Source organism: Pleurodeles waltl, chromosome 6 (genome assembly GCF_031143425.1).
Source record: "Pleurodeles waltl isolate 20211129_DDA chromosome 6, aPleWal1.hap1.20221129, whole genome shotgun sequence".
NCBI lineage: Eukaryota > Metazoa > Chordata > Amphibia > Caudata > Salamandridae > Pleurodeles > Pleurodeles waltl.
Window position 1 is genome coordinate 150,030,341 of NC_090445.1, and position 72,089 is coordinate 150,102,429.

The 72,089-nt window shown below is 45.8% G+C and overlaps 1 protein-coding gene across 1 annotated transcript; it reads left to right on the plus strand.

The window, feature by feature from the left end:
- The first annotated feature begins 6,692 nt into the window (after nt 1-6,692).
- Nucleotides 6,693-42,738, plus strand: FKBP10 (FKBP prolyl isomerase 10). The gene is made up of 10 exons (XM_069237658.1): nt 6,693-7,358; nt 19,044-19,189; nt 20,319-20,508; nt 22,292-22,437; nt 23,573-23,762; nt 30,929-31,074; nt 33,062-33,251; nt 34,789-34,931; nt 38,420-38,583; nt 38,863-42,738. Exons 1-10 carry the CDS (start codon nt 7,165-7,167, stop codon nt 39,046-39,048), a joined length of 1,695 nt encoding a protein of 564 aa, XP_069093759.1. The 5' UTR covers nt 6,693-7,164; the 3' UTR covers nt 39,049-42,738.
- Nucleotides 42,739-72,089: the final 29,351 nt, after the last annotated feature.

Below are 72,089 nucleotides of genomic sequence, written 5' to 3' on the forward strand. Positions count from 1 at the left end.
GTATCACTGAATCTGAAGACCTTAACCTTTATCAATTTCTCTTACCAAATCTGTGAACTATATTTTTATCTCTTAAGAAGACTACCCAGCCATCTCTTTACCACTTCTGTGGAAACGGTCTTTAAGATGACTTCTTAAGGAGACAAACCATGTAAAGGACTCTATGATGGCCCCCTAAAGAGACAGACCATCTTACTCTTCCACCTATTTCCAAGGAAACAACTTTAGTGGCCTCTTGAGGAGACTAGTTATGCAAGGGACCTTATGATGGGCTCTTAAGGAAACAAACCATCATACTCTATTACTATTTGTAGGATGTTGGCTCTGTATGCACTATTTCAAAGTAAGGAATAGTATGCACAGAGTCCAAGGGTTCCCCTTAGAGGTAAGATAGTGGCAAAAAGAGATAATACTAATGCTCTATTTTGTGGTAATGTGGTCGAGCAGTAGGCTTATCAAAGGAGTAGTGTTAAGCATTTGTTGTACACACACAGACAATAAATGAGGAACACACACTCAAAGACAATTCCAGGCCAATAGGTTTTTGTATAGAAAAATATATTTTCTTAGTTTATTTTAAGAACCACAGGTTCAAATTTTACATGTAATACTTCAAATGAAAGGTATTGCAGGTAAGTACTTTAGGAACTTTGAATAATCAAAATAGCATATACAGTCTTCACATAAATCACATATAGCTATTTTAAAACTAGACACTGCAATTTTCAACAGTTCCTGGGGGGAGTAAGAGTTAGTTAGTTTTTGCAGGTAAGTAAACCACCTACGGGGTTCAAGTTTGGGTCCAAGGTAGCCCACCGTTGGGGGTTCAGAGCAACCCCAAAGTTACCACACGAGCAGCTCAGGGCCGGTCAGGTACAGAGGTCAAAGAGGTGCCCAAAACGCATAGGCTTCAATGGAGAAGGGGGTGCCCCGGTTCCAGTCTGCCAGCAGGTAAGTACCCGCGTCTTCGGAGGGCAGACCAGGGGGGTTTTGTAGGGCACCGGGGTGGACACAAGTCAGCACAGAAAGTACACCCTCAGCGGCACGGGGCGGCCGGGTGCAGTGTGCAAACAAGCGTCTGGTTTGTATTTGAAATCAATGGGAGACCAAGGGGTCTCTTCAGCGATGCAGGCAGGCAAGGGGGGGCTCCTCGGGGTAGCCACCACCTGGGCAAGGGAGAGGGCCTCCTGGGAGTCACTCCTGCACTGGAGTTCGGATCCTTCAGGTCCTGGGGGCTGCGGGTGCAGAGTCTTTACCAGGCATCGGGATCTGAGGAACAGGCAGTCGCGGTCAGGGGGAGCCTCTGGATTACCTCTGCAGGTGTCGCTGTGGGGGCTGAGGGGGGGCAACTCTGGCTACTCACGGTCTCACAGTCGGCGGGGAGTCCTGTCTGAAGTGATTGTTCTCCACAAGTCGAGCCGGGGGCGTCGGGTGCAGAGTAGCAAGTCTCATGCTTCCGGTGGGAAACGCAAGTTGTTTTAAAGTTGCTCCTTTGAAAAAAGTTGCAGTCTTGGGTGAACAGAGCCGCTGTCCTCAGGAGTTTCTTGGTCCTTCTAGAGCAGGGCAGTCCTCTGAGGATTCAGAGGTCGCTGGTCCCTGGGGAAAGCGTCGCTGGAGCAGTGTCTTTAGAAGGGAGGGAGACAGGCCGGTAGAGCTGGGGCCAAAGCAGTTGGTGTCTCCGTCTTCTCTGCAGGGTTTTTCAGCTTAGCAGTCCTCTTCTTCTTCTTAGGTTGCAGGAATCTATTTTCCTAGGTTCTGGGAAGCCCTTAAATACTAAATGTAAGGGCGTGTTTAGGTCTGGGGGGTTGGTAGCCAATGGCTACTAGCCCTGAGGGTGGGTACACCCTCTTTGTGCCTCCTCCCGAGGGGAGGGGGCACATTCCTATCCCTATTGGGGGAATCCTCCATCTGCAAGATGGAGGATTTCTAAAAGTCAGAGTCACCTCAGCTCAGGATGCCTTAGGGGCTTTCCTGACTGGCCAGTGACTCCTCCTTGTTTTTCTCATTATCTCTCCTGGACTTGCCGCCAAAAGTGGGGGCTGTGTCCAGGGGGCGGGCATCTCCACTAGCTGGAGTGCCCTGGGGCATTGTAACACGAAGCCTGAGCCTTTGAGGCTCAATGCTAGGTGTTACAGTTCCTGCAGGGGGGAGGTGTGAAGCATCTCCATCCAGAGCAGGCTTTTGTTTCTGTCCTCAGAGAGCACAAAGGCTCTCACCGCATGGGGTCAGAAACTTGTCTCTCAGCAACAGGCTGGCACAGACCAGTCAGTCCTGCACTGAACAATTGGGTAAAATACAGGGGGCATCTCTACACATCTTTACACTATTGCTCTAAACTTTATGGTGGCCTCTTAAGGAGTCTAACCATCCTATTCTGCTACAATTTCTGTTAGCTCGTCTCTCCTTATTTGGTCTTTTATTGCTAATTTATAAGGGGACGCATTAGAGGTTCGATGGATCTTTTGACTGCGTATGGAGTGATTCCACCATAAGTTTTTAATTCAATGCAATTTCAACATCATTGTAATCAATAAACATCAACAGATATTCTTGGAGTCAGTAATCTTTACACACCATGACTCATTTGGGCACGAATAACCACACCTTTATGTAAAAGTTAGAATGTTTATTTTTCTATATTAACAATGCTGATATCACATAAATGAATCTCAAAACCAACTGATAACATACATAACAACACTGGTTTACCAAATCTTCTAAAGAATCTCAATTTAGCTAACGCATGGACAGTTAAGCATTCAAGAGTCACAGTACAAATTAAGAGTAGGAATAACTGCGCACCAGAAATAGCATACATCTAGGTTCCGCAAATGAGCAACATCAACTCTTTAGTGATACTTTGCTAACATTTCTGGGTTTCCCTAACTAACCTTCTGATTAGAATAGCATGTATGGACTTCATGCAAAAACAATTTTAGTCAAAGCAAATTTGGAAAAACATCTAACTATGGCTCTATCAAAACAGCAGTTGGTACCTAGAAACAAAGCGCATAACCTACAACAAGAACAATAGCATTAGTTATACCTCTCCTCAGTATGGATCAGCAAGTTGTGATTGTCTTCGTCAGTTGGACATCAGTTCGGTCAGCATCAGAAATGGGCAGTGAAAGGGAATGGTTCAGAAACGGGGACTCTAAGCTATGCAACATCTAAGGGCTCAGCATTGAGCATTAAAGTTTAAGCAATAAAGTTAAAGATAGAAATAAATCATCAGGAACTGTTCAGTTCCTCAGACAGATCGGAATAAGAGCACCTCTCAGGAGGAAATTAAAGTGGGAATAGGCTCTCTCTCTTCTTGGTTCAGTTGGGCTAAGTTAAAATCGTCTAAGGGACTTCCCATGTTGCCATTGGCCAAAGAATCATATGTTTACATTTAGTCCAATAAGGATTAAACTTCAAATCTAAGATGTAAGTAAACTGTCTTTCGCATGTCGATGATTGGCTCCTCTTCTCCTGTTCCCATCGGCAGGCTCGGCAGGTGACATTTTTTGTATCCATCTGTGCTCCAGTCAGTGCATCCATTGTCAGCTCCTGGGAACATCGCTGTCTCACGCTTCAAACTAAATTGTATAACAATTACTAATACAAGATATTCTAGCAGGCAATTTTTCATGAGAAAGTTAAAGAAATATGCTAACGTTTGGTCAATACAGTGTGAACAATACATGAATTGATTTCTCTAGACATACATTTCCATGATTTATTTGACAGTGCAGCTTAACATGAGGCTGTGCAAGTAGGCCCAAACCTCGCTAACTTAAGGCCTCTAATTAATATAGCAAATACATAACATTTAATCATTAATATAACACTTTACTACATTTTTCTTAATACAGGCACTTCAATTAATATGAATATGTATTTAATAATGACACTTCGTGGTTAGTGACGGCCACTCAGGTGGGCACATTTTCCATTTCTATGTTAGCCAAATTCTATGCAAACTCTTAATTCAAAATACATGAATATTCATTAGTAATAAATCCCGCGTTCACACTCTCATACTGTTCCCACCTAATTCATGTACCTAGACTCCTACATACCAGGTCTCATATACTTGCACAATGTAACCTGCAATGTGCCATCATTATCTGCTGTGCAGCTGTTCAGTTTCTCTTTCTTCCAATAAAAATGGTTTGAACTAAAACAAAAAAAAACACAACTCATAGGAAAGCCCGAAGTGATGGACTGACCGTCACGCAAACACTCATCACCATCTGGCTAGACTACAGCAACACTCTCCACACCATAATCTCCAAACAACTCCTACACAGACTCTAGACCATCCAGAACATCTCTGCAAGACTCATACGCACCCTCCCACACCGCACCCAGATCACACTGCACTTCAGGAAGCTTCACTGGCTCCCCATTCACAAGCACAACCAATTCAAACTTCTCAGGCACAAATACAAAGCCCTACACAACATAGGACCAGCATACCTGAACAGCCACATACACTTTCACCAACCCACCAGACACCTATGCTCAGCCTCACTCTCACACATTCCCTGCATCCACAGAATCAAAACTGGAGGTCGCTCATTCTCTTACATCGCACCCAAGACTTAGAAAGACCTCCCTCTACACATCAGAGCCTCCTCCTCACCTCTTGAGTTCTGCAAGAAGCTGAAGATTTGGCTCTTCATACAAGTGCCTTGGAGACCACAAAACTGCAGACATACCCAAGCACCTGGATAACCTCTCGAGGGATTAGTGCGCTATACAAATCAATGTAACATAACATACCATAGTCCAACTAGTGTTTAGTGCAACATAATAAGCAGTATAGCAATATGCTTGTAGACAATTGCCCTTTCAACTAACCAGGGCCCTTGCTAGAAAAAGGTCAGTTGGAGCATAATGCTAAAAATACAAAACATCTAGGGTGCAATGTATATGCTTTCACTCAGTTCAAGCCTATGGAATCTAATCACATGACAGAAACGTGTTCCTTTCTGCAAAAACATATCTAATGACCAGGTTTTGTGATCTTTTCCCTGAAGAAGCCCAAGGCCTTCTTGAGGAGGAAATATCATTCACGTATACAATATTAGGCTCATGTTGCTCCAAAAATCCTGTTATTATTTGCCAGGTTTAAAAGCAATGTTGCTTTTCTTACAAATGTGCAAATATGCAACCTTGCATAAGATGGCTTCCGGTCCTACTTGAACTATTAAAATGAGCAAGCATACTCAAAACTACATGGTTTAAACCTATGCGAAATGACATCCAGAATTTCTGTCTGACCAGAAGACACAAAGCATTAAAAAGTTATCTTATGTTTCTAATTGTGTCACACTCATATCTTCTAGCACATTAGAGTATTGTTATTCTAGTCTAGTCAATTGCTCTTCTAGACTGTGGTGCTGTGGCTCTGACCTTCGTTAAGTGGCTGCTTGTCATGTGTGAAACCTTTGGTCAGACCTGCCAATTTAGCCAACAGTCTGTTGCAATGTGGGGCTTGTAGCTTCTAACATAATAAGTGTAAAATTATATAGGACTTTGCACCACTAACAGCCATATGATACCACACAGGATATTATTGTTTTAAGCCTAATAGATGTTACATAACATGTTTGGTGTAACTGTGTATGCAGCCTACCAAACTGCATGATCTCTAGGAGCTTAAATATTAGGAACCATTGTTTTCTCAAGCCAATTGCTATCATTGTAGAGATGTAAATTTGTGATCTGCAAATAAGACACAGATCTCCGCAACAACCAATCACCCGCTTACAGCATATTGGCCTAGATTTGCTAATATCCATGCAACGCAAAGCAGCATGAAAATCTACAATGTACGCAGCTAGGTTTGCAGTATAGAACTACCATACACACGCATACATTTAAAGATTCACTCAGAATTGTGAGCCTCTGATATCATCTGCTACACTTGCCCAAAAAACCCTCTTGCACTGTGGCACTAGGGTGAGCCAGTGGTGTCTAGCGCGTGACATGTACTTACGTACAGCCTCCAGGGCGAGTTCCAACGTAATGACTACCGGCAGAGGATAAGCCACGAACAATGGGCAATTTTGTTGAAATTATGTTTATTACTCCTAGGAAGATATCATGCAATATCCGCTCACCCTGTGTTTGCAGATAGTTATATGTGGCGTTAGACTTTGACGCAAAGCCAGGTCACACTAACTTAGTATGTCTGGCTTTGGGTCAAATCCTGTGTGACTTTGCGGCTTTATTGCCCCTTTACGCACCTGTTACTTAAAATAATAGGGAGCTGACACTCAGTAATGCAGAGTTTTTGGAGACGCACTTGCATTAACTTTGGCACTATAAACTAAAGTTTAGCGCCAGAAAGTTGACGGACACCTCAGTTTGCAACGCTTAGCGCTTTGTGTGTACTAAATAGCAAAAATGTTTAATTTGTGTGTGGTTGTATTTTGAACACGGTTAGGGGAAGGAGCTAACTGGCCCTATCCTCGCATATATGAAGATATTTAAGAATTTGGGGATAAAATGTATAACACTGATAGGAAAAAGTACGATCTGTATGTGTGAGGCACTAATGAGCCCACTTAAGGTTCTCAAAAGCCAGTCTCCATTTCAAAGCGCGAGACACACCAAAACGATTACGTCTGGGCTTTATTCATATGATGATTAACTATTTATGAGTGCTCCAAAAGGGATCAGCGAAATCTTGGGGATTTAGGACCCGGGAGGAGACCGATTGGAACACCCCCCCTTCCAGCTCGAGAGGACCTCTAACTCTGTTATAGTTTGCTAACACAAATCCTTTCCTTAATTGTTGCAAAAATAAAAATGTCAAAACTGGGCATCCTGCAAACTTAGTATTTTTAAGACTCTCGACCCACGCGAGGCGAGATAGGGTGAACTTTGAAGAGCGTGTTTGCTTTTCTGGTCCTCCTCGCCCCTCCCCCTTCAAAACATGTTGGGCAGCTAAGTCGATGCATCAGAGGCAGCCCGAAGCCCACTTTACACGTATGCAGAATTCCTGGATATACTCCAGGGTGGGAGTGAGGGGAGGGACAAAAGCAGCAAGGCAGAGGAGCAGCACAGAGGCCGCCCTCCCATCCTCCACAAGACCTCGCAGCCCCTCCAGAACCGGGAACGTTCCGAAGTCCTCCCCACCTCCAGCCACCTTCACCCACCACTGCCGCCATGCTGGCCGCCCCGCTGCTGCTGCTCCTCAGCCTGTCTGCCCTGCACGCACTGGGGGACCCCGGGCCCCTGGAGGACGTGGTCATAGACCGCTACGACGTGCCCAAGACCTGCCCGCGGGAGGTGAAGATCGGGGACTTCATCCGCTACCACTACAACGGGACCTTCAAGGACGGCAAGAAGTTCGACTCCAGGTGGGAGCGCTCTATCCGAGGCGCAGCGGGTTATAGGAAAGCGGCTAGTGCGCGGCTGCAAAGCGCTTTGTAGACGAGAAGGGTTTGTGCGTTGGCGAACAAAGCAGTTTATAGTAAAGCAAACACCGCGCGGCTGTCCAAAGCTGTATCTAAACTTTTTTTTTTGCAATTTTATGTAGCGCGAACACGACTCGAAGGTATTGAAGCGCTTTACATGAGAGCCAGTTAAGTTACTCAAGGACACATTTATTTTTGGTGGGCACGGGGAAGTTAAATGATTTGCGCAGGATGGGAGGATGTTCAGCTGACGCCCAGGCTCGAGCCTGGTTCCCCAGTTCCAAAGTTAGGCCACATTCTCCCAAACTTCTTCCAAAGCAGATGAAAGCTGTTGACAGAAAAGCATCTTTTGGGGAACTGCATGCAATACGGCTCAGCAAAAGTAGGCTTAATGCAGAAAACGCACGGGGTGATAGAAAGGCAGATGCAGTTTAGAGGAGAACAGACAGCGCTTTACAGATGATCAGGCTTGCATGATTGGAAAAAGCAACTTAAAAAAAGTGGAGGCATTTTTTATGGCTCCCACAGTGCTATATGGAGCAGCATCATGTTAGGGGCATGGCTGCCAATGCGATTTGAAAAAACATGAAGACACGTGTTTAGGTACGTGGCATCCAGCGCAGGGTACTTGGCGCCTTAGCGTATGACAGCGAAAGTGGTGAATGAATTGGGGGGGGGGGGGGGGGGGGGGGGGCTTTTGCTAAAGACCTGCACAGACGCAGCACGTTAGGACAGGCTGTTCGATGAATAAAAAACGAGACACCATTTAGCGTGGCACCGTCACGGCATCATTGAAATAATATGACACAGTATGATCTGCGATTCGTACAATTAAGGCATTTTACAGGATTTTTTTTTTTTTGAAGAAAAAATCAAGTATCTGCACGTCGACGTAATCTGATAAGAGGGAAAATAAGTACGTAAATGAATAGACTGTGCAAATGCAGGCGGAATGTCGATACTTCAAGATCTGTCCGGGCTGCCAGGCCCGCCTCACACTAGCCGGTCTCCAGCTTTATTCCTAGCTCAGACGGCAAAGTCGTGCATAGAATGTGGGGTGTGCGTGCTCCCTAATTGCACCGGAATTAAAGTTCCGTCGCATAAATGTAATGTAGGCATCTTGAAAGGCACCGGTGGCATTTACAAGAAATAAGCACGCGGGTTTTAAATAACAGTGCAACTCCTTATACGTAAAAGTATAGCTGTAAGGCACGGAAACCACCAGTTTTTAAAAAAATATAAATTAAAGGGACGATGCCCTGGTCAGTTCAAAGCTTAAACAGTGTGGCAGTCGGTCGATAAAAAAATTACTGACTTTTGTGCAAATTTAATGGGACGATTTAAAAAAAGACAAATTTGATCGGTTTCACTGCTGCAAAGTGGCTTTTGCTCTATATGATATGTGTACAATAAAGTGCTACATGTATGCTGAATGTACGGGCTGTGTCTGGGAGCTCCACTCCGGCTGCACAGCAGCTTCCGGTTTGCAGGAATAGTAAGCCGGGATCAGGAGGGGCGGGTGCGATTCGAGCTTCTGTGGCACCAGTTCTCTGTACACGTGTCACCCCAGCAGCCTCCACGGTCTTAAGCCCCGGGGGACCCAGGCCCGGAAGAGGCTCCGACTGCTGAACCAATCCCACCCCTTCAGAAGGCCCGTTTCCATGGGGGGCGTGTCTGGATTTCCTTCAAGGTTTTGGATTTTCATCAAGAGCCTGGAAGATGGAGACTGACTCCACAACCAGCTATGTCTTGCACTACCAAATAGAAACGCAGATTAGCGGTGCACCCCGCCCGCTGCATAGAATACGGATTTATTTCCCTGAATTATAAACACCAATTCATTGGATGATACACTGATCAGCTGTGTGCATCAAAGCACATATATGTTAATCATTTCATTGTAAACTTTTGCAACCTCTTAGAAATGCTGGTTTCATCAGCCTGTCGTGGTATCTGCTCATGGCTTTCTTTTGATGAGCATTGTAATATGAAGATTAGTCTCAGTGTAATGGGGCCTATGATAGTCCCTAAGTGACTTAGGGCACTATGTCAAGGTAGAGTCTTTCAGTGCCTTGGAATTTGTTCAGTACATAGTTTATCAGCGACACAAGACCCAATGCAATAGTGAAAATTGTTAGTCTCACAGGGTTTGTGCAGAAATAAAGTCTCACCGAATGAGGACCCTTTGCAGAAGTGGAGTTAACAGTCTAGCAGGCTCTATTCAGTAGCCCCCTCAGTTACGTAAGGACCTATGCAGAAAGGTAGTCTTGTCGAGTCACAGCATCTGTGTAGTAGCTCAGAGGCCTGTGCAGGATGTCAGGTCTTTCAGTGCCAAGAAGCCTGTGAAGTAGAACAGTGACACAGGGCCCTATGCAGAAGCGGAATCTTTTAGTTTGGTCTTGGTCATCATCTTTGGCAGCACAGCTTCCGCAGTAAGAAGGCCTTCACACTACTAAGGTTTGGAATAGGGGGATTTGTCATTAGCTTGTCTCGCTTAGAAGCAAGAATTCTCATGATATGCTGCACCAATAGGATCTTTTAAGAAAGGAATGAGAGATACTCTAACGGGATCGACTGTGGGCTTGATCGAACAAAGTTCTGGTATTGGGGGCGTGTCCGTAGACGGCTGAGGCGTGGCCACACACAGTAGCGGGGCCGGCAAGAGTCCGTGAAAGATTTTTCAGCAAAGTTCAGCGGGACGTGAAATCTAACCTAAGTGCAGTGGTCGACTCCAGGATTCACAAGCTATACGATTTTACCCCTGAAATAGGACTTTGCTGCTCGTATCCTTAAATGTGGGCACTGTGTGCCCACAGTGCCTTGTCCCCAGGTTAACAGTGCCACTTTGCGGTGCTCCGGTACCACTCAGTCTCCTCGGCAGGGGAGGTCCGCGCGAGCCTGCCTCCTGCATTTGTGGACTGTACCTGTATGGGGCACAGTTTACCAGGGGACGTCTGACCGACCTACAGTCTGTAGTTTCAACAGATGCATGGCTGTGATTTAACCTGAAGGGGGCAGAGTTCTCCCGTGGACTTCTGACTGACCACTTTACCTGCTCCCACTAGACCGAGTCCTATAAGCAGTCCAGTGGCCATTTGACGATTCTGACCATGTGCATTCTGGGAATTGTAGTCCCAACTCCCAAGTAGCAACTCAGAGCTTCTGGAACCTTGGATCAAGTTGTGGACACTTCAAGGACACAAAAAGGACCTCTGGAAGAAGATCCAGAAGTTTGGAGCGACTCCATAAGTTGAAGAGGTGCATTGTGGGAGTTGTAGTCCCAGAAGACCCCAAGAGGCACACCAGAGCCTCTGAACCCTTAACTGGTGCTGTGGACCACTTTCCTGAATCAAACACTTCTGAAAGTAAATATGACAGTGTTACCTCGTGGGTGGCCTGAACTCTGGACTTTGTTCCTTTCCAGTGTGACCTTTTTTAACCCTTTGAGCGCAAGTTCGCTAGAAAGCATTAATTGTTTAAAAATTCATATCTCCTGTTTCCCTTACCAGATTTTATTCGTTTTGTTGTCATTTTAAAGATAATAATATAATCTATTTTTAAAAATTGATTTTGGGATTGTCTCTGTGAATGTGACTTCTCACTGCCTTGTTCAATCGTCATTAATTCATGTCTTGCCCCACATCACGTTCACACTCAGCAGGGGTGTAGCTCCAAAGGGGGTGTTTGGGGTGTTACACCCCTTAAAAATGTATCCTGGAGTAAATAGCTAGGTGCAAGTGCTTTCAGTCGGGTAAGTTGAAGTGTCTGTCTGATTTCACCGGGGAGTTTGCATGCCCATACTGACAAAAACACATAATCTCCTTCGTTTATGTTTTGAAGGCCTTAGAAAATGTTGATTAGCTTGAAAAATATTGAGTTGTAAGTACCCCTAAAAATCTGCACTCCTCTCTCTTTCCACTGCCCCGTAAGCCTCCCCTGATGTCCTGCTTCTCATACAATGTGTTTTTCTAAGATATCCCAGCATGATTGTTGGGAAATCTCAAGCCACCCCAAACGCGAAACATCCTGAACCACGACTCCAGAACAACGATGACACCTACAACGCAAGCGTAATCACGCTTGCCGGAACAATGACTGCCTTTTTCTCTGCGTTAACCACACATGTGCTGAACTAACCATATGCATGGTTAGGGCAGAGAAAAAGGCAGAGTGGATCTGGAGAGGGTGCGGTCAGGTAAGTGGGTTTGGGGGGTAGTTTTTAGGGTTGGGGTGGATTAAGGGCTTGTGGTGGGGGGGGTTTGGGGTAGTTTGTTTTATTGGGGCGGGAATGAAGGATCGGGGTAGTTTGTTTTTTTGGGGCGGGGTGGGGGGATTGGGGTAGTTTGGTCAGGTAAGTGGGGTTGGGGGTAATTTTTGGGGTGGGGTAGATTAAGGGCTTGGGGCAGGGGTGGTGGGGTCAAAGTGGTTTTGTTTTTAGGGGTGGGGTCATTTTTTGGGGGGCAAGTGGGGGGTCGGGGAAGGTTTTAGGGCTCAGGGTGGCTGGGGGTGTTGGGGAGTTTTGTTTTTGGGGTGGGGGGGGTCAGGGTAGTTTTAGTATTATGGGTGGGGTACTTTTGGGCCTTAGGGCAGATGGGGTGTGGCATGCCGTTCCCACACATGCCTTTACTAGGAATGCTTTTACACAAAAAATCATTGTAAAGGCATGCGTGGTAAAGGCATTTGTGGTAACAACGCTGTCCTCGTTCCGACCGTGTTGTTCAGGCATGCGTGGTTCTCGCATTAGTTGTTCCATCATACATTTCCCCCCCGTTCCCTAAACGAACTCATTGACCATGCTATGCCTCTGCCACTCTGACTGACATCGTTCGTACTTACCATAATGTTTACTCTTGGGGTTGGTAATTTTGCAGGCCCATCACCTTACTTAATGCAGTGGTGCCGTAGGGTGTAGAACACTGTTTTTCGTGTTTAACATTGGAAACCGCTTTGATTTTGTGGCCAGACTGTTGTTCTCCCCACAAAATAACTTATAACATTCATACATAGGTGGGCTTTTGGTCATTGGATTTCCTTTGTTGGTCTGTTAAACTGCCATTCACAGTCTGCTCCCGCCCACCACTGCATGAGACAGTGGGTCAGCCCACTTTACCCACTGGCTCCCTTCACTTTGACTGGCTGCAGAAAGAGAATGCACATTTTTATTGTAAGCATTCCGATGGCATCATTTTATTTTATTTTTGTGGTATATGGTTGGGATAAAAAACATTACAGCAAAATAACGGGTAAAGACGAAGACCAGGTACTATCTTCTGTGCCATCAACAATAGGTGGGAGAAAGAGCTGGTTCTATGGGGTTAAAACCTAGAGGCCCAGGTCTAGATCTAGTTTTGTCTCTTGGTCGAATACACCTTGGCATACCCCTGTGATGAGTTTCCTAATGCGCATGCGCATGGAGAGTTCTTAGATACTGCACAAACTCAACATTATGCGCTAGTTATAGCAATATGTAATCATTATCTACCTCTACCCTTGCTATATTCTACTTGTCACATCACTACTCACCTGTAATGTGAAAGGCGCGTCAGGATCTAATGTAATGGCATCACACTTGAGTGTGACATCATTATGCCTCCTGCCCACGTCAGCAAAGTGAAAGCAGCTTCCTAAGCTAGACATCCATAGTCACTTAAATCATTTAAGGGAAGAGTGGCTTTGGAGTTCACTTTCTTTTGAAATTTCTTTCCATGAAGATAGTCCTTTGCCAGTAATAAGATGTTTTTGGTACTGTTTATATTTATTGCAGAGCTGGCGTTCAGCCGAGGGGATAGTAGAAATCTGCCTGCACCGTGCCATATATCCCATAAAGCTAGCTTTGACAGAAATTTACTTTTGAGAAGCAAACGTGTTTGCAGGAAACTAGATGCTGCATATTGGCGTGTTTGTTTTCACATTACAAGATTCCACATTTATTGTATATAACTTCTGCCAGAGCATTCCATTCATAAGAAGGAATAACCGAGCATCGATCTAAAAGCAGTCTGTAGAAGATGACAAGGTAACCATGTATTATAAACAATGAAGTGCCTCTTACTATACATAATGAATTTAAGACACCTCGATTTTTTTGCCTAATCGAACTATACCTTTAGCCTTGTTCCTATGTGTGGTCAGAAACTTCTTGGTAACTAAGAGTATTCTTCTAATGTATGGAAACTGTCCTGTATCGCATATATTAAACACCATTCGCAAAGCCATTAGATCTGGTGTAGACTGCCATCCTTTTGGATTTACCAATGCTTGTTTTGGTTTGCCTCGGTTTTTGTAAAACTTTATTGCCGGGAGAGCTGCTTGGCTATCGATAATATTACAAAAATAAAACATTGGCTAAAAGAAAAACATATCTTTTGGTCTTAAAACCATGTATTGGTATGACAGTACCACTCCCTGGCATTGACTGTCCCTGGCACATAAACTATGTTTCTTGTGAATGTGCTCCTTGGCAAAGGGAGGAGTGCCATCACGCCCATGAAGCAAGTGGCGGAAGTGGACTGATCCATTGCCCCATGCTGTAGAGTGCAGAAGATAAATGTGACTCGGTCAACAACAGAGCAATGGATGAAGAGGGCTGGCTGAAAGACCCCTTAAGACAATACACATTACGTATATCATTTTAGTAAACTCAAAAAGTCTTGGCTAATGGCAGACCTAATAATACACTTACATTTTCAAGGGAAGACAGTGGCAAGGGCAGGGTTTGTGGGAAGGAAGGCTCATCTGACTGCAAGCCCCATGGTGTGGTATTTCCCTCTAAATGTCGCCGATTTTACTAGTCTAGAGACCTATCGTGGGCCACACTGAGAAGCCTCTGGGATTGTGCTTGTGTCCTGGGTCAAAGGTCTCCATTTTAGTTCACAGATGGATCCTTGTTGGGCTGTAAAAGGGGCAGGAATCTCTCAAAGCCACAAATGCAAACACAGACATGCCCAGTCCTCCTCCTACTTTGTGAGAGCTGATGAAAATACCGAATGAAAACATGTATCCCCGGGCATGGTTCTGTCGGGAAGCAGGCGCGCCCCGACCTGCAGAGTCCTGCCAAGAGCAAAAGCTGATCTCTGGATAAGGGAAGATTTGTTTTTCAAGGCGGCCAGTTCGGACACTCTCCAGCGAGCTTGCAGCTTTCTCTGCGGCTCGTGCGTGACATTTAATGGCATCTTTGCCCAATATGCAAAGCAAGTGTCTGCAGAGTATTATGCAGTGACGCATTCACGTTGAAAGGCGCGTTTGCAAGCTGGAGTGCGCGTGGCTGTGCCATCTGTCCACGCGCCAGGTCTGTGGAGATTTCAGGGTTCCCTCTTCCGGTTGAGTAGCTTATCCAGCCCAGGGTTTTCCTTGTCTTTTGAGCCTTGTATCCTAAATACGGCGTAATCGGGACTCAAAGTACAAGGAGGCAAGGAAGCAAAGTGGACTGGATGATTTTCTGAGGTTCTTTAATGGGAAATTTGAGAGATCTAGTGGTACTTGAACCCTCCGCAGTGTGCGCCTTATGGGGCCAGTGAACATTTTGGGCTGTTTGCCACTGCTTTCTTCTTGCCAGAATCCCATTACTGACCCCATCCAACCCATCTGTCTGCGGCTCCGGCACATTCACATACATTGTGAGGAGCTTGGGGCGGACGTACAGAGGATATGAGGAGTTGGGGTACTTTGACAGGTAGTCTGAGACGCTTAGAGGAAACCTAGAGTGAGGCGCTTAAGGCACCCGCACAGGCAAGGTTATGATCTCGGACAAATGGACAGACAGGCCAGTGGCGTAACAATGGCCCCCGCGGTGCACAGTGCTCTGGCCTCGGAGCTCCTGGTGAGGGGTGATGGGGCTCCATGTAACTGTGCAGGGCACCCCCCTCAAGTTTCGTTACGCCACTGAGGCAGGTTGGGGGGGGGGGTGATATTGGGCAGGTGCTGTTAGTTGTCAGCCCAGGCAACTTGAGGGCTTTGGGGCACATGGATAGACCTGTGGGGATATTGGGCACATGCATGTTGAGCTTGCGACACAATCGGGGTAAGGCAAGTATGGCTAAAAACTAGCACATTTTCACGTGTAATACTCAGGCCAGTAGGTTTTTCCTGCCAAGAGACCAAACCAGTGTGGGATTCCTAGTTTAACTGCTTTATTAGTATTGGCGTAAGAGTTAGTGTTGTTGGCTGAAAAAAAAAGACTGAAAGTCGCTTACGTTGTCCATAAAAAGAAAATAGACCGCAAACTAAAAGGCAATAAAGGTAAAACACGAGAAATACTAGAGATTTAAACCGTAATATCATGCTCACAGAATTAAAGACGAACAGAAAACAAAAAGACTAACAAAGTTAATGGAACTGGGTTTAATGTGTTAATGCATGCATCATTAATTTATTGGAGCGAGACACATGGGAGAGCGAGAGAAGGAGTGGCCAGAGATGGTTATAGTTTTAAAGTAGTCTCCCATGCAACTCAGGGCAGTACTGGACTGGAGGCAGAAGGATCCTCCTGTCAGCCAACGGAAGTGGGTGAAAGATAATAGTCCAGTCTAGTGGGTTGCGCTAAGACATGATTGACAAAGTCTCAAGCCAACAACTGAAAGAGGCTCGTCTAAAAGGGCCAATAATTAAAAGGGACATGATCAGAGCTTCTGTGGGGGCATAGCCATAACTGTATTTGTACAATGTAAAGTAGTACTTACTCATTACTACTTACAAAACTCTGGGTGGAGACCTTTAATTTGTACCCTTTCTGTGTGGAGGTTTCGCGACAATAAAGCACCACCCACGTCTGCTCACAGGTATTGCAATACTTCCTCCCCTCTGTATAACAGTCACTCATGCTCGCATTGTTAAGGCTGCACCCTTTTGGATTTGCCAGTGCTTGTTTAGGTTTGCCTCGGTAGGAATATAATCAACCCTAATTTCTCCAAAGAATGGGTTTAATTTCTACATGTTACAAAGCAGGACGGTCTAACTTGTGCTTTTGGCCACCATGGAGGGAACATGTTTAGCTTTCTTTAGGCCCCACGTTGGCTGCCGGTGCCCACAGGCATTTCATTGAAGCTACTGTAAATTTGCCACAAGGAATTATAAAATATTTCCCCCAGATTTCTACCTTCCCTCTTTCTGCGTTACACTCTCATTTATACACTCCTCACTCAACTTCCATTGGTTCACAGCTTCATGAGACCCCAGACCCGGTGACCGCTCTATGAACATGTAGTATAAAGTTTATATTGAGTTGGGTCCTGGCTTTAACTGTCTGCCACAAGTAAGTAATGCGAGTACCAGTAGTTATAGGTTTCTCCTTCAGTTCTATCTTCCTTCCTCTGGGAATCGTCATTGTACCCACATGAAAGGCACCGGCTGTACACCCACCAGGGCAGGGTTTTTCAAACCGAGTCCCAGGGGTGTCACCAAGTAGAGAATTCAATTAGTTCAGCACAATAAGTGACCTAGAATATTGAAAATCGAGAAGCCAGGCTCACTTTTACTAAAGAAAAATGGGGACACCCCAATGACAAAGTCTGAGAAACTCAGTTCTTTTGGGAAAAGTTTCTGAAACCTTTTATCCGCACCACAATGAAGTATGCTCATAGTCATGTAAAAATGTTCCATGGATTGGATCTCCTCCCCACTCTTGCAGAGGTTTGAGAACTATCCTTCCGCTTCGTTTCCTGGAATTTCAAGTAGAGTGGGGGTATGTCACCTCAGGTTCACGGAGTTCGTGGGCCTGCCGAGGACATGGAAGTAAGCCTTTCCGTCCTCTAGAAAATGTACTGCCACCATTTGAGTATTTATGCTACCTTCCAGGATTTACTCCTATTGCTCAGACTTGCTGTGCGCGGATCAGGAGTAATGGTGAAACCACCCTTCCGTGTGCCCCTCCATACTATCAACCTTTCACGAACCTTTATTATAATCAGGAGTCTTAGAGGGACATCTTTTCAGGGACGAGTCTCTCCGTCCTTCCCCTATTCGGAAAGTGGCCTGAGCCCAAGGATGAAGAACCATTTTGTACTTTTCAGTGGGGTTTATACTTCTCCCTCTCGTGTTTCACATGTCCACCGGTAATGTCCTAAAAAAACTGTTTATAGTTGGGAAGCCTATCTAAAGCCTCCACTTCAGTGTTCACTGGAACTCTTCCGTCCGGGGCATCTCTGTCTCCAGTTACTGAATGACTGGGACGTCTTGCGTCAGGCTGGGGAGTACAGACTATCATTAGTACTCTGCTGTCCTTAGTGGTCTAAGGATTGAACTGCAACCACAGGTACAGACTGCTTTCTTTCCATAGGGCATGCTGCTTAATGCATGACCAGGCGCTTCAAAAAGAGGCACATGGCAGATAAATAATGCGCCAGGCTTCTATTTTATTCTAGCAAACCTATGTTAATTTAAACTGATTTGGCCTACTATGTATACTACATTAAACTGTCACTTTTCCGGGGCATTCCAGTAGCCCACTACGTTTTGGCATGGAGGGCGGTTATACAGGCCTGGAGAACCATATAAGGTTGTGAATTGGCTCAGAGGGAAAATGCTGACCATTTGTTCATAAATTGAGATTCTGGAAGGTTCAACATCCTCTGCATTTTCTAACAGCAGTTCTGTGTCGGTTTACTTTAAAAATCACTTGTGGGTAGTTTAGACAGCTCTAAAACACTTTAAAATGATTTTTCAAAACAGCAGCTTATGTTTCCTCTTTGTTTATATTTTTCCAATGGCATTGAAATAATAAAATAAAAAAAATGTTGGTAAAATCCTGACCTGTGGGTAACCCTAGTACCACATTAAGGACTTGTATTTTCCGACCTGTGGCATTTATTGCAATCTTCTTCCAGCGTCAGTCTCTTGTGATTCCACAGCACATAATGTATATGCTCACGAAAAACGTGAGACAGAGAAAACATGAACATACTGAGAATAAGCATTGCCAATTCCAACATATTTAGTTTAATATGCTAATGCATACCGCGGAGAGAGAAGTCCGTATAGTTGCAAAATAACCCTCTCCCCCCCCCCCCCCCCCCCCCCTCCCCATGCAGTTCGCAGCAAGCACTGGAGCAGAGATGGAAGTACACACACAAACAGCCAATAGCATTAGGTGAGAGACGAATAATCTACTGGGCTGAGACAAGACGTGATTGACAGAGTCACTGACCACTGGCTGAAAGAGACTGGTCGAACTAACTCAGTGGATGAAAGTTAGTCTGCCTTTCGTAGAGGAGACATGTAAGAGTAACCAAACCCGGTTCGTCAGTTTTAGATCAAGAATGAGTAGTGCAGACCCTTGAAACTTAAAACCTATCGGTTTTCCAGGTTAAACACCGACAATGCAAATTAATTTGTCAATTACATATATATTTTCTCACAAATATTCATGTTCGATATGATGAAAAGCGCAGCTCTTGATGACCGGAGTTATGCTGGATTTTCCTGTCTTTTGAGGGCAGATCTCGTACCAGAGGAGATAAGCCATCTTCATTCATAGTCACTCACAGGACTGTTCTCAGTTCTTTGCTTACACAGGGAAACGTCATTTCCTATTTGTCACGTTTTTCCTTTAATTCAAGATAGATGTCTACTGTGCTAAAGCCCCACCCACGTCAAGACAACCCGGGTAACCCAAGGCTGTGTTTTTTGTCCTAGCTATGACCGTGGAAACGCAGTGGCCGGCTTTGTGGGAGTGGGTCGCCTTATCACCGGCATGGACCGAGGCCTTCAAGGGATGTGCGTGAACGAGAGGCGCCACCTCATTGTACCCCCTCACCTGGGGTATGGCAGCATTGGAGTCAGTAAGTACACACCTATCGCGTGACCTTGGTGTGTGACGATGTGCACACAGCTGTGACCTTGACAGATACGTCACAGTTCCTTCATTACTTTGAGCCAATGCCTTTATTATTGTTGGATAAGCCAAAGTGTGAGATTGATCTAGGGGGGTGGACTTTGGGCATTACAAGGGATAGGAAAGAATAATACAAATGCCAATAAAATGCAGTAAAATATGGAGTAAAGAGTAGGGGAGCCGATGGTGTCTGCTAGAAAGCGAGTGCTTATGCCTGTTGATATTAGACTAGTTTATCTATGTTTGTGCTCGTGATTGTCAAAGTCAGATATCTAAAAAATGACAGACCGGGGCGGGATGTACATCGATCTTTCGGGATAAAGCCAGACTGGTAGGAATCTATTGTCATAGCTGCCAAGCGACTGGTCCTGTATTTTTAGATTAATTGCACATTACGTAGTAGGAACTGTAAGCCTATAATTATGAGAGTAATTAAACTACAAGTCCCAGTGTGCCTAGCGCCATTGGCAGGATACTTGTACCGTGAAAAACTATTTCACATGAGGCCTCTAGAACTAGAAACAATGCGCCAGATTTAAGAAAAATTGCGCTGCACCTAGTGCATCCTCACTTTCCTTGTGCCCCTTAGCATCCCCCTAATGCCACCATGTGTGGAACTAGCGTCCGAGTTTTTGATGCTTGTCCGGCGCATTGAAGGATTAGTGTAAAAAATTCTGACGCTAATCCTGCAAAGCACCCAGAGGCCCATTGAAAGTAATGGGAACCTCTTTAAACACCTGCTCTGAGCAGGTGTTTTGACAAAATAAATGACGCAAAGAAATTTCTTAGATTTCTTTGCTCCATTTTTTTTCGGCCCCCTTAAGATGGGGAACGCCCACTTTGCATACATTATTCCTGGCGCAGGCATAATGTAGCGCAAAGGGTTACAAAATGGCGCAGTGCATGCATGCATTGTGCCACTTTGTAAATTTGGCGTGGCAATTTTTGCCTTCTTGGCCACATTAGCGTGAAAAAAATGATGCTAATGTAGGCCAGTTTACATTTTTGGGAAGGAAAGTCTGTTTCTGACAATAGGGCTTTTTAATATTCTTTTCCTGTTCATCTTCTCCTTTCAGCGGACCTAATCCCCCCAGATGTCACCCTGTATTTTGACGTAATCTTGGTGGACATTTGGAACAAGGATGACAAGCTGCAAATCACAACAATTCACAAGCCTGAGCACTGCAACCGCACAGTGCAAAACACTGACTACGTGCGATACCACTACAACGGCACCTTGCTTGATGGAACCTACTTTGACTCCAGGTATGGCCCCGGGACTTCTTCTGGCGGGGAGAGGTTGGACAAAGTGGCTGTAATTTAAGAAAAAAATCTCCCAGCTTGTTGATTCTACAAACCTCACTTCTGATTGTTCTCTGCCAGCAGAACATTCCCTAAAATGGGTTAGATAACACTATTAGTATTATTATTATTATTGCCAAATTTGATGGTACTCAATTTACCAATCCCAGAATAAATTAAAGGCTGTCTTGTCCCTGACTCAAACGCACAATCTCCAGATCAGTACTTACCTCTGTGCGCCATCTTACCAGTGTAAACTGACAACACTCCTCATTCAACAAATCTGCCTCAAAATAGGATATTAATAAAGGTGAGCTTCTTTGAACTGCATGGTGTGGACGCTACTGGGCAAATCTGACATTATTTCACGCAGCCATAGTTGCTTTGCTGCATTGCATGAAAGGGAGAGAGCAGGACAGCGACATATCAACAATGATGCAGCATTGCTGCTCTTTTCTGAAGCTCTGTCGCACAATCGGGCTGCTTAGCACCACGCACACCCCTTTGCACCGTAGTACGCAGGTGTGTGCATGAGCCTGCATAGGTTTTATACTGGAAGGTTAGCCTTCTGGTACAAAACACCATGCTTAAACTGACTTTAAAATGTTTCCCATTTTTATGTGTACTGCATAGCGCAGCACACAAGGAAAGACTCAAAGTTCGGAGAAATAAAATCTATGCCACCTGTCTCAAGGTGGCCTAGTTTTTGGTGTAAAGCCATGTCTGCCATTGTTAGTAGATGGGCTTTGCATCAGTAGCCATGGGTGGTTGCCAAGGAAAGCTAAGAAACCAACCATAAGACGTCCAGTTGATGAAAAGTAATGCAAAGCAGTGCTGCTTTGTGTTACTTTTAGGCAATGTTCCAGCACAATTGCTCTAGAAAGTAAATGTCAAATCAGCATTTTGCACTGTGCAAAGTCACCAAAAGTTACACAGATTGGTGCAAAGTGTCTAAACCTAGCTCTTTGTGGCTAGTGAGTTACGGAAATGCTCTCACCTGACACTGGCACGTGTATTGTTCATAATAGTTTTAAATTTATGTTAGTGGCCAATCCTGTCGTACAAAAACAAAATCCCCTTGTTGTTGAACACAAGATCTAGAAAACTGGCATGTGACCACGTGAGTAATGCACCAGCTAAACCTGGTTTGGATCTTTTAGGATCAACACCAGAAAACCCTCCACAAATTAGCAAGGAAGCTGATGCATTTTTTAAAACAAAATAAGGCTTCGTGCTCTGAAGCTTCAGAGGCTGATATACATTTATTCCCACCCTTATCTTCCCCTTATCCTAGTGTGTGATTTTACCAGTTCTCACTCGCCGGTTTGCGCCAGGTTTGCTCACAGAATTTTAAAACACAAGCCAAGGGGATTCACCCTGGCTTCTCGCCTAACTACATTCAATCCCAAAATCTAAGCCATGGGGTTGTTTAGACTTCCAGTACAAGCTGTAGGCGTTGTTACATTACTTCCTACCCCAAACATTGATGCACTCCGAGTCGGTCTGTGAACGCCACCCATTTTCGTAACTATTTTAACATTACAAATCCACACTGGTCTCCAGCTTTATCCCATCTTTGTATTTATTGTCTGCTCAGGTCAGACTTTGTTTTTAACTTTTAGACCCTTCACAAAGCACTCATTAACATTTGTATTGCGCATACTGATCTCGTGACCCCATCCGCAGAACCGCCCTTGTCCCTGTGAGTGGACTGGGCTGACTTGTTACCTCTGCTCTGTCTCCTCAGCTACAGCCGTTCAAGCACCTATGACACCTACGTTGGGTCCGGCTGGTTGATCAAAGGCATGGACGAAGGACTCTTGGGGATGTGCGTGGGAGAGCTGCGGAAGATCATTGTGCCTCCCTTCCTGGGCTACGGCGAGAAAGGCTACGGTAAGACGGGGACATGGGTTGGCTATATGCAAGCTTTGCCTGCGCCAGCTTCATATCAACAAATGCTAAAACACTTTACAAACAATGGTCTTTAAAAAGTGCATAATTCTGCTTCGTGAACAAAAACTACAAAAATTTACTTCAGACATGTTTTTTTCCTTCAGAGAGTGCATGGAAGTCTTGGTCACTCGGTATAGATGAGTTAGTATGCACACTTTGCCCATCCGCGAAGCGCATACGTTACTCATTTATCCCAATCCCAAGGACATTATTAGACCGTTTCTCTAGACTAGACCTCACTGCAAGCTCACATGCATCAACTCTTCCAGTGAGTAAGCGAGACATAGTTGCAACAAGCCCTTGTTCCTTTCTGTCGGACATGATTCGATCAAATCCTGTTTTTACTTTTCAGTACCCTGCTGTTTTATGTGTAGTTTTAAGAATTAAAAGTACTTGGGTAGAAATGAAAAAAACATTGGCAGTGCTAATTGGTACATTCTTAAAAAGTTGGTTTCATGGGTACACTAATTTTAAGTGCGTATTGTAACTGTATGCCATACAGATGAACATGCTAAGCAGCCATGTGCTTGAAACAAAAACATATTAAATTAAAAAAAGTAATCAGCAAATGTAATATTAATAGAACTTTATTATATGGATGATTCCTAGCAGGCTGGTATACTTAATTTTTTAAAATATTTTTTTAAAAGAATGTTTTTGATTACATGCGGCTAGTGATTAATCTACACTCTTATCAGAAGAGAGGTCTTCCGTTTTTCTTGGTTGCGATTGGTCATCATTGATGCTTCTGTGGAGGGTGATTGGTTGAGCGGGTGTGGCAATGATGACTAACGTGTGAGCTATAGACGGAAATAAAACAACAAATGTTCATTTTATACAACTTCTTTAGAGCTAGTCTTTCTACATTGAGGGGTTTGAGTTAGGATTTTCTCAGTCACAATCTTCTCCTATTTAGTGGAATCACCTACTGCCAGGGTGTATGGTTGCCTGGAGTTAGGGGCCCATAAGAGGAGGTGTGATTCCTAATAAATGGGAGGGGGGAGACAGGTCTTGAGAGAAGGTTGGTTACATCTGGTCAATTTTTGCATCTAAATCTCTTTCACACTGCTCTCAGGTACGGTTATCCCTCCTCAAGCCTCCCTGGTCTTCGATGTGCTCCTGGTGGACCTTCACAACCCCAAAGATGGGATTTCGATCGAGAACCAGGTGATTCCGGAATCCTGCAAGCGCACTGCAGTCACTGGAGACTTTGTCCGATATCACTACAACGGGACCCTAATGGATGGTTCTCTGTTTGACTCCAGGTACAGAGCTCGAACGTCGGGGGTGGGGGTGTGGGGTGTGGGGGGGGGGTGTGGGGTGTGGGGGGGGGGGGTGGGGGGGGTGTGGGGTGTGGGGGGGGGGTGGGGGGGGGGTAGGGTGGGGGGGTGGGGGTGGGGAGGAACCTTGTACATATCGGCTGGTGGTTCCATATTTACAACACAACCTTGGTTCTTGCACTTTACACAATTATTTAAGCCTTACATGACTGCCAGATGCTATGTGGTCATCACAGCAGTTGTTCTTCCTGTTTACATTTTTCTTTAATTATCCAGGAGTTGGGGTTGAGAGAGGTATAATATAATGGAGCCAATAGAAAGGATGCATGGATTAATATTGGCTGCTGAGGGGCACATCAGAGTCCATCACTCTTTGAATAGAGTAGCACAGTGGGCAGAGACCAGCCATATGCAGATTCGCTTTAGTCCTGCTCCAACTGGAAAAGCACAGACTGAGCTGTTGGGCCATGATCTGCTGAGACTGGAAAACAAGCAACCCCAGGCCGGCTTCCGCCTACATAGTCTTCCGCAATAAGGAATAGTGTGAGCCCTGTGGCACAGCTAGCAGGGAGACCCACACCTGTGACCTTAGTATATATACGACTCACCTGGCACAAACGGGGACAGTGCACCCTATTATGCAGACTGCACTTCCCCCAGGGCAGCCACAAACTCACCCCGCCCTGTGGGGTAGCGCATTCAAGTGAACTACGGAGCAGCTAGGGAGAGTGATGCCCTTGCAGGCCTGTGCAGTGAGTGACTGTACCAGCATGCAGCGCTAACTTTAGGAATGCATTTAAGTGCGCCACCTTTTTCTGCCTCCTAAAGGTGTGTTTGCCTCTGCGCCCACATTGGTAACAGAGTGCAGGGGCAAAGTGATTTCCTCATTTGCGTGGGCCACACCCCCATGCAGATGAAGGAACGTCCTCTCTCAATAGCACTGGCGCTACATGTCTGCCCTTGCTATCAGTATTACAGACGGGGACGCACAAGCACCTGCTGCCCCTTCTGTAATTCCATTGTGCCCCGGGGGCAGACAAAGCAAGGCGCCCATGCCTATAGCCCCTGTAGGGCACTAAGTATAATACTGCCTCTGGGCACCGCATTGCACTAAGTTATTAGATTTGCATTTCAGTGCATCGTTTTTGTACTCACCTTGCCACATTCAATCAGGAAGTGGACCTGGCTTAGGGATCGTTACAGCTAAGTAATAGTTCGATGGCATCTGTCGCTGTAGATACACATGGTATGCATGAGCTCGCCATCTGGTGTTGGGTCGGAGTGTTACAAGTTGTTTTTCTTCGAAGAAGTGTTTTCGAGTCACGGGACCGAGTGACTCCACCTTCTGTGCTCATTGCGCATGGGCGTCGACTCCATCTTCGATTGTTTTCTTTCCGCCATCGGGTTCGGACGTGTTCATGTCGCTCCGAGTTTCGGAACGGAAAGATAGCTGAAGACGGAAGATTTTCGACGGTATCGTTGCGATCCGGTTACAGATAGACACATACGACGACGCGTTGAACATCGAAGCGCTTCGGTGCCCTTCGGGGTAGATTTCGGCACCCCGTCGGGGCCTAGTCGGCCCGACCGCGTGGAGGACAACGCCGATGGATCGGACCCCGTTTCGATTCTGCCCCGAATGCCACAACAAATATCCTTATACGGACCTGCACTCGGTCTGTAATCTGTGCCTGTCACCCGAGCACAGTGAAGAATCCTGCGAGGCCTGTCGGGCGTTCCGGTCCCGAAAAACTCTGCGCGACCGTCGAGCGAGAAGACTGCAGATGGCGTCCACGCCAAAAGAGCGTCGACAGTTCGAGACAGAAGAAGAACAGGAGGAATCCTTTTCCATCCAGGATTCAGACTCCGACGAGCTACACTCTACAAGAACTGTGAGTAAGACGTCGAGATCAAACCCTAACAAAGGAAAGAAGGCCCAGGGGACGCCACTGCCAACCGGCCATGGCTCCACCCAAATTCTCGGTGACCAACAATCGGCACCGAAAAAGGCCCATTCAGTGTCGAGATCGTCCGACTTCGGTCGAGACACCGGCACGCAGCCTCCTCGGGACCGAGAGAGTGCTAAACAGAAGCATCGACACCGAGAGTTCGGTGTCGACACCGATCGACGCCGAGACAGTGGCGCCGAAGACCATAGAGGCCAAAAATTTTCGGCACAGAAAAATAGGAAGGTTACCTCGGAGCCGAAAAAACAATCGACAGGGCTTTCGGAGCCGAAAAAAGCGACATCAGACCCTGTTTCTGGCTCCTATACCGAAGAGCATTCTATGTCTTCTCAAATGAAGAAACATAGATTTGAACAAGAACTGCAATCCACTGACGTGGATCACACGCAAAAGCGTATCTTTATTCAGCAGGGGACTGGGAAGATCAGTACCCTTCCACCTGTCAAACGAAAGAGAACGCTTCAGTTTACTCCTCAGCAACAAACAACACAAAAGGTAACACCTCCTCCCTCGCCTCCACCTGTAACTCCGGCTTCGCCAACTTACACCCCGTCACATTCGCCAGCTCACACCGCCATGAGCCACGACGACCAAGATCAGGATGCGTGGGACTTGTACGACGCACCAGTGTCTGATAACAGCCCAGACACATACCCAACTAGGCCATCACCACCGGAAGACAGCACAGCCTACTCACAAGTGGTGGCTAGAGCAGCTCTATTCCATAATGTGGAACTACACTCGGAACAAGTAGAGGATGATTTTTTATTTAACACCCTCTCCTCAACCCACAGCTCCTACCAAAGCCTGCCGATGCTCCCAGGCATGCTACGCCATGCAAAGGACATTTTCAAGGAGCCAGTTAAAAGTAGGGCAGTGACGCCTAGGGTGGACAAAAAGTATAAGGCGCCTCCTACGGACCCTGTCTTCATCACCTCTCAGCTGCCACCAGACTCTGTGGTGGTAGGGGCTGCCAGAAAACGGGCAAACTCACACACTTCTGGGGATGCACCTCCCCCAGATAAAGAAAGTAGGAAGTTCGATGCAGCCGGGAAGAGGGTTGCTGTCCAAGCAGCAAACCAGTGGCGCATCGCAAATTCACAAGCGCTGCTAGCGCGATACGACAGAGCCCACTGGGATGAGATGCAGCATCTCATTGAACATCTCCCAAAAGATCTGCAAAAAAGAGCAAAACAGGTTGTTGAGGAGGGTCAAAACATTTCCAACAATCAAATACGCTCCTCCATGGATGCAGCAGACACGGCCGCAAGAACCATTAATACGTCGGTTACCATCCGTAGGCACGCATGGCTCAGAACGTCTGGATTCAAGCCAGAAATTCAGCAGGCAGTGCTTAACATGCCAGTAAACGAGAAACTTCTGTTCGGTCCGGAGGTCGACACAGCTATAGAAAAGCTCAAGAAGGATACTGACACTGCCAAGGCCATGGGCGCACTCTACTCCCCGCAGAGCAGAGGATCTTATAACACCTTCCGCAAAACACCTTTTAGAGGAGGGTTTCGGGGTCAGGCCACACAAGCTAGCACCTCACAGTCCGCACCGCCCACCTACCAGGGACAGTACAGAGGAGGTTTTCGGGGCCAGTATAGAGGGGGGCAATTTCCTAGGAATAGAGGAAGATTTCAAAGCCCCAAAACCACTACCAACAAGCAGTGACTCACACGTCACTCACCCCTCCCACACAACACCAGTGGGGGGGAGGATACATCAATATTACGAAGCATGGGACAAAATAACTACAGATACATGGGTCCTAGCAATTATCCAACATGGTTATTGCATAGAATTCATGCAATTCCCTCCAGACATACCACCAAAATCACAAAATTTATCAAAATACCATTCACAACTTCTAGAGATAGAAGTTCAAGCACTACTGCAAAAAAATGCAATAGAATTAGTACCAAGCACACAAATAAACACAGGAGTTTATTCACTGTACTTCTTGATACCAAAAAAGGACGAAACACTGAGACCAATTCTAGACCTCAGGGTAGTAAACACATTCATCAAATCAGACCACTTTCACATGGTCACACTACAAGAAGTGTTACCATTGCTCAGAAAACACGACTACATGACAACCCTAGACCTCAAGGACGCATATTTCCATATACCAATCCATCAATCACACAGGAAATATCTAAGGTTTGTATTCAAAGGAATACATTACCAATTCAAAGTATTGCCTTTTGGTTTAACAACCGCTCCAAGAGTATTCACAAAGTGCCTAGCAGTAGTCGCTGCACACATCAGAAGGCAGCAAATACATGTGTTCCCGTATCTAGACGACTGGCTAATCAAAACCAGTTCGCTCACACAATGCTCACACCACACAAATCAAGTCATACAAACCCTCTACAATTTAGGGTTCACCGTCAACTTTGCAAAATCAAACATTCTGCCAAGCAAAGTACAGCAATATCTAGGAGCCATAATAAACACGACAAAAGGAGTAGCAACGCCAACTCCACAAAGGATCCACAATTTCAACAGGGTCATTCAACACATGTCTCCAAACCAAACAATACAAGCAAGAACAATACTACAGCTCCTAGGCATGATGTCCTCATGCATAGCCATTGTCCCAAACGCAAGACTGCACATGAGGCCCTTACAACAGTGCCTAGCCTCACAGTGGTCTCAAGCACAGGGTCACCTTCTAGATCTGGTGTTGCTAGACCGCCAAACTTACCTATCGCTTCTATGGTGGAACAGTATAAATTTAAACATAGGGCGGCCTTTCCAAGACCCAGTGCCACAGTACGTAATAACAACAGATGCTTCCATGACAGGGTGGGGAGCACATCTCAATCAACACAACATAAGAGGACAATGGAACATACATCAAACAAAACTGCATATAAATCATCTAGAATTATTAGCAGTTTTTCAAGCACTAAAAGCTTTCCAACCAATCATAACCCACAAATACATCCTTGTCAAAACAGACAACATGACAACGATGTATTATCTAAACAAACAAGGAGGAACACATTCAACGCAGTTAAGCTTGTTAGCTCAAAAAATATGGAAGTGGGCAATCCACCATCAAATTGGTCTAATAGCACAGTTTATTCCGGGGATCCAGAATCAGCTGGCAGACAATCTCTCTCGAGATCACCAGCAAGTCCACGAATGGGAAATCCACCCACAAATTCTGAACACCTACTTCACACTCTGGGGAACACCACAAATAGACTTATTTGCAACAAAAGAGAACGCAAAATGCCAAAACTTCGCGTCCAGATACCCACACAAGCAATCCCAAGGCAATGCCCTATGGATGAACTGGTCAGGAATATTTGCTTACGCTTTTCCTCCTCTCCCTCTCCTTCCTTACCTAGTAAACAAATTGAGTCAAAACAAACTCAAACTCATTTTAATAGCACCAACGTGGGCAAGACAACCCTGGTACACAACACTGCTAGATCTGTCTGTAGTACCACACATCAAACTGCCCAACAAACCAGATCTGTTAACGCAACACAACCAACAGATCAGACACCCGGACCCAGCATCGCTGAATCTAGCAATCTGGCTCCTGAAATCCTAGAATTCGGACACTTACAACTTAGCCAAGAGTGTATGGAAGTCATAAAGCAGGCCAGAAGGCCATCCACTAGACACTGCTACGCAAGTAAGTGGAAAAGATTTGTTTGTTACTGCCATCATAATCAGATACAACCACTAGAGGCAACTCCAAAACATATAGTAGATTACTTGCTCCATTTACAAAAAGCAAAGCTAGCCTTCTCTTCTATTAAAATACACCTTGCAGCAATATCTGCATACCTGCAAACTACATATTCAACTTCCTTGTATAGGATACCAGTTATCAAAGCATTCATAGAAGGGCTTAAAAGAATTATACCACCAAGAACACCACCTGTTCCTTCATGGAACCTAAACGTGGTTCTAACAAGACTCATGGGCCCACCCTTCGAACCCATGCACTCTTGCGGAATACAATTCCTCACCTGGAAAGTTGCCTTTCTCATCGCCATTACATCTCTAAGAAGAGTAAGTAAAATTCAAGCGTTCACAACACAAGAGCCTTTTATACAAATACATAAAAATAAGGTCGTCCTACGACCTAATCCAAAATTTTTACCAAAAGTTATTTCTCCATTCCATCTAAATCAAACGGTAGAATTACCAGTATTCTTCCCACAGCCAGATTCTGTGGCTGAAAGAGCACTACATACATTAGATGTCAAAAGAGCATTAATGTACTACATTGACAGAACGAAGAACATCAGAAAAACTAAACAGCTATTTATTGCATTCCAAAAACCTCATGCAGGTAACCCAATATCAAAACAAGGTATAGCCAGATGGATAGTTAAATGCATCCAAATCTGCTACCTTAAAGCAAAAAGACAACTGCCCATTACTCCCAGGGCACATTCAACAAGGAAAAAAGGTGCTTCAATGGCCTTTTTAGGAAACATCCCAATGCAAGAAATATGTAAGGCAGCCACTTGGTCTACGCCTCACACATTCACCAAACACTACTGTATAGATGTGCTATCCGCACAACAAGCTACAGTAGGTCAAGCTGTATTAAGAACTCTATTTCAGACAACTTCTACTCCTACAGGCTAAACCACCGCTTATGGGGAACTAACTGCTTACTAGTCTATGCATACCATGTGTATCTACAGCGACAGATGCCATCGAACTGAAAATGTCACTTACCCAGTGTACATCTGTTCGTGGCATCAGTCGCTGAGATTCACATGGACCCACCCACCTCCCCGGAAGCCTGTAGCAGTTCAGAAGTTACCTTCAATTTTGTACATTTGTATATATATTACTTAATCCTTTAATAGGTACATACTTACATTTTTCATTGCGCGGGCACTATTACTATAGTACAACTCCTACCTCACCCTCTGCGGGGAAAACAATCGAAGATGGAGTCGACGCCCATGCGCAATGAGCACAGAAGGTGGAGTCACTCGGTCCCGTGACTCGAAAACACTTCTTCGAAGAAAAACAACTTGTAACACTCCGACCCAACACCAGATGGCGAGCTCATGCATACCATGTGAATCTCAGCGACTGATGCCACGAACAGATGTACACTGGGTAAGTGACATTTTCATTTTCTTTGCTCTGCAGTAAGTGATCTAATGTGGGGACACTTGTATTCCACAGCTACTCAAGGAACACCACGTACAATACCTACATCGGAATGGGTTACATCATCCCAGGCATGGACCAGGGACTGCAGGGCGTGTGCATAGGCGAGAAGAGGCGCATCGTTATCCCTCCACATCTTGGCTACGGAGAGGAAGGAGCAGGTAAGGGTTGCTCAAGCTTGGTTGGTTGGTACAATCTGTTCCTTAATTCCTTCTAAAGAATCCGTACCGTAGGATTTGTTATCTTGACTAGTTAAACCACCAAGATCCCCAGGGCTGGCCCCGCTGGTGGCCCATGATCAGAAAGGATGGCTACATTGGTTCCACCATGACCTGGAAAGGTAGGCAGAGTGGTGCCAGAACTAGAGGTCAAGGCAGCATTGTACCGCTGCGTCCCGGAGGACTGGGCAGCATGGTACCCCAGCAGTCATTGAGAGCTCTCCATGTTTCCACTCCTCACCAAAACAGGTAGTAAGAAAAAGGAGCTATGACAGGATGGTGGCCAGTTGGGGATAGAGTTTGCCTTTAGTTAATAGAAATGGCTAGTAAGGAAATACCCAGATGGTTGAAGACTATGATGCCAATATAACCATGAGCACTGGGCAGCATGACCCGCGAGGCTGGGCGTCACCACGCCACTGTGGGATGGGCAGCTAGTTGCCTCCATGGGCCAGATGTAGCAAACAGTTTTGCCCATTCTGTGTCTATGGGAAAATGTGTTCGTACATATGGCCCCATGTTCTGTAAAGAATGTGTGGTGCCACCATGACATGAAAGTCCGAGGGCTCTGAAGCATTGCCCCACGAGGACTCCAAGGCTGTGCAACAGGACTTCACCAAGACTCCAAGAGAAGGGCAGCATTGTGTGCCAGTGCCTAGAAGTGCTATATTAGTGCATGTTGCCCCTGTGTCTTTCATAAGTAAAGATGTCCAGGAGACGACGGAGTGATGAGCAGGATTGAGGACCATTAAATAGCATCTTTAAGCCTGTGGTCCATTCGTCCCGGGACCTTGTTGCCTGTCCGGTTTAGTCACAAATATTAAGACACTGGCTGCCAGCCTCTCGCGCCAGTATTTGCACTACCATGTCAGAACTATTGGTCCGACTGACACTATGGCGGTCATTCCAACCCTGGCGGTCCGAGACCGCCAGGGTTGGGGACCGCGGGAGCACCGCCAACAGGCTGGCGGTGCTCCCATGGGCATTCTGACCGCGGCGGTACAGCCGCGGTCAGTGACGGAAAACCGGCGTTGTACCGCCGGCTTTCCGCTGCCCTGGGGAATCCTCCATGGCGGCACAGCTTGCCGCGCCGCCATGGGGATTCCGACCGCCATCCTGTTCCTGGCGGTTTCGGCCGCCAGGAACAGGATGGCGGTATGGGGTGTCGTGGGACCCCCTAACAGGGCCCCACAAATATTTTCAGTGTCTGCCATGCAGACACTGAAAATCGCGACGGGTGCAACTGCACCCGTCGCACCCCTTCCACTCCGCCGGCTCCATTCGGAGCCGGCATCCTCATGGAAGGGTGTTTCCCGCTGGGCTGGCGGGCGGCTTTCTGGCGGTCGCCCGCCAGCCCAGCGGGAAACCCAGAATTACCGCGGCGGTCTTCTGACCGCGCAGCAGTATTCTGGCGGCTCCCGCCGGCCCTGCGGTTACCGCGGCCGGCGGAGTCAGAATGACCCCCTATGTGCTCAATATCAAAATCGGTTTCTTCCATCTGTAGGGAGAGTAAGCCAGTTAGATAGCACACCTGGCTAAGTGCTCGCTGCTGACATCTGTGAGAACTACTGGTGAATCTTGGCATGGCCGCGCACCACTTCAAATCACCAGTGCTGTGTACCACTGAATCTGCAAACAGCAGCACCTGGTATTAACACTGCTAAACATCATTAAAAAGCTGGAGTGAACGCTACATTATGAAGGAAATGTCGCCTCGAGAGCGCCTCTCCCGTGTTAACTTTGGACACCCCGATCCATCCCAAGGCACGTTTTGTCCTTGGCACCGTCATGTCAATGCCGGGGCCTAATTAGCTTCATAGCACATTGTTGTTTGTGTACAGCAGGGATTAGCGAATAAGCAACCACACCGAAAGCTTAGTAAACAAATAACCATTGAACATGCATCTTCATTTTCTCCTTCCTGTTTTAGGCGAGAAGATCCCACACTCTGCCGTCCTCGTTTTTGACATTGACGTGATTGATTTCCACAACCCAACCGACACCGTGGAGATTGCCGTCACCCACAAACCAGAGAACTGCAACGTCACCAGCCGGAAGGGCGACTTTGTCAAATACCACTACAACTGCAGCCTGCTGGACGGCACGCTGCTCTTCTCTTCGTAAGTTGGGCATCATGAGATGTGTTGGAGCTCCTACAGTGTCCTGATGTCAAGGGACTCTGTTCTACTAAACTATTCTAGAGTTTGTCCCAAAAATGACACTTTCCTGTTTCCGGTTTCCCAACCACCTGCCAGATACCTGAAGTTGGCTACCTACAGGCTACTTCTGCTTAGAAGGATGAGATCAAGGTTTGAAGAGGGTTGTGTCATTCACAAGGTTCCTTCCTCACAGGATCGGACTGAGAGGACAGAAAAAGAAAGTGGCCCCAGTTAGTGAATCAGAGAGCTAAAAACGGTGGCCACGTTTGGAAATCGGGGCAGTTTGGGACTTGTAAAGACGCCATGGTCCTGATTTATACTTTTTTGTGCAGCATTACTGCCATTTTTTTACACAAAAGCGGCGCAAACTTACAAAATACAATGGTATTTTGCAAGTTTGCGCCGCTTTTGCATAAATAAATGACGCAAATGCGGTGCTAAAAAAGTATAAATATGGCCCAAGTGTTTTGCAGGGTGCGGAAGACTGCATGGATTTGAGTTTGCTACATACAATGTTTGTTTTAATATTTGGGAAACCCGCAGTAAAAACTGGCCCAGCAGACCATAAACAGGCCCACAAACCCCCCAAAAAAGACGCACACACACCCTGGCCTTTGACACCAGCCCAGCGGTCACTGCCTGATTGCCCTATTGGCCAGTCCGACCCTCATCCCTTGTCTCTTGTTCTTTACTGTCTCCAGGATCTTTCGTTATTATCCTGTTACCATTCCCTAGCACTTCGGGTGGTTCATAGAAATACTGGTCAAGGAACAAGAATCTGTTGTTATATATCACACATACGTTGCGGTCTGACAGGGATTGCAAAGCTGGGTCACATTGCACTGACTTCTTATGAATTTAGAATTTGTCCGCAGTTTGGAACATTCTCGAACCACACAGATCTTTGCATCAACGTGTTCATATTCCTGAAGAAGAAAGAGTGGTTATCACAGGGCAGTGCGCCTGCACTTCTTATCGCAGACCTGTTCAATTATCAAAGGTTTGTAATGCAGGCTACAAGGATCTAAGGCCCATATTTATACTTTTTTAGTGCCTTATTTGCGTCAGTTTTTGACGCAAAAGAGGCGCAAACTTGCAAAATACATTTGTATTTTGTAAGTTTGCCAAGTTTTTGTGTCAAACGCAGTGCAAATGCGGCGCTAAAAAAGTATAATTATGGGCCTAATTGCGACATCTCGGTTCAGTGAGCGTCCTGATGCATTGCTTCAACTGATATAGTCTTGGATCACGACATGCTCTTTAAAAAAGAAAAAAAAAAACACACACACACACACACTTCTTACCGAGATTATAGAAGTTCCTCCAATCAGTCCTCTGCACCGCATATGTTTTGGGTATTTCTCTTAATAGGTAGGCTCAGCTGAACCATTACTGGTTTTGAACAGTTAATTTAGGAGACAGTAGCACAGTTTAATAATTGAATAAATTGGGGTGAAAAACAAAATGATCCTAAAAGTATTCCTTCTTTTGGTTGCAGTCACGATTATGAAAACGCTCAGCAAGTGACGCTGGGGGCGAATAAGGTGATAGAAGGCCTGGACGCTGGGTTGACGGACATGTGCATAGGGGAGCGACGGACCATCATCATCCCGCCACATCTGGGCCATGGAGAGAACGGAGGTAAGAGATCGTGCAGGTTTATTTTGGTTGCTATTGCAACTATGTCCAGTAGATAAACTTAAAACCTACATTCACTAAAGTTTGCCTGGCTGCTCGCATAATGCAGCACAGTTTAGCACTGCACCTGCGGGACGTTACAGTGGTAAGTAACCAAAGATGCCCTTTGTGAGAAAAGGGGAAGTATAGTAGGAAAAATACAAAATATGAAGAAACACTGTATGAGAAGAGATGTTCTAATAGAAATGGTTGGAGGATCCTTGTCTCATGAAGTTTTCAGAGGATTGTAGGTCTGTAATTTGACCATTTTGAAACAAGAAGATTTGTATTCACACACAATGATTCCGTATGCTAGGCCCCATTACAGGCTATAAACCTGCTAGGCCTCCCCTTGTCTAAAAGCAAGTACCAACTCCATCACCTACAGTGGGGCATAGAAAGCAGCCAGGCCTAAGACTAAGTTCTAAGGTGTGAAACTATCCAGTGAGTGTAGTTTAAAAAAAAAAAAAAAAAAACTTTAGTTGTTAGGGAAAAGGCAATTATACATGAAAAGAAATTCACAATAGCAAAATAGAGTACAAAAAAAGAAGTTCTTAATTTGATTAACAAACTACTGTCTCAACACGGAATGAGTAAAACCCTTTGATACATCAAGCCCTAAGACATGTAACAACTGGATCCATAATACACACAAGAATCATGTACATAAGAACACACATGCCCTCAACTTTCTTCTTTACTTACATATTTTAAAGAGCGAACTATCCGTACCAGACCTTTACTTGGTCGTCCATTAGCCATGTAATAAATGCACTCATATGCTAATTTAACAGATTCTTGGTTTTCTTACCAAAAAAAGGTTTCCATTTCTTTCACGCCGGTCTTTATGATTTCTGTGAAATACATGTATCTTTAGAATTCTTCACTTTCATAAATCCATTGGGTAATCCATGCTTTAAAGCACTATCTCTAGGAATTCATTGTGTACAATTCTCATTGTAGCCAAATTTGGAATAATACCGAAAACCGCCAATTGGATTTAGAAAGTGGGGACAGGGCTTGTCGCTTTCATTGTCTGTATCTCTTTATTGCCACCAACCGAAAAATTGGTCAGCGCTTAATAAAGCTCGGATATACTGAACATATTAACCAAGGAAGGTGAGGGCATGATCCCCGACTCCCCAAAGTGCTTGAACCAACACATCGTTACTTTGTTAGCTGGGAGGCTGTTAAGGAGGGGTGGGGTAGAGGAAAAGCACTTTGAGGAGGTCTGGTGGATCTGAAAGCCTTTCCAGGAAGGTGTTGGATGAATGTGTTATTGTAAAAACTTTGCTAAAATGAAGGTTTCTAACTGGATGACAAAGACTGTTTTCTACTGTGGTATAAGGAGAGCGAGGAGATTTAATCTGAAAGTGTGCACAAACACCCGTGCAATAACTAGAGCCGCCCCTTACCTCTACCCCTACAAAGGGTAGGAGCTACTACTGTTTCTTGGAATAAAACAGAGGCTCCTCGACAGACAGTTCGTGGAGAGCCAGGCTCCCATGCTGGCTGTCCCACATAGTGTGGTACCTGAGTCCTGGGCGGTAGTGACTGCTTGGAGGTCAGGTTGAAGATCCTAAGAGGCATATTTACGAGAGGCTTGCAACGCCAAAGCATCACCTTTTTTTAATGCTCTGGCTGCACAAGTACCACCCTTATCTATGAGGCCTTGCAAAGCCACTTTGCGTGGATTTTTGTGGCCGCGTAGATATTGAGTAAGGCAAAGCAGTGCAACTTACTCTGCATCAGGGGGGCGTTGCAGTGGGTTTCTCAACGCAGCACCCGTGGATTTGATGCTGCCCCAGATTTACTAAATGACACAACCCTGGGACAGCGCCAAAACTTTTCACCTCCCCGAGGGTGGCGTAAGGAGTAGAAATATTTTTATTTCTCCTTGTTTTTTCCTCTTTCCATGTGTGCTGCTTTCTGCATAGAAAGACAAAAAAAGCCTCTTGGGATTGTTTTAGTTCAGGAAGGAGCCCCTTTCTGCACAAAAACAATCTTGCATGCAACGCAGGCACCCTTGCACCATGGTTCAAGCGTGCCTGCGTTGGTGCTAGGCACCAAGTTGTGCACCGGCACTGGGTGAAAGGCCGGGAATGCACCGTATTTCAGAGATACGGTGCATTCGTGCTCTTTCACATTGGCGTACTGTACTGCTGTGGAGCTTTCTTTTAAAAGGAGACCCTTAGGTCCATATTTATATGCAACTGGTTCTTTTAATGCACTGCACTGCACTATGCCAGTTGCCCATAAATATGGGCATAAGGGTCTCCCGGTAAAAGAAAGCTCCACAGCAGTACAGAGTTCATGTGTTTTCATATCATCCTCCAAAACTATCATGTCCACCATCCCAACTAAGAACATATTGTCTAAGTATGCGTAGGGCAGTATGGGCTTAATCTGTATTTACATACCTTGATGATATGTTGGCATGAATACGCTATCTTTTAAGTCGATATGAAAACTACCATATAGTTCAGCATCTCCCACCTCTGAGGTGAGAATAGGGCTGCTAGGTTTGGAAAGTGTTGACTATTAAATAAGGCCTGCAGCATTGCATAGGATGCCCTACTCAGGCCTCGAACCTGCAGCCACTGTCACAAGTGCTCAGTGGTTGTGCAGAATCATTGGAAGGGGGTGTCACTTTAGTGAACGGGAATAATGGAGTCCCACACAGGAGCAGATTGTTTTTTGTGTTTTTTTTTTTGTGTTTTCATGATTGAACTAGCAGGCCATCAACTACCAATAAACAAGGTATATGTGGAAGTGAAAATGTAGGAGTGTTTATATCCGTTTTCGCGAAAATACGGAGTAAAAACATTGCTGAGGTTTTTAGCTACAATTAAGGACAAATTAGAGATTGTGGATTATTTATTATATGTAACAAGCCCAATGTTGAGACAGCATGTATTGTTTTTCGATTGTGCCTGTTACTTAAGGTTTACCTCTTAAATCCCTATCAAGGTTTCTTAAGGTATTTTTTGTTCTAAAAGGTCCCCAAATTAAGTGGCACGCATTTTACTTTTATGTCCCTATACTCTTACACACAGAAAAACACTTTTAAAACAATTGTTTAAAGAAGCAGGCTTACGCGCAGTTAATAATGTATTTGAATATTTATGTAAATTAAGGCTTGATAGTGCTGTTCTTGTAGTTAGACTGTCAATTAATTACATTTGTTAAAATGCATTGATATGAGGGAGGACCCATTGTGCCCCAAGCAGGGCTTGTTGGGTAGTTCGTATTTGCTTTACGGTTTGTATTTATATTGTTTTTTTAATTTATTCAATCTTAATTGAAGTGCTGTATTTTTTTTAAATAGTTGTTTATATGGACAATTACGTTTTAATACATGTTACTTCCAAAAATGTGGATGAATGATGTACAGTGTAAAGAGAGAACCTATGACACACGTTCACTGTATCCTTCTCTGACTGCCACCATAGCTCGCGGTGTGCCCGGCAGCGCTGTGCTCTTCTTCGAAGTTGAACTTGTCCACGCTGAAGCAGGCGTCCCTGAAGGTTACATGTTCGTCTGGCTGGAAGAGCCCCCTGCCAACCTTTTCGAGGCCATGGATCTGGACAAGAACGGAGAGATCCCCATCGAGGAGGTGAATATAAAGGGCTATTCTCACCAAGCCTCCTGCATTTCTCTGCAGTGTCAAATAAAGTGATATTGCACAACCTTTAACCCTGATAACAGGAGTTTTGGGGTTTTTAAAAACGTTTTAATATTCATTATTGAACACTTGAGACAGCTGCGTGTTAAAGTCAAGACCTCCAACTCTCGTCGGGAGGCCAATACACCAGAAAAGAAAACCTTGTTGTTGATTGGCATCAGCTTTGGCTGTGTAGATTGTCCTAAATTACCTCTTTTCATCCCTTTGCAGTTCTCCACATTCATCCTGAACCAAGTGGCTGAAGGCAAAGGCCGCCTGATGCCTGGAGCCGATCATGACAAGTCCATCGCAGACATGTTTGGCAACCAAGACCGCAACCAGGATGGCAAGATAACCCCTGAAGAGCTGAAGCTGAAGACCGATGAAGACAAGGAGCGTTTACACGAAGAGCTTTGAAGCTGGCGTTATTGAAAGCTTTCATTTCCAAGAGACAGCAGTGCCTACCTTTTTCATATTCCACCCATAGCCAAAGTCCCTTCCCACCAAAACGTAGCAAAAAAGTAAAGAAGTCCACAGAACTGATTTTCCCATGCAACAGACCCACTCAGGGAAGGGTATTCTGTACCTCGAAGAATTGGTTTGGGAGGACAGAGAGAAATTTGGACGGATGGAGGACGTGTCTTTTAAACAGCTTGTCGTGTTACGAAAGAATATGCCAAACGTCTGAAATTCATGTGTCGGAGACTGACCATCCACTCCGATATAGATAAAGCGGTGCTATCTCACAAAAGACGTGTCTCAATGAGATTCCTGCATGGTCCTTGCATAGTGGCAGAAGGCCAAACACAGACAACCTGATGGTGTTCTGTTAGAGCAGTAAAGCGTTTCATTGAGGTAGTTCTGAGGAGTTTAATTTGAAGTCAACAAGAATCTGTTTTTTCAGAGTGAGGATAACTGCCTAAGAGATTAACATTAGGCCCATATTTATACTTTTTTTGCGCCGCCTTTTGATGCAAAAAGTGGCGCAAACGTACAAAATACAATTATGTTTTATAAGTTTGCTCTGCTTTTGCGTAAAAAATTACGCAAATGCATCAAAGTATAAATATGGGCCTTAGTCTTATGTTCGATGTCACAGACTACACGGTTGCCTTTTGTAGGGAAAAGATGTAATTTTCACTGTTACTGTTTGACATCACAATAGTTTTAGTTGTCATCACCCAGAATGACTATAAAAAAGACTATCTTGGATAATATTATGTGTATGCAGAATTCCATCATGAACAGAATGTGTAGAACTGGAAATATTCCAAAAGTAATCAAAACAATTGCGAAGAGTGTTCCGACCCTGCGAATGTCGCAGAGCTGTGGACGTTTTCCTTGAGGAATTCTTATATTTAGGACCTTCGTCCAGCCAATGGCAGTGATGAATTATGCCACCTAATTGTTCTCAAAATAATAGGAGTCCTGCACTCAATTCGGAAAAGGGAGCTTAATTTAACCTTAAGGTAAAAGTGTTTCAGAGACCAATTTGCTGGGGGGCAATAGAATCATTTTCCAGAAAGCTGTGTAACCCAGGCAACTAAGTAAAAAGTGGTATCGAAGCATGATTGTTTTCAGTAATAGTTTGACCTGATAAGCACTGCACAGAAAAGCAGTTCGAAACTCCATTGTTCCTGGATGCGGAGGTCATTATTTTTTTATTTTTTTTCTGTTTGGGATCGTCAAATTTTCGTGATGTTCCTAAACGGGGAAAAAAGTACATTGGGCCGTCTGCTCTAAATAGGCCAAAAGGTCTCAGGCACTTAGAGCCTGATTATGACCTTGGCGGATGGGATACTCCATCACAAACGTGATCCATATACCCTCCGCCTTATTACAAGTTCCGATATATCCTATGGAACTTGTAAAATGGCGGGCAGGATATCCGTCACGTTTGGAACTGAGTATCCCATCATTATCAGGCCTTAAACTGACAGCCAACACTCCATCAGTCCATTGGTGTAAGGTTTCAGTGATGGAAACGTGACTGTCTGCCTGATTCTTAATGGAGCGAGCAGACCATCAGTTTGGTGGACAGGATACTCACAAAGTTGGTGGCACAATACATTGGCCACCAAACTTAAAATAAGCCCTTAAGTGCCTTACTTGATAAAGAGTATTTTTGTTGTTTAGTGCAATTAGTGTGTTCCCATCTACTTGTGGTCAGTATGGATTGAAGCAATTTCTGCTTGTGTGCCCTACTTGTCAGTGTTTTTTTTTTTTTTTTTTTTAAATATATATATTAAAATAAGGAACAAGTTCCCCTACCTGGCACTGATTTCTAATATGGAACACATGTTAAAAGTAGTTTTTAGGATGTCAGATGAGGCATACTGCTATGCCTGTTTCGTGCAGTACACATGTACCTGAAACAGTGCTCCAGTAATGAAGAAAAAAAATGCTTGATCTGGCGGCGGCTCCATATTCATATCTACATTGGCTTTAGTACAACACGTTGGCTGTTCCATCTGACTAAGTCAAAATGGAAGAAAATTATTATTGCTAAAGCTTCTCTGATGTATAAAAAAAAATCTGTGCGTATCGGAGATTATTATAAAGAAACAGTTCTAACTTGGAGTACAAAGCTGAAAATGTAGTTCAAGATAAATAAGAACACGTTACTAACAGTTTAAATTTAATTAGTGAAGGTATACTGTTTTAATACAACAACAGAACAATACATCACTTTCCTTTCACATTTCTTCGTACTGCACATTCTTACCAAGAACCTGTCTTTTAAGTCCAGAAAAAAAGGAGTTAATCCAAAGTATAATATTAATGTTATTAGTGATTGTGACTGATGAGACTCCATTGCTATACTGTAGGGCCAGAATGCTTTCGCTTTTGTCTCGGAATAGTAATAAGCCTTCAGCCCTCAACATTGCTGGTTTTCTCACGGACAAAGTGTTGGCATGCGGTGTCTTCCAGTGAATGCATGGGGTTGGGACATTATCCCAAGATGGGATGTTGCAGCATAGGAAGAAACAGATCTGGAAAGTCGTCTTTCCCCATGGGAAAATGTGACCATCCAGATTAGTGATAATGGGCCAAATATAGTGGAGGCAGGATTTCTAATTTTCTGCTCTGCCACATTTGGAACAGTGAATTCTCTTTAGGGAGTGAAACATGAGCAATGTACTGAGAAGGCTGTTTTGCCTGTTAGCATCAGGGGTACAAAGAGGCGGACACATGCCACACCTAGGCCTCAGTGTGTTGACCAAAGAGAAGAAAAATACTGATCTGTAGCTACACTCCTCCAACTTTAGTATCTTTAATAGATTCACATGCTTGAATCCTTAAGCATCTATGCAAACATTCCATACAATCTCTGAGATCATGTATTCCTCTCTTGGTTTCATGTCCACAAATGGAAATTAATTGCGGCTCTACAAGCCTTTGAGAAGAACTTCAACTAAAGATCTGGAAATTCTTCTAGGCTAAAGTGTTAAATATGAATTAACATCCTGTCAAATATGCAGCTGTGTTAATTCATTTTTACCACCAACAAATGCAGTAATAACATTTAACCCCAATGTACATTGATCAGTATTGATGGTAATGCAGTAGGCTTGTAGTAGGTGAGTCTTGATGAATGCAAAAGCAGTGCTACCATTTGGGAAGTGCTGGTTGGGGATTTGGGAGTATGGAACTATTTGGGGTTTCTCAATGCAGCGCTACTTTAATGTAAGCTGTATAAAAGTTAAGTAACACCACACCATGGTACGCTTTTAGAAATTACCACCCAGTGTTCATGACTTCAATGCTGTGGAAAAATCAAAGCAGAGCATATGGATCAACTATTTAATTTCAGAAATAAAAGCCCTAATTAATGTAATCCTGACCATGATACATTTATGTCAAATCAGTTGCAGGAATGTGTGGCGTGCTCATACCTGTATCTTTGTGGGGTATGATTTGTGTTTTTTTAGGGGTGGATCAGTTTGAGGCCTGTGGAGAAAATTTGTTGTTGAGAAGAAATAATTGTGTGTATGTGCAGCCTTCCTGGTCGTTTCCCCCTTCTTTCTACATGATGTGTGGTTGTGATAATGTGCGATTCTATGGAGCAAAGCTACACAACTTTTATTAAAACAAAATAGTCTTGTACAGTCTTGTGTCTTTATTTGAAAATGTGGCGTATTGTAATATAAAACAGAAACTGACGGTCTTCCCCACACTGCCAGTCAAAGGATGTTTGCTGTTTACATAGGTTAAGAGTACCATCTGCCTCGTCTGACTTCATTTGTATGACCTACCTGGAAGCCATATTTAACTTGGACCTAATACGTAATCCTATACGCTATACAACACCCGTTTAACGCATCACATGTGTATCAGAAAAAACTACTGCATTGCAAAAAACTAAGCACTGCCATCTTGATGCCTCCATTGGCTCCAATACATCATTCTGACCCTAGTACTTGAATTTATATAAAAGTGCTAGAAGGTTACTATAGCAAAATATTTTCAGAAACTAAATATGAATATATTATAGATTATTAAAAATAAAGACTTCTGACTTGGAATACCGGGTGCACATTTAGGCCCAAATTTATACTCTGTTTGGACCGTATTTGCGTTTGCAAACTCAAACTCCATAAATTTGGTGCTAGACAGGTCTAGCACCAAAGTATAAATATGGAGTTGATTCATTTTTTGTACGTGAAAACCTACCTTGCGCTAATGACATGCAAGGTAGGCGTTCCCGTACAAAAAATAACTCGTAAGGCATGTGCGCCTTATTTATCCTCCGGCATCAAGATGATGCACAGGAGGAGGCGGGCCTTAAAACATGGCGCCCAGCCAGATTTGTTAACGCCGGGGTCAGGGCAGGCGTTAAGGGACCCGTGGGCTTATTTCCATAGTGGGAGACCATGGAAGCACTCTACAGGTGCCCTGCCCCCAGGGACACCCCATGCCACCCTCACCCACCCCAGGAGGACACCCATGGATGGTGGGACCCATCCATGGTGAGTGCAGTTAAGTATATATTTTTTTAAGTGGCATGGGGGGGGCTTACGTGGTCCCCCTTACATGCCACTGTGCCCAATGGCCATGCCCAGGGGACAGGAGTCCCCGTGGGCATGGATATGGAACAGGGGGGCATGACTCCTGTCTTTGCTAAGACAGGAGTCATTTCCATGGGGGTTGTGTGTCAAAAAATGGCGCTAGTCAGGTTTTAGCCAATATTTTTGACTCTGACCTGACTTGCACCATTCTTTGGCTCACAACCCCCCAGTCTTCCCTTCGCCTCCGCTGCCCGGTTAGATTAATTTATTTTGACGCGAACCAGGCCGCAGCACCGGCTAACATCATTCCATAGATAAGGTGCCCAGCTGGCACGTTGGATTGGCATTAGCTGGCGGTAAACTTTTTGACTCAAATCTGCCCAAGCGCTAATATATGGGCCTTAGTTTGCACAAATAGGAACATATCATCTTGCATTGCTTTAAATTTACTCTTTGAAGTTATGCTGTTTCAATGAATCAACAGAAGAGTACATCACTTTCCTTTCACTGCCCTCTATGGTGCCATCCATATACACGCCGAAAATTTTAAGTGTCTTCGGAGCCGAAAAAAAAAATGACGAAAAAGTTTCCATACCGAAACATCCGGCCTCGGAAATGAAATCGAGTTCCTACACCGAGGAACAGGGCCTGTCCTCACAGATGCAAGAACACAGATTTGGACAGGAACTAGAGGCAGGGGAGCCAGATTACACTCAAAGAAGGCTCCACATTCAAAAGGACACAGGGAAGATCAGTACTCTCCCTCCAATACGAATGAAAAGAAAACTTGCCTTCCAAGAGAAAGACAAGCAGCCTCAGGCAAGGGTGGCAAGACAAGTGACTCTGCCACCATCTCCACAACACTCACCACAACTATCACCAGTAGCCACTCCACCAATGATGCAGTCTCCAACTCACACAGGGATGAGTCAGGATGATCCCGACACATAGGATCTTTATGATACGCCTGTATCAGATAACAGTCCAGACTGTTATCCAGCGAGACCGTCCCCGCCTGAAGACAGCACTGCCTACACACAGGTGCTGTCAAGAGCAGCTGCATTTCATAATGTCACCCTGCACGCAGAACCTATAAAGGATGACTTTCTCTTTAATACACTGTCGTCCACACATAGCCAGTACCAGAGTCTCCCTATGTTACCAGGAATGCTCAAACACTCCAAACAAGTGTTTCAGGAGCCTGTGAAGGGCAGGGCCATAACTCCAAGGGTGGAGAAAAAGTACAAAGCGCCACCAACAGACCCTGTGTACATCACGCAGCAATTAACACCAGACTCCCTGGTAGTAGGGGCAGCTCGTAAAAGGGCGAACTCTCACACTTCCGGAGACGCCCCACCTCCAGACAAAGAAAGTCGCAAGTTCGACGCAGCGGGGAAAAGGGTTGCGGCACAGGCAGCCAACCAATGCCGCATTGCCAACTCACAGGCATTGCTGGCGAGATATGATAGAGGGCTCATTGGGCCGAAATGCAACATTTCATAGAACACCTGCCCAAAGAGTTCCAAAAAAGAGCACAACAAGTGGTGGAGGAAGGCCAGAGTATCTCGAACAATCAGATACGCTCAGCAATGGATGCAGCCGACACAGCTGCTAGGACTGTAAATACAGCAGTGACCATACGGAGGCACGCATGGTTAAGAACCTCAGGATTCAAGCCTGAAATACAACAAGCGGTCCTGAATATGCCCTTTAACGAACAGCTGTTGTTTTGGCCGGAGGTGGACACTGCCATAGAAAAACTTAAAAAGGACACAGATACGGCCAAAGCCATGGGCGCACTCTACTCCCCACAGAGCAGAGGCACATTTCAGAAATCACATGTTCGATGGCATCTGTCGCTGTAGATACACATGGTATGCATGAGCTCGCCATCTGGTGTTGGGTCGGAGTGTTACAAGTTGTTTTTCTTCGAAGAAGTGTTTTCGAGTCACGGGACCGAGTGACTCCACCTTCTGTGCTCATTGCGCATGGGCGTCGACTCCATCTTCGATTGTTTTCTTTCCGCCATCGGGTTCGGACGTGTTCATGTCGCTCCGAGTTTCGGAACGGAAAGATAGCTGAAAAACGGAAAATTTTCGACGGTATCGTTGCGATCCGGTTACAGATAGACACATACGACGACGCGTTGAACATCGAAGCGCTTCGGTGCCCTTCGGGGTAGATTTCGGCACCCCGTCGGGGCCTAGTCGGCCCGACCGCGTGGAGGACAACGCCGATGGATCGGACCCCGTTTCGATTCTGCCCCGAATGCCACAACAAATATCCTTATACGGACCTGCACTCGGTCTGTAATCTGTGCCTGTCACCCGAGCACAGTGAAGAATCCTGCGAGGCCTGTCGGGCGTTCCGGTCCCGAAAAACTCTGCGCGACCGTCGAGCGAGAAAACTGCAGATGGCGTCCACGCCAAAAGAGCGTCGACAGTTCGAGACAGAAGAAGAACAGGAGGAATCCTTTTCCATCCAGGATTCAGACTCCGACGAGCTACACTCTACAAGAACTGTGAGTAAGACGTCGAGATCAAACCCTAAAAAAGGAAAGAAGGCCCAGGGGACGCCACTGCCAACCGGCCATGGCTCCACCCAAATTCTCGGTGACCAACAATCGGCACCGAAAAAGGCCCATTCAGTGTCGAGATCGTCCGACTTCGGTCGAGACACCGGCACGCAGCCTCCTCGGGACCGAGAGAGTGCTAAACAGAAGCATCGACACCGAGAGTTCGGTGTCGACACCGATCGACGCCGAGACAGTGGCGCCGAAGACCATAGAGGCCAAGAATTTTCGGCACAGAAAAAGAGGAAGGTTACCTCGGAGCCGAAAAAACAATCGACAGGGCTTTCGGAGCCGAAAAAAGCGACATCAGACCCTGTTTCTGGCTCCTATACCGAAGAGCATTCTATGTCTTCTCAAATGAAGAAACATAGATTTGAACAAGAACTGCAATCCACTGACGTGGATCACACGCAAAAGCGTATCTTTATTCAGCAGGGGACTGGGAAGATCAGTACCCTCCCACCTGTCAAACGAAAGAGAACGCTTCAGTTTACTCCTCAGCAACAAACAACACAAAAGGTAACACCTCCTCCCTCGCCTCCACCTGTAACTCCGGCTTCGCCAACTTACACCCCGTCACATTCGCCAGCTCACACCGCCATGAGCCACGACGACCAAGATCAGGATGCGTGGGACTTGTACGACGCACCAGTGTCTGATAACAGCCCAGACACATACCCAACTAGGCCATCACCACCGGAAGACAGCACAGCCTACTCACAAGTGGTGGCTAGAGCAGCTCTATTCCATAATGTGGAACTACACTCGGAACAAGTAGAGGATGATTTTTTATTTAACACCCTCTCCTCAACCCACAGCTCCTACCAAAGCCTGCCGATGCTCCCAGGCATGCTACGCCATGCAAAGGACATTTTCAAGGAGCCAGTTAAAAGTAGGGCAGTGACGCCTAGGGTGGACAAAAAGTATAAGGCGCCTCCTACGGACCCTGTCTTCATCACCTCTCAGCTGCCACCAGACTCTGTGGTGGTAGGGGCTGCCAGAAAACGGGCAAACTCACACACTTCTGGGGATGCACCTCCCCCAGATAAAGAAAGTAGGAAGTTCGATGCAGCCGGGAAGAGGGTTGCTGTCCAAGCAGCAAACCAGTGGCGCATCGCAAATTCACAAGCGCTGCTAGCGCGATACGACAGAGCCCACTGGGATGAGATGCAGCATCTCATTGAACATCTCCCAAAAGATCTGCAAAAAAGAGCAAAACAGGTTGTTGAGGAGGGTCAAAACATTTCCAACAATCAAATACGCTCCTCCATGGATGCAGCAGACACGGCCGCAAGAACCATTAATACGTCGGTTACCATCCGTAGGCACGCATGGCTCAGAACGTCTGGATTCAAGCCAGAAATTCAGCAGGCAGTGCTTAACATGCCAGTAAACGAGAAACTTCTGTTCGGTCCGGAGGTCGACACAGCTATAGAAAAGCTCAAGAAGGACACTGACACTGCCAAGGCCATGGGCGCACTCTACTCCCCGCAGAGCAGAGGATCTTATAACACCTTCCGCAAAACACCTTTTAGAGGAGGGTTTCGGGGTCAGGCCACACAAGCTAGCACCTCACAGTCCGCACCGCCCACCTACCAAGGACAGTACAGAGGAGGTTTTCGGGGCCAGTATAGAGGGGGGCAATTTCCTAGGAATAGAGGAAGATTTCAAAGCCCCAAAACCACTACCAACAAGCAGTGACTCACACGTCACTCACCCCTCCCACACAACACCAGTGGGGGGGAGGATACATCAATATTACGAAGCATGGGACAAAATAACTACAGATACATGGGTCCTAGCAATTATCCAACATGGTTATTGCATAGAATTCATGCAATTCCCTCCAGACATACCACCAAAATCACAAAATTTATCAAAATACCATTCACAACTTCTAGAGATAGAAGTTCAAGCACTACTGCAAAAAAATGCAATAGAATTAGTACCAAGCACACAAATAAACACAGGAGTTTATTCACTGTACTTCTTGATACCAAAAAAGGACGAAACACTGAGACCAATTCTAGACCTCAGGGTAGTAAACACATTCATCAAATCAGACCACTTTCACATGGTCACACTACAAGAAGTGTTACCATTGCTCAGAAAACACGACTACATGACAACCCTAGACCTCAAGGACGCATATTTCCATATACCAATCCATCAATCACACAGGAAATATCTAAGGTTTGTATTCAAAGGAATACATTACCAATTCAAAGTATTGCCTTTTGGTTTAACAACCGCTCCAAGAGTATTCACAAAGTGCCTAGCAGTAGTCGCTGCACACATCAGAAGGCAGCAAATACATGTGTTCCCGTATCTAGACGACTGGCTAATCAAAACCAGTTCGCTCACACAATGCTCACACCACACAAATCAAGTCATACAAACCCTCTACAATTTAGGGTTCACCGTCAACTTTGCAAAATCAAACATTCTGCCAAGCAAAGTACAGCAATATCTAGGAGCCATAATAAACACGACAAAAGGAGTAGCAACGCCAACTCCACAAAGGATCCACAATTTCAACAGGGTCATTCAACACATGTCTCCAAACCAAACAATACAAGCAAGAACAATACTACAGCTCCTAGGCATGATGTCCTCATGCATAGCCATTGTCCCAAACGCAAGACTGCACATGAGGCCCTTACAACAGTGCCTAGCCTCACAGTGGTCTCAAGCACAGGGTCACCTTCTAGATCTGGTGTTGCTAGACCGCCAAACTTACCTATCGCTTCTATGGTGGAACAGTATAAATTTAAACATAGGGCGGCCTTTCCAAGACCCAGTGCCACAGTACGTAATAACAACAGATGCTTCCATGACAGGGTGGGGAGCACATCTCAATCAACACAACATAAGAGGACAATGGAACATACATCAAACAAAACTGCATATAAATCATCTAGAATTATTAGCAGTTTTTCAAGCACTAAAAGCTTTCCAACCAATCATAACCCACAAATACATCCTTGTCAAAACAGACAACATGACAACGATGTATTATCTAAACAAACAAGGAGGAACACATTCAACGCAGTTAAGCTTGTTAGCTCAAAAAATATGGAAGTGGGCAATCCACCATCAAATTGGTCTAATAGCACAGTTTATTCCGGGGATCCAGAATCAGCTGGCAGACAATCTCTCTCGAGATCACCAGCAAGTCCACGAATGGGAAATCCACCCACAAATTCTGAACACCTACTTCACACTCTGGGGAACACCACAAATAGACTTATTTGCAACAAAAGAGAACACAAAATGCCAAAACTTCGCGTCCAGATACCCACACAAGCAATCCCAAGGCAATGCCCTATGGATGAACTGGTCAGGAATATTTGCTTACGCTTTTCCTCCTCTCCCTCTCCTTCCTTACCTAGTAAACAAATTGAGTCAAAACAAACTCAAACTCATTTTAATAGCACCAACGTGGGCAAGACAACCCTGGTACACAACACTGCTAGATCTGTCTGTAGTACCACACATCAAACTGCCCAACAAACCAGATCTGTTAACGCAACACAACCAACAGATCAGACACCCGGACCCAGCATCGCTGAATCTAGCAATCTGGCTCCTGAAATCCTAGAATTCGGACACTTACAACTTAGCCAAGAGTGTATGGAAGTCATAAAGCAGGCCAGAAGGCCATCCACTAGACACTGCTACGCAAGTAAGTGGAAAAGATTTGTTTGTTACTGCCATCATAATCAGATACAACCACTAGAGGCAACTCCAAAACATATAGTAGATTACTTGCTCCATTTACAAAAAGCAAAGCTAGCCTTCTCTTCTATTAAAATACACCTTGCAGCAATATCTGCATACCTGCAAACTACATATTCAACTTCCTTGTATAGGATACCAGTTATCAAAGCATTCATAGAAGGGCTTAAAAGAATTATACCACCAAGAACACCACCTGTTCCTTCATGGAACCTAAACGTGGTTCTAACAAGACTCATGGGCCCACCCTTCGAACCCATGCACTCTTGCGGAATACAATTCCTCACCTGGAAAGTTGCCTTTCTCATCGCCATTACATCTCTAAGAAGAGTAAGTGAAATTCAAGCGTTCACAACACAAGAGCCTTTTATACAAATACATAAAAATAAGGTCGTCCTACGACCTAATCCAAAATTTTTACCAAAAGTTATTTCTCCATTCCATCTAAATCAAACGGTAGAATTACCAGTATTCTTCCCACAGCCAGATTCTGTGGCTGAAAGAGCACTACATACATTAGATGTCAAAAGAGCATTAATGTACTACATTGACAGAACGAAGAACATCAGAAAAACTAAACAGCTATTTATTGCATTCCAAAAACCTCATGCAGGTAACCCAATATCAAAACAAGGTATAGCCAGATGGATAGTTAAATGCATCCAAATCTGCTACCTTAAAGCAAAAAGACAACTGCCCATTACTCCCAGGGCACATTCAACAAGGAAAAAAGGTGCTTCAATGGCCTTTTTAGGAAACATCCCAATGCAAGAAATATGTAAGGCAGCCACTTGGTCTACGCCTCACACATTCACCAAACACTACTGTATAGATGTGCTATCCGCACAACAAGCTACAGTAGGTCAAGCTGTATTAAGAACTCTATTTCAGACAACTTCTACTCCTACAGGCTAAACCACCGCTTATGGGGAACTAACTGCTTACTAGTCTATGCATACCATGTGTATCTACAGCGACAGATGCCATCGAACTGAAAATGTCACTTACCCAGTGTACATCTGTTCGTGGCATCAGTCGCTGAGATTCACATGGACCCACCCACCTCCCCGGAAGCCTGTAGCAGTTCAGAAGTTACCTTCAATTTTGTACATTTGTATATATATTACTTAATCCTTTAATAGGTACATACTTACATTTTTCATTGCGCGGGCACTATTACTATAGTACAACTCCTACCTCACCCTCTGCGGGGAAAACAATCGAAGATGGAGTCGACGCCCATGCGCAATGAGCACAGAAGGTGGAGTCACTCGGTCCCGTGACTCGAAAACACTTCTTCGAAGAAAAACAACTTGTAACACTCCGACCCAACACCAGATGGCGAGCTCATGCATACCATGTGAATCTCAGCGACTGATGCCACGAACAGATGTACACTGGGTAAGTGACATTTTCATTTTGAGGGGGGTTTCGGGGACAGAGCACAGAACCCTCACAAACAAGACCCACTTATCAAAGCCAATATCAACGGGGAAGTTTTCGGGGACAATACAGAGGAGGGCAGTTCCCAAAGAGTAGAGGGAAGTTCCAGAGCCCCAAAACACCACAAAATAAACAGTGACTTCAACGTCACAAATCCCCAACACATGACACCAGTGGGGGGGGAGACTAACCAATTTCTACAACAACTGGGAAGAAATAACAACAGACACGTGGGTCCTAGCCATTATCCAACATGGTTATTACATAGAATTTCTTCAATTCCCTCCAAATGTCCCACCGAAAACACACAACATGACCAAACAACACATGGATCTCTTACAACTGGAGGTCCAAGCGTTGTTGCAAAAAGATGCAATAGAGCTAGTACCAATTCATCAGAAAGGAACAGGAGTTTACTCCCTGTACTTTCTCATACCCAAAAAAGACAAAACTCTAAGACCTATACTAGATCTCAGAACATTAAACATATACATCAAATCAGATCACTTTCACATGGTGACACTGCAAGACGTGATCCCAGTGCTCAAACAGCAAGACTACATGACAACACTAGACCTCAAGGATGCGTATTTCCATATACCTATACATCCTTCCCACAGAAAGTACTTAAGGTTTGTAATCCAAGGGGTACATTACCAGTTCAAAGTGTTGCCATTCGGGTTAACAACAGCGCCAAGAGTTTTTACAAAATGCCTGTCAGTAGTAGCAGCTCATATCAGAAGGCAGCAAATACATGTATTCCCGTACCTAGACAATTGGTTAATCAAAACCAATACGCAAGAACGGTGTTCACAACACACAAAGTATGTCATAGAAACCCTTCACAAGCTAGGTTTCTCACTCAACTACAAAAAATCACACCTACAACGGTGTCAAATACAACAATACTTAGGAGCAACAATCAACACAACAGAAGGGATTGCTACTCCAAGTCCACAAAGGGTACAGACATTTCAAAACGTAATACAAGCCATGAACCCAAACCAAAATTTACAAGTAAAATTAGTAATGAAACTACTAGGCATGATGTCCTCATGCATAGCCATTGTCCCAACGCAAGATTGCACATGCAGCCCTTACAACAGTGCCTAGCATCCCAATGGTCACAGGCACAGGGTCAACTTCAAGATCTAGTGTTGATAGACCGCCAAACATACACCTCGCTTCAATGGTGGAACACTATAAATTTAAACAAAGGGCGACCTTTTCAAGACCCAGTGCCTCAATACGTAATCACAACGGATGCCTCCATGATAGGGTGGGAAGCACACCTCAACCAACACAGCATCCAAGGACAATGGGACACTCAGCAGAGACAGTTTCACATAAATCACTTAGAACTACTAGCAGTATTTCTAGCGCTGAAAGCACTTCAACCTATAATAACTCACAAACACATTCTTGTCAAAACAGACAACATGACAACAATGTATTATCTGAACAAACAGGGAGGAACCCACTCGACACAGTTGTGTCTCTTGGCACAGAAAATATGGCATTGGGTGATTCACAACCACATTCGCCTAATAGCACAGTTCATACCTGGAATTCAAAACCAGTTAGCGGACAATCTCTCTCGGATCACCAACAGATCCACGAATGGGAAATTCATCCCCAAATACTAAAGACTTACTTCCAAAGGTGGGGAACACCGCAAATAGACCAATTTGCAACAAAGGAAAACGCAAAATGCCAAAACTTCGCATCCAGGTACCCACAGGCTCACTCTCAGGGCAATGCGTTATGGATGAGTTGGTCAGGGATATTTGCATACTCTTTTCCCCCTCTCCCACTCCTTCCATATCTAGTAAACAAATTGAGTCAAAACAAACTCAAACTCATACTAATAGCATCAACTTGGGCAAGACAACCTTGGTACACAACACTACTAGACCTCTCAGTAGTGCCCCATATCAAACTACCAAACAGACCAGATCTGTTAACTCAACACAAACAACAGATCAGATACCCAAATCCAGCATCGCTGAATCTAGCAATTTGGATCCTGAAGTCTTAAAATTCGGGCATCTAGACCTTATACAGGAATGTATGGAGGTCATAAAACAAGCTAGAAAACCAACCACAAGACATTGCTATGCAAATAAGTGGAAAATATTTGTTTATTACTGCCATAATAATCAAATTCAACCATTACACGCATCTGCTAAAGACATCGTCAGCTACCTACTACACTTACAAAAGTCAAAGTTAGCTTTTTCATCCATTAAAATACGCAGCTTATCTGCAAATTACGCACTCAACTTCATTATTCAGGATCCCAGTCATAAAAGCATTTATGGAGGGTCTGAAAATAATTATCCCACCAAGAACACCACCAGTTCCTTCGTAGAATCTCAACATTGTCTTAACACGACTTATGGGTCCACCTTTTGAACCCATGCACTCGTGAGATACAGTATTTAACATGGAAAGTAGCTTTTCTGATAGCTATCACATCTCTCAGAAGAGTAAGTGAAATACAAGCATTTACTATACAAGAACCCTTTATTCAGATACATAAACATAAAGTAGTTCTACAAACAAATCCTAACTTCTTACCTAAGGTCATATCACCGTTCCACTTAAATCAAACAGTGGAACTCCCAGTATTCTTTCCAGAACCAGATTCTGTAGCTGAGAGAGAATTACATACATTAGACATTAACAGAGAACTAATGTACTACATAGATAGAACAAAACAAATTCGCAAAACAAAACAATTGTTTGTTGCATTCCAAAAACCTCATACAGGGAATCCAATATCCAAACAAGGCATTGCCAGATGGATAGTTAAATGTATTCAAACCTGTTATATAAAAGCAAAAAGAGAACTGTCTATTACACCAAAGGCACACTCAACTAGAAAGAAAGGTGCTACCATGACCTTTCTAGGAAACATACCAATGACTGAAATATGTAAGGCAGCCACATGGTCTACGCCTCATACATTTACCAAGCATTACTGCGTGGATGTGTTAACAACACAGCAAGCCACAGTAGGACAAGCAGTATTACGGACTTTATTTCAAACAACTTCAACTCCTACAGGCTGAACCACCGCTTTTGGGGAGATAACTGCTTACTAGTCTATTGCTGATTCGGACGAGGCCGAAAGTGAGCAGCCGGCGAAAACTGTGAGTAAACCAGCCCTGGCCAAAACTCACGCCAAAATCATGAAGGCCCAGGGGACGCCACCGCTGGCAGGCCATGGCTTAACCCGTAAACTCGGTGACCAACCATCGCACCGAAAAAAGGCACACACATGTCGAAGACATCCGACTCCGGTCGAGATAACAGCACAGAGTATACTCGGCACCGAGATACTGGCTCCGACCAAACTCGACACCGAGATACCGGCTCCGAGCAAAGTTGGCACCGAGAGATTGGCACCCCGAAACCGAAAAAGGTGGCTTCAGAGCCGAAAAAGACTGTGGAAAAAGTTTCGGTGCCTAAACACCCAGCATCGGAGCCGAAACAAAGTTCTTATTCTTTCAGCACAACTACAAGGCCATAAATTTGGACAAGAATTAGAGATGGGGGAGCCAGACTATATACAAAGAAGGGTCCATATTCAAAAAGAAACAGGGAAAATAAGAACTCTTCCCCCTATTAAAATGAAAAGGAAACTTGCTTTCCAAGACACAGAGAAACAGCCAAAAGCAAAGGTGGCGAAAGAAAAAACTCCACCACGTTTTTCACCACATCCATCGCCACAGCACTCACCGCAACAATCACCAATTGCAACAGTAGATGCATGTGATCTATATGATGCACCAGTATCTGACAATAGCCCAGACTGCTACCCGGCAAGACCGTCACCACCTGAAGACAGTACTGCTTACATGCAGGTGATGTCCAGAGCAGCTACTTTTCACAATGTAGCACTGCATGCTGAACCTATTGAGGATGACTTTTTATTTAATACTTTGTCGTCAACACACAGCCAGTACCAGAGTCTACCGATGTTACCAGGGATGTTAAAACCCGCAAAACAAGTGTTTCAAGACCCCGTCAAATGCAGAGCCATTACACCTAGGGTGGGAAAAAAGTACAAGCCTCCCCCTACGGACCCTGTGTATATCACGCAACAACTAATACCTGACTCAGTGGTAGTAGGCGCAGCACGCAAAAGGGCAAACTCACAGACTTCTGGGGATGCACAACCACCCGACAAAGAAAGTCGAAAGTTTGATGCAGCGGGGAAAAGAGTTGCAGCACAGGCAGCCAATCAATGGCGCATTGCCAATTCACAGGCCTTATTGGCAAGATATGACAGGGCTCATTGGGATGAAATGCAGCATTTTATTGAACATCTTCCCAAGGAATTTCAAAAGCGTGCACAGCACGTGGTGGAGGAGGGCCAAAGTATCTCCAACAACCAGATACGATCGGCAATGGATGCAGCGGACACAGCCACCAGGACTGTGAATACAGCGGGCACTATTCGGAGACACGCATGGCTCCGCACCTCCGGATTTAAGCCATAGATCCAACAGGCTGTGCTTAATATGCCTTTTAATGGACAACAGTTGTTTGGGCCGGAGGTGGATACAGCTATAGAGAAGCTAAAGAAGGACACTGAAACGGCCAAAGCCATGGGCGCGCTCTACTCCCCACAAAGCAGAGGCACCTTTAGAAAGCCACACTTTAGAGGGGGGTTTCGAGCCCAAAGCACAGAACCCTCAACCTCACAAGCCAGACCCAAATACCAGGCGTAGTATCAAAGAACCAAACAAATTCGCAAAACAAAACAATTGTTTGTAGCTTTCCAAAAACCTCATGCAGGGAATCCAATATCCAAACAAGGCATTGCCAGATGGATAGTTAAATGTATTCAAACCTGTTATGTTGAAGCAAAGGGACAACTGGCAATTACACCAAAGGCACACTCCACAAGAAAAAAAGGTGCCACCATGGCCTTTCTAGGAAATATACCAATGACAGAAATCTGTAAGGCAGCCGCATGGTCTACGCCTCATACATTCACTAAACATTACTGTGTGGATGTGTTAACAACACAACAAGCCACAGTAGGACAGGCAGTATTACGAACATTATTTCAAACAACTTCAACTCCTACAGGCTAAACCACCGCTTTTAGGGAGATAACTGCTTACTAGTCTATGCACAGCATGTGTATCTGCAGCTACATATGCCATCGAACGGAAAATGTCACTTACCCAGTGTACATCTGTCCGTGGCATGAGACGCTGCAGATTCACATGCGCCCTCCCACCTCCCCGGTAGCCTGTAGCCGTTATAAGTTGATAAAAGTAAACTTGTACATTTGTAAACTTGTAAATATAACACTTTTAATCACATTATGTACATACATACTGTAAGGAAATGCCTCCTTGGCATGGTTGCCCCCTGACTTTTTTCCTTTGCTGATGCTATGTTTTGAATTGAAAGTGTGCTGAGGCCTGCTAACCAGGCCCCAGCACTAGTGTTCTTTCCCTAACCTGTACTTTTGTATCTACAGTTGGCACACTCTGGCATCCAGGTAAGTCCCTTGTAACTGGTACCCCTGGTACCAAGGGCCCTGATGCCAGGGAAGGTTTCTAAGGGCTGCAGCATATCTTATGCCACCCTGGGGACCCCTCACTCAGCACAGACACACTGCTTGCCAGCTTGTGTGTACTGGTGAGGACAAAACGAGTAAGTCGACATGGCACTCCCCTCAGGGTGCCATGCCAACCTCACACTGCCTATGCAGTATAGATAAGTCACCCCTCTAGCAGGCCTTACAGCCCTAAGGCAGGGTGCACTATACCATAGGTGAGGGCACCAGTGCATGAGCACTGTGCCCCTACAGTGTCTAAGCAAAACCTTAGACATTGTAAGTGCAGGGTAGCCATAAGAGTATATGGTCTGGGAGTCTGTCAAACACGAACTCCACAGCACCATAATGGCTACACTGAAAACTGGGAAGTTTGGTATCAAATGATGCCAGTGTACATTTTATTGTAAAATACACCCCAGAGGGCACACCTTAGAGGTGCCCCCTGAAACTTTAACCAACTACCTGTGTAGGCTGACTGGTTCTAGCAGCCTGCCACACTCGAGACATGTTGCTGGCCCCATGGGGAGAGTGCCTTTGTCACTCTGAGGCCAGTAACAAAGCCTGCACTGGGTGGAGATGCTAACACCTCCCCCAGGCAGGAGCTGTAACACCTGGCGGTGAGCCTCAAAGGCTCACCCCCTTTGTTCCAGCACCGCAGGGCACTCCAGCTAGTGGAGTTGCCCGCCCCCTCCGGCCACGGCCCCACTTTTGGCGGCAAGGCCGGAGGAAATAATGAGAATAACAAGGAGGAGTCACTGGCCAGTCAGGACAGCCCCTAAGGTGTCCTGAGCTGAAGTGACTCTAACTTTTAGAAATCCTCCATCTTGCAGATGGAGGATTCCCCCAATAGGGATAGGATTGTGATCCCCTCCCCTTGGGAGGAGGCACAAAGAGGGTGTACCCACCCTCAGGGCTAGTAGCCATTGGCTACTAACCCCTCAGACCTAAACACGCCCTTAAATTTAGTATTTAAGGTCTTCCCTGAACCTAAAGATTTAGATTCCTGCAACTTACAAGAAGAAGAGGACTGCTGAGCTGAAAACCCCTGCAGAAGAAGAAAGAAGACACCAACTGCTTTGGCCCCAGTCCTACCGGCCTGTCTCCTGCCTTCTAAAGAAACCTGCTCCAGCGACGCTTTCCCCAGGACCAGCGACCTCTGAATCCTCAGAGGACTGCCCTGCTTCAAGAAAGACTAGAAACTCCTGAGGACAGCGGCCCTGTTCCACAAAGACTGCAACTTTGTTACAGAGGAGCAGATTTAAAGACCCCTGCAAATCCCTGCAAGAAGCGTGAGACTTGCAACACTGCACCCGGCGACCCCGACTCGACTGGTGGAGAAACAACGCTACAGGGAGGACCCCCCGGTGACTCCAAGACTGTGAGTAACCAAAGTTGTCCCCCCTCAGCCCCCACAGCGATGCCTGCAGAGGGAATCCCGAGGCTCCCCCTGACCACGACTGCCTGACTCTAAAATCCCGACAGCTGGAAAAGACCCTGCACCCGCAGCCCCCAGCACCTGAAGGATCGGAACTCCAGTGCAGGAGTGACCCCCAGGAGGCCCTCTCCCTTGCCCAGGTGGTGGCTACCCCGAGGAGCCCCCCCCTTGCCTGCCTGCACCGCTGAAGAGACCCCTTGGTCTCTCATTGAAAATCATTGAAAACCCGACGCGTGTTTGCACACTGCACACGGCCGCCCCCGCGCTGCTGAGGGTGTACTTTTTGTGCTGACCTGTGTCCCCCCCGGTGCCCTACAAAACCCCCCTGGACTGCCCTCCGAAGACGCGGGTACTTACCTACTGGCAGACTGGAACCGGGGCATCCCCTTCTCTCCATTGAAGCCTGTGTGTTTTGGGCACCACTTTGACCTCTGCACCTGACCATCCCTGAGCTGCTGGTGTGGTGACTTTGGGGTTGCTCTGAACCCCCAACGGTGGGCTACCTTGGACCCCAATTTGAACCCCGTAGGTGGTTTACTTACCTGCAAGAACTAACAATACTTTACCTCCCCCAGGAACTGTGAAAATTGCACTGTGTCCACTTTTAAAACAGCTATTGTGTTTTATGTGAAAAGTATATATGCTACTGTAATTATTCAAAGTTCCTAAAGTACTTACCTGCAATACCTTTCAAATGAGATATTACATGTAGAATTTGAACCTGTGGTTCTTAAAATAAACTAAGAAAATATATTTTTCTATAACAAAAACCTATTGGCCTGGAATTGTTTCTGAGTGTGTGTTCCTCATTTATTGCCTGTGTGTATGTACAACAAATGCTTAACACTACTCCTTTGATAAGCCTACTGCTCGACCACACTACCACAAAATAGAGCATTAGTATTATCTCTTTTTGCCACTATCTTAACCTCTAAGGGGAACCCTTGGACTCTGTGCATACTATTCCTTACTTTGAAATAGTGCATACAGAGCCAACTTCCTACATTGGTGGATCAGCGGTGGGGTACAAGACTTTGCATTTGCTGGACTACTCAGCCAATACCTGATCACACGACAAATTCCAGAAATTGTCATTAGAAATTGATTTTTGCAATTTGAACTATTTTTCTAAATTTTTAAAAGTCCTGCTAGGGCCTTGTGTTAGTCCCTGTTAGCATTTCGTTTAGAGTTTAAAAGTTTTGTGAAAGTTTGAATTAGAACCTAGAACTAGTTTTAGATTCTTAAAAAGTATTCCAACTTTTAGAAGCATAATGTCTAGTACAGATGTGAATGTGGTGGAACTCGACACCACCCCTTACCTCCATCTTAAGATGAGGGAGCTAAGGTCACTCTGTAAATTAAAGAAAATAACAATGGGCCCCAGACATTCCAAACTACAGCTCCAGGAGCTTTTGGCAGAGTTTGAAAGAGCCAACCCCTCTGAGGATGGAAACACAGAGGATGAAGATAGTGACTTGGAGGAAAATTCCCCCCTACCAGTCCTATTTAGGGAGAACAGGGCCTCTCAAGCCCTGTCTCCAAACATAATAGTCAGAGATGCTGGTTCCCTCACAGGAGGGACCAACAACTCTGAAATCACTGAGGATAACTCCAGTGAAGAGGACATCCAGTTAGCCAGGATGGCCAAAAGATTGGCTTTGGAAAGACAGATCCTAGCCATAGAAAGGGAAAGACAAGAGATAGGCCTAGGACCCATCAATGGTGGCAGCAACTTAAATAGGGTCAGAGATTCTCCTGACGTTGAAAATCCCTAAAGGGATTGTAACTAAATATGAAGATGGTGATGACATCACCAAATGGTTCACAGCTTTTGAGAGGGCTTGTGTAACCAGAAAAGTGAACAAATCTCACTGGGGTGCTCTCCTTTGGGAAATGTTCACAGGAAAGTGTAGGGATAGACTCCTCACACTCTCTGGAAAAGATGCAGAATCTTATGACCTCATGAAGGGTACCCTGATTGAGGGCATTGGATTCTCCACTGAGGAGTATAGGATTAGATTCAGGGGGGCTCAAAAATCCTCGAGCCAGACCTGGGTTGACTTTGTAGACTACTCAGTAAAAATACTAGATGGTTGGATTCAAGGCAGTGGTGTAAGTAATTATGATGGGCTGTACAATTTATTTGTGAAAGAACACCTATTAAGTAATTGTTTCAATGATAAACTGCATCAGCATCTGGTAGACCTAGGACAAATTTCTCCCCAAGAATTGGGAAAGAAGGCGGACCATTGGGTCAAGACTAGGGTGTCCAAGACTTCCACAGGGGGTGACCAAAAGAAAGGGGTCACAAAACCTCCCCAGGAGAAGGGTGGTGAGACAGCCAAAAACAAAAATAGTAAAGAGTCTTCTACAGGCCCCCAAAAACCTGCACAGGAGGGTGGGCCCAGAGCCTCTTCACAAACCAATTCTGGGTACAAGGGTAAAAACTTTGATCCCAAAAAGGCCTGGTGTCGTAGCTGTAATCAGCCTGGACACCAAACTGGAGACAAGGCCTGTCCCAAGAAAACAACCACTTCTAACTCCACTCCAGCTAACACTGGAATGGCTAGTCTCCAAGTGGGATCAACAGTGTGCCCAGAGCAAATCAGGTGTCACACTGAAGCTACATTAGTCTCTGAGGGTGGAGTGGATTTAGCCACACTGGCTGCCTGGCCCCCTAACATGCAAAAATACAGGCAGCAGCTCTTAATTAATGGGACAAGTGTAGAAGGCCTGAGGGATACAGGTGCCAGTGTCACAATGGTGACAGAGAAACTGGTTTCCCCTGATCAATACCTGGCTGGACAAACTTATCCAGTCACCAATGCTGACAATCAAACTAAAGTACATCCCATGGCAATGGTAACTTTAGAATGGGGAGGGGTCAATGGCCTGAAACAGGTGGTGGTCTCCTCAAATATCCCAGTAGACTGTTTGCTTGGAAATGACCTGGAGTCCTCAGCATGGGCTGAGGTAGAACTGAAAACCCATGCAGCCATGCTGGGTATCCCTGAACTGGTGTGTGTCAAGACAAGGGCACAGTGCAAGGCACAGGGTGAACAAGTAGAGCTGGAGTCTGGAAAAAGGGCCCAGCCTACCAAGAGAAAAGGAAAGCCAGCTGGGAAACCAGCTGCAATAGAACAACAAAAAGAGAACCTCTCTTCTCAGGAAGAAGTTCTGCCCTCTGAGGGAACTGAGCCTTTGGAGCTGGAACCTTATCAGGTTGAGCTCTTGGGCCCAGAGGGACCCTCAAGGGAGCAGTTGTGTAAGGGACAAGAAACCTGTCCCTCTCTTGAAGGCCTTAGGCAGCAAGCTGCTGAAGAGTCCAATGGCAAGAAAACTGGAACACATAGGGTCTATTGGGAAGATGGACTCCTGTACACTGAGGCAAGAGATCCCAAACCTGGTGCCACTAGGAGAGTGGTAGTGCCTCAGGAGTTCAGAGAGTTTATTCTGACCTTAGCCCATGATATTCCCCTTGCTGGGCATTTGGGACAAACCAAGACGTGGGAGAGGTTAGTCAACCACTTCTACTGGCCCAACATGTCCCAGAAAGTTAAGGAGTTTTGTGTCTCCTGTACCACCTGTCAAGCCAGTGGTAAGACAGGTGGACATCCAAAGGCCCCCCTCATTCCACTTCCAGTGGTGGGGGTCCCCTTTGAAAGAGTGGGTGTGGACATAGTGGGTCCACTTGAACCTCCCACAGCCTCAGGAAATATGTACATCCTAGTAGTAGTGGATCATGCTACTAGGTATCCTGAAGCTATTCCCCTTAGGTCGACTACTGCCCCTGCAGTAGCCAAGGCCCACATTGGTATCTTTACCAGAGTGGGCTTCCCTAAGGAGGTGGTGTCTGACAGAGGTACCAACTTCATGTCAGCATACCTGAAACACATGTGGAATGAGTGTGGAGTGACTTATAAGTTCACTACACCCTATCATCCACAAACTAATGGCCTTGTTGAGAGATTCAACAAGACATTAAAGGGCATGATCATGGGGCTCCCAGAAAAACTCAAAAGGAGATGGGATGTCCTCTTGCCATGTCTGCTTTTCGCTTACAGAGAGGTGCCTCAGAAGGGAGTAGGGTTCTCACCCTTTGAACTTCTGTTTGGCCACCCTGTAAGGGGACCACTTGCTCTTGTTAAAGAAGGCTGGGAGAGACCTCTTCATGAGCCTAAACAAGACATAGGCCCTGATTCTAACCCCGGCGGTCTTCGACCGCTGGGGCGAGGGTCGGCGGGAGCACCGCCGACAGGCCGGCGGTGCCCCGCAGGGCATTCTGACCGCAGCGCTTTGGCCGCGGTCAGAAAGGGTAAACCGGCGGTCTCCCGCCGGTTTACCGCTACCGCCATCCTGTTCATGGCGGGAAAGCCGCCATGAACAGGATGGCGGTAGGGGGGGTCGCGGGGCCCCTGTCGTGCCCATGCCAATGGCATGGGCACGGCAGGGGCCCCCGTAAGAGGGCCCCGCAAGGTATTTCAGTGTCTGCCTTGCAGACACTGAAATACGCGACGGGTGCTACTGCACCCGTCGCACCTTCCCACTCCGCCGGCTCGATTACGAGCCGGCATCCTCGTGGGAAGGGAGTTTTTCCCTGGGCTGGCGGGCGGTCTTTTGGAGACCGCCCGCCAGCCCAGGGAAAAACTCATAATACCCTCCGCGGTCTTCTGACCGCGGAGCGGTATTATGGGGGCGGAATTCTGGCAGGCGGCCTCCGCCGCCCGCCAGGATTAGAATCACCCCCATAGTGGACTATGTACTTGGCCTTCGCTCAAGAATGGCAGAGTACATGGAAAAGGCAAGTAAAAACTTTGAGGCCAGCCAACAGCTCCAGAAGTTTTGGTATGACCAAAAGGCTGCAATGGTTGAATTTCAACCAGGGCAGAAAGTCTGGGTTTTGGAGCCTATGGCTCCCAGGGCACTCCAGGACAAATGGAGTGGCCCTTACCCAGTGCTAGAGAAGAAGAGTCAGGTCACCTACCTGGTGGACCTAGGCACTAGCAGGAGCCCCAAGAGGGTGATCCATGTGAACCGCCTAAAGCTCTTCCATGACAGGGCTGATGTAAATCTGTTGATGGTAACAGATGAGGACAAGGAAGCTGAGAGTGAGCCTCTCCCTGATCTCCTCTCATCAGACCCTAAAGATGGCTAAGTGGATGGAGTGATCTATTCAGACACCCTCTCTAGCCAACAGCAATCTGACTGTAGGAAAGTCCTGCAGCAGTTTGCTGAGCTCTTTTCCCTAACCCCTGGTCAGACACACCTGTGTACCCATGATGTGGACACAGGAGACAGCATGCCTGTCAAAAACAAAATATTCAGACAGTCTGACCAAGTTAAGGAAAGCATCAAGGTGGAAGTCCACAAGATGCTGGAATTGGGAGTAATCGAGCACTCTGACAGCCCCTGGGCTAGCCCAGTGGTCTTAGTCCCCAAACCTCACACCAAAGATGGAAAGAGAGAGTTGAGGTTTTGTGTGGACTACAGAGGACTTAATTCTGTCACCAAGACAGATGCCCACCCCATTCCTAGAGCTGATGAACTGATTGATAAATTAGGGGCTGCCAAATTCTTAAGTACCTTTGACTTAACAGCAGGGTACTGGCAAATCAAAATGGCCCCTGGAGCAAAAGAAAAGACAGCATTCTCCACACCTGATGGGCATTATCAGTTCACTGTTATGCCCTTTGGTTTAAAGAATGCCCCTGCCACCTTCCAAAGGTTGGTGAATCAAGTCCTTGCTGGCTTGGAGTCCTTTAGTGCAGCTTATCTTGATAATATTGCTGTCTTTAGCTCCAACTGGCAGGATCACCTGGTCCACCTGAAGAAGGTTTTGAAGGCTCTGCAATCAGCAGGCCTCTCTATCAAGGCATCCAAATGCCAGATAGGGCAGGGAACTGTGGTTTACTTGGGATACCTTGTAGGTGGAGGCCAAGTTCAGCTACTCCAGCCTAAGATCCAGACTATTCTGGACTGGGCAGCTCCAAAAACCCAGACTCAAGTCAGGGCATTCCTTGGCTTGACTGGGTACTATAGGAGGTTTGTGAAGGGATATGGATCCATAGTGACAGCCCTCACAGAACTCACCTCCAAGAAAATGCCCAAGAAGGTAAACTGGACTGTAGAATGCCAACAGGCCTTTGACACCCTGAAACAAGCTATGTGCACAGCACCAGTTCTAAAAGCTCCAGATTACTCCAAGCAGTTCATTGTGCAGACAGATGCCTCTGAACATGGGATAAGGGCAGTTTTGTCCCAAACAAATGAAGATGGCCTTGACCAGCCTGTTGCTTTCATTAGCAGGAGGTTACTCCCCAGGGAGCAGCGTTGGAGTGCCATTGAGAGGGAGGCCTTTGCTGTGGTTTGTTCCCTGAAGAAGCTGAGACCATACCTCTTTGGTACTCACTTTTTAGTTCAAACTGACCACAGACCTCTCAGATGGCTGATGCAAATGAAAGGTGAAAATCCAAAACTGTTGAGGTGGTCCATCTCCCTACAGGGAATGGACTTTATAGTGGAACACAGACCTGGGACTGCCCATGCCAATGCAGATGGCCTTTCCAGGTTCTTCCACTTAGAAAATGAAGACTCTCTTGGGAAAGGTTAGTCTCATCCTCTTTCGTTTGGGGGGGGGGGGGGGTTGTGTAAGGAAATGCCTCCTTGGCATGGTTGCCCCCTGACTTTTTGCCTTAGCTGATGCTATGTTTTGAATTGAAAGTGTGCTGAGGCCTGTTAACCAGGCCCCAGCACCAGTGTTCTTTCCCTAACCTGTACTTTTGTTTCCACAATTGGCACACCCTGGCATCCAGGTAAGTCCCTTGTAACTGGTACCCCTGGTACCAAGGGCCCTGATGCCAGGGAAGGTTTCTAAGGGCTGCAGCATATCTTATGCCACCCTGGGGACCCCTCACTCAGCACAGACACACTGCTTGCCAGCTTGTGTGTACTGGTGAGGACAAAACGAGTAAGTCGACATGGCACTCCCCTCAGGGTGCCATGCCAACCTCACACTGCCTATGCAGTATAGATAAGTCACCCCTCTAGCAGGCCTTACAGCCCTAAGGCAGGGTGCACTATACCATAGGTGAGGGCACCAGTGCATGAGCACTGTGCCCCTAGTGTCTAAGCCAAACCTTAGACATTGTAAGTGCAGGGTAGCCATAAGAGTATATGGTCTGGGAGTCTGTGAAACACGAATTCCACAGCACCATAATGGCTACACTGAAAACTGGGAAGTTTGGTATCAAACTTCTCAGCACAATAAATGCACACTGATGCCAGTGTACATTTTATTGTAAAATACACCCCAGAGGGCACCTTAGAGGTGCCCCCTGAAACTTTAACAAACTACCTGTGTAGGCTGACTGGTTCTAGCAGCCTGCCACACTTGAGACATGTTGCTGGCCCCATGGGGAGAGTGCCTTTGTCACTCTGAGGCCACTAACAAAGCCTGCACTGGGTGGAGATGCTAACACCTTCCCCAGGCAGGAGCTGTAACACCTGGCGGTGAGCCTCAAAGGCTCACCCCCTTTGTTCCAGCACCGCAGGGCACTCCAGCTAGTGGAGTTGCCCGCCCCCTCCGGCCACGGCCCCACTTTTGGCAGCAAGGCCGGAGGAAATAATGAGAATAACAAGGAGGAGTCACTGGCCAGTCAGGACAGCCACTAAGGTGTCCTGAGCTGAAGTGACTCTAAGTTTTAGAAATCCTCCATCTTGCAGATGGAGGATTCCCCCAATAGGGATAGGATTGTGACCCCCCTCCCCTTGGGAGGAGGCACAAAGAGGGTGTACCCACCCTCAGGGCTAGTAGCCATTGGCTACTAGCCCCCAGACCTAAACACGCCCTTAAATTTATTATTTAAGGGCTTCCCTGAACCTAAAGATTTAGATTCCTGCAACTTACAAGAAGAAGAGGACTGCTGAGCTGAAAACCCCTGCAGAAGAAGAAAGAAGACACCAACTGCTTTGGCCCCAGTCCTACCGGCCTGTCTCCTGCCTTCTAAAGAAACCTGCTCCAGTGACGCTTTCCCCAGGACCAGCGACCTCTGAATCCTCAGAGGACTGCCCTGCTTCAAGAAAGACTAGAAACTCCCGAGGACAGCGGCTCAGTTCCACAAAGACTGCAACTTTGTTACAGAGGAGCAGATTTAAAGACCCCTGCAAATCCCCGCAAGAAGCGTGAGACTTGCAACACTGCACCCGGCGACCCCGACTCGACTGGTGGAGAAACAACGCGACAGGGAGGACCCCCCGGCGACTCCAAGACTGTGAGTAACCAAAGTTGTCCCCCCTGATCCCCCACAGCGACGCCTGCAGAGGGAATCCCGAGGCTCCCCCTGACTGCGACTGCCTGACTCTAAAATCCCGACGGCTGGAAAAGACCCTGCACCTGCAGCCCCCAGCACCTGAAGGATCGGAACTCCAGTGCAGGAGTGACCCCCAGGAGGCCCTCTCCCTTGCCCAGGTGGTGGCTACCCCGAGGAGCCCCCCCCTTGCCTGCCTGCACCGCTGAAGAGACCCCTTGGTCTCTCATTGAAAATCATTGAAAACCCGACGCGTGTTTGCACACTGCACCCAGCCGCCCCCGCGCTGCTGAGGGTGTACTTTTTGTGCTGACCTGTGTCCCCCCCGGTGCCCTACAAAACCCCCCTGGTCTGCCCTCCGAAAACGCGGGTACTTACCTGCTGGCAGACTGGAACCGGGGCACCCCCTTCTCTCCATTGAAGCCTATGTGTTTTGGGCACCTCTTTGACCCCTGCACCTGACCGGCCCTGAGCTGCTGGTGTGGTGACTTTGGGGTTGCTCTGAACCCCCAACGGTGGGCTACCTTGGACCCCAATTTGAACCCCGTAGGTGGTTTACTTACCTGCAAGAACTAACAATACTTTACCTCCCCCAGGAACTGTGAAAATTGCACTGTGTCCACTTTTAAAACAGCTATTTGTGTTTTATGTGAAAAGTATATATGCTACCGTAATTATTCAAAGTTCCTAAAGTACTTACCTGCAATACCTTTCAAATGAGATATTACATGTAGAATTTGACCCTGTGGTTCTTAAAATAAACTAAGAAAATATATTTTTCTATAACAAAAACCTATTGGCCTGGAATTGTTTCTGAGTGTGTGTTCCTCATTTATTGCCTGTGTGTATGTACAACAAATGCTTAACACTACTCCTTTGATAAGCCTACTGCTCGACCACACTACCACAAAATAGAGCATTAGTATTATCTCTTTTTGCCACTATCTTAACCTCTAAGGGGAACCCTTGGACTCTGTGCATACTATTCCTTACTTTGAAATAGTGCATACAGAGCCAACTTCCTACACATACTTACTCCATTGCATGGGCACTATTACTATATACACAACTCCTACCTCACCCTCTGCGGAGAAAACAATCTAAGATGGAGTCGACGCCCATGCGCAATGGAGCCGAAAGGGGAGGAGTCCCTCGATCTCGTGACTCGAAAATACTTCTTTGAAGAAAAACAACTTGTAACACTCCAAGCCCAACACTAGATGGCGGGATATGCACAGCATGTGAATCTGCAGCGTCTCATGCCACAAACAGATGTACACTGGGTAAGTGACATTTTCCATATATATATATATATATATATATATATATATATATATATATATATATATATGTTCGGTGGCATGTGTAGCTGCAGATACACATGCTGTGCATTATCCTGCCATCTAGTGTTGGGCTCGGAGCCGGTACCGGTTTAGTGTTAGCGTATCGACACCGATAGTAGAAGCGCTCCGGCGGCCCTTCGGGGCTTCCGCACTTCAGCGGGGCCTAGTCGGCCCGACCGCATCCATCGACGAAACTAATGAACCGGACCCCCTTCCGCTTCTGTCCAAAGTGCCACTCAAAGTATCCTTATACAGACCAACACTTGGTCTGTAATCTGTGTTTATCACCAGAACACAGGGAGGATACTTGTGAGGCCTGTCGGGCGTTTCGATCTAAAAAGACCCTACGTGATCGAAGAGCGAGAAGACTACAAATGGCGTCGACACTGAGGGAACAACTCAACGTCGAAGAGGAGGAAAGAATATCCATCCTGGGGAGGGACTCAGACGAATCAGAAAGTGAGCGACCCACGACAATGCAGAAAACAGTGAGTAAAATTGTCCCGTCCAAGACTCACACAAAAATCGTTAAGGCCAAGGGGATGCCACCGCCAGCAGGCCATGGCTTAACCCATCGAAAAGAAGGTGACCAAACATCGGCACCGAAAAAGGCCAAAGATTTGCCGAAGACATCCGACTCCGGTTGAGATTCAGGCACCGAACGATCTCGGCACCAAGAGTTCGACTCACCCAAGGTAAGAAAAGTTACGTCGGAATCGAAAAAGACTTTATCGGAAGCATTGGTACCGAAAAAAGCGGCTACGGAGCCGAAAAGAAGCTCTTACACAGAAGAGCAAGGACTTTCCAGCCAAATGCATGAAAAACACAGATTTGAGCAGGAAATAAGTATGGGGGAACCAGATGTAGTGCTTTCCTCTTATCTAGTTTCTAAGCACTAACATAACACACCAGAAATGCACTTCTGAGTTCAAAGAAGACTTTTATTGTTGTTAATTCTTCCCCAACCACAATTTTTATGAATGACCAATTAGTAGCTTTCAAGCCCGCGTTAATCAAACAAAATATATCAGTTTGCAATATACACAGCAGGTTATATTTATAAGATATTGAATGCAAAGCAAAACAAATACTTCACCGTGTGGGAAACTATTTACAGCTTCATCTTTCTAAGGTCTGCAAGCTGATGACCCCCTGTCAGCCGCGAGAAAGAGATTCATCTACCCACACGGGATTGCTGGCAGCTGGCGCCAAGCTCCAGCAAGAGGTCCGGCAGATCCGAATCTGAATCTCTGCAGCCTGTGTCATTCGTACAAAGGTGTGCCCCCTCCTCTCAGACCTGGGAAAACTGAGCAAGCCTTTTGGAGACTGGCCAGGTCTCCGAGACTACTCCTGTTCCCAAGCTCAAGCGGAGAGAAAAACACCCATGTACCCTCTCTTATCATGTCTAGTCTACTGTGAGAAAAACATCTTGGTTCTCTTGTGCAAAAACACAGCTTGGAAAAATACAGCTTGGATTCTCAACTGCAATGTCTAACTCCACGTTAAAGGCAATAGGCAGCTAACCTAAATATCAAATGCAATGTCTAATGTCATATCAAAGCCAACAGGCAGCTAAGCTGAATACAAAATGCAATGTCTTATATCATGTCAAAGCCCATAGGCAGCTAAGCTGAATATAAAATGCAATGTATAATATCATGTCAAAGCCAATAGGCAGCTGAGCTGAATACAAAATGCAATATATAATATCATGTCAAAGCCAATAGGCAGCTGAGCTGAATACAAAATGCAATATATAATATCATGTCAAAGCCAATAGGCAGAATATCTAATAGCATGTCAAAGTCAATAGGCAGCTAAACTGAATACATCATGTCAAAGCCAATAGGCGGCTAGACTGGATACAGCATGTCAAAGCCAAAAGGCAGAATACAGAAGGTAATGACTAATGCAATGTCAAAGCCCATAGGCGGCTAAACTGAATACAGAAAGTAATGGCTAATGCCATGTCAAAGCCAATAGGCGGCTCAACTGAACAAAACATACAATGTGCTACTGGTGAACATTGAGCAACTAATATGCGTAGTGGTGAAACACAAAGTCATTGGTCAAACAAAATTTATCAAATGGCAGTACACCAGACCATATGCAAAGGAGGTTGCATATCCAGAAAGAGACTGTAAAAATACAAATTCTTCCTCCAATCAAAACCAAACGAAAGCTGGCATTTCATGAGTCAGAAATGCAGCCAAAGGCGAAAGTGGCCAGAGATAAAACCCCACCACCAAGGTTTTCGCCACAACCTTCACCACTACCTTCACCACAGCTGTCCCCGGTAACAACACCTCCAATGCAGTCACCTACGCATACAGGGATGACACCGGATGATCCGGATGCATGGGACTTATATGATGCTCCAGTATCAGACAACAGCCCAGATTGTTACCCAACAAGGCCGTCACCTCGGGAGGACAGTACTGCATATGTAGGTACTATCAAGGGCAGCTACGTTCCACAACGTAGCAATGCATTCAGAGCCAATAGAGGATGATTTCCTGTTCAATACCTTGGCATCCACCCACACTTCCTACCAGAGTCTGCCAATGCTCCCGGGCATGCTCAAGCACACAAAACAGGTATTCCAAGAGCCAGTTAAAGGAAGGGCTATCACGCCTAGGGTGGAGAAAAAATACAAGCCTCCCCCAACGGACCCTGTGTTTATAACACAGCAACTTACACCAGACTCAGTGGTTGTAGGAGCAGCAAGAAAGAGGGCAAACTCTCAATCGTCAGGAGACGCTCCACCGCCTGACAAAGAGAGTAGGAAGTTTGATGCAGCGGGCAAACGAGTGGCAGCACAGGCAGCCAATCAATGGGGGATTGCTAACTCACAAGCCCTGCTGGCTCGCTACGACAGGGCACACTGGGACGAGATGCAACACATTATACAGCACTTGCCCAAAGAACACCAGAAACGTGCCCAACAGGTTGTGAAAGAAGGACAAGCAATATCCAACAACCAAATAAGGTCCGCATTAGATCGGCAGACACAGCTGCACGAACAGTCAACACTGCGGTAACCATTCGCAGACATGCATGGTTACGAAGCTCGGGATTCAAGCCAGAAATCCAACAAGCTGTGTTAAACATGCCTTTTAACCAGGAACAATTGTTTGGGCCGGAAGTGGACACAGCAATTGAAAATTAAAGAAGGACACTGACACGGCTAAAGCCATGGGCGCGCTCTACTCCCCACAAAGCAGAGTCACATTTAGAAAGTCACAATTTAGAGGGGGGTTTCGAATGCAAACACCAGAGCCTTCCACCTTGCAAACCAGACCTACCTATCTGGGACAATACCAGAGAGGAGGGTTTCGTGGCTCATATAGAGGTGGACAATTCCCAAGAGGAAAGGGAAAATTCCAAACACCTAAGACAAGTCAAACCAAACAGTGACTTCAATGTCACAAACCCCCAACACTTAACACCAGTGGGGGGGTTACTTACAGCATACTACCAAAACTGGACACACATAACTACGGACGCATGGGTCCTAGCCATTATCCAACATGGTTATTGCATAGAATTCATAAATTTCCCGCCAGATGTGCCCCTCAGGGCACACAATATGTCCAAACAACACTTAGACCTATTACAACTAGAGGTCCAAGCATGATTACAAAAACAAGCAATAGAGTTAGTACCCAACCATCAGAAAGGAACAGGTGTCTACTCACTATATTTCCTAATTCCAAAAAAGGACAAAACAATAAGACCTATATTAGACCTCAGAACACTGAATCTCTTCATCAAGTCGGATCACTTCCACATGGTAACACTTCAAGACGTGGTTCCCTTACTAAAAAAAGAGGACTATATGTCAACGTTAGATCTCAAGGATGGCTACTTTCACATACCCATACATCCTTCTCACAGAATATACTTAAGGTTTGTAATACACGGCGTGCACTATCAATTCAAAGAGTTACCGTTCAGGATAACAACAGCCCCAAGGGTATTCACAAAATGCCTTGCAGTAGTAGCCGCTCACATAAGGAGACAGCATG

Excerpts from the sequence above, each read along its gene's own strand:
- FKBP10 (XM_069237658.1), top strand. The coding sequence starts at position 7,165 with ATGCTGGCCGCCCCGCTGCTGCTGCTCCTCAGCCTGTCTGCCCTGCAC. Across the intron at positions 20,509-22,291 it reads GGAACCTACTTTGACTCCAG|CTACAGCCGTTCAAGCACCT; the intron begins GTATGGCCCCGG and ends CTGTCTCCTCAG. Across the intron at positions 22,438-23,572 it reads CTACGGCGAGAAAGGCTACG|GTACGGTTATCCCTCCTCAA; the intron begins GTAAGACGGGGA and ends CACTGCTCTCAG.